This window comes from Coenobita brevimanus, chromosome 94, assembly GCF_032717465.1.
Source record: "Coenobita brevimanus isolate Jiangsu-jjx chromosome 94, ASM3271746v2, whole genome shotgun sequence".
NCBI lineage: Eukaryota > Metazoa > Arthropoda > Malacostraca > Decapoda > Coenobitidae > Coenobita > Coenobita brevimanus.
Genome location: NC_137047.1, coordinates 27,161,855 through 27,233,943, shown reverse-complemented (window position 1 = coordinate 27,233,943; position 72,089 = coordinate 27,161,855). Strand labels below are relative to the sequence as shown.

Genomic DNA, 72,089 nt, shown 5'->3' with positions numbered 1-72,089 from the left:
TATTTTTCTTCTCAAACAGCGTATTTCCAATCACCATCTCTCGCTCAACACACATCACTATCATTCGCTCCCCATTTTCATTTCTTCCAGGCACACCATGCATACCAATTACACCTTCAACTGCTACATTTCCCACTCTAGCATTCAGATCTCCCATCATTACCACATTCACATTCGCTCCAAAACTCTGCAGACACTCATCAACATCATTCCAGAAAGACTCCCTCTCTTGTTCATCCCTTTCACTACCAGGCCCATATGCACTCACAAACACCCACAACTCACGTTCAAATTTCGCTTTCACCCACATCAGTCTCGATGACACCTCCTTCCATTCAATCACACACTGCTGTACTTCCGGACTCACTAACAAGGCCACACCTTCTCTTGCCCTTCCTCTATCAACACCTGAGAATCTTCCATTCACACTTCCAAACATAGATTCCCCCTTCCCTTTCATCTTGGTTTCACTCAAAGCTAACACATCCAACTTTCTTCTCACAAACATTCTCCCAATCTCCTCCCTTTTAGCCTCAATTGTACTACATCCACGCACATTCATAGACCCAATCTTCAGGGTACGGGGATAACTCCATCCCCCATCCCTTTCTCTGGCTTGTCTCTTTTTAGGAACTAAAAAACAGAGGAGGGGGTCCCTAGTCCCCTCACCCCGCCCCTCTTAGTCGCCTTTTACGACACGCAGGGAATACGGTGGCAGTATTCTTCCTAACACAACCTGGCCGCAGAGTAGTAGTACCACCCTATAGTGCGGACAGGTTGTGTTCCCCCCGCCACAGGGGGGAAAAAAGCCGCACCTCGCCCAGCCACAGGGAACGATGGAGTGGGAAAATACATCCAACCAGTATCATATTAGACAAAGATTAAGTGCAATAGATTTTTTTTTTTTTGAATCGTGGGAATTAGTTAAGACCCTTTGTAAATACGGCCACTGGAGTCCTACTTATAAACTCTCTTAAATTCAAGTCGTTTACATGATTGCTTGTACCGGTATTATACGTTGAGAGAGAGAGAGAGAGAGAGAGAGAGAGAGAAACAAATCGATCCACGACAACAGTTACGGTATCTGGTATAAGAACTAGTTAGGATCCTCTATAAATACAGCCCCGGTGCTGCCCAAACTAGTCCTTCTATATTAGTCGCCTGCCAATGTTGTACAGGATTATAACATCTACTCTATTTTTTTACCACTTCACGCACAGACTAGACGGCCCATTCCCTAAGACCCACCGTCCTTCTCCGTGCCACTTCGGCGCTGATACCCACCGTCCATGCCGACTAATGCTAAGATTGTTTCATTCAAGACTAGTGTGATGTTTTTTTTTTTTCTTTTTCTGATACGCTGGTGGATTTTGTGGATGGTCTGTAATGTCAACAGTAACGAAATTAAAACCATTTGATTGTTCTCTGCCTCAGCCACGGATCGAAGCTGCGTCCCTTCAGATAGCAGATCACTTCTCCGAACAGTTAGCCTGAAATTCTGAGTCATTCATTTTAAGCTGCAAACGACATCTCATTCCGCCACAGTTTATTTTTTTTTAGTTTTATTTTTTTTTAAAGCACGAAATCAGGCTAATCCCTTCAGTATGATGAGTCTTTTTGCCTCCTTATGTAAGATGACGTATTGTTCAATTTCTTGCTACCTCCAGACAATTTTATTGAGCTTAGGAGAGTCATTTCAAGCTGGAGGAGTTGGGTAACGCCCTCATGAACCCCAGCACTACTACAGGCCTGTCCTAGGTTGATGAAGACAGAAATACTAAGAGGTAATGGCTAATCTGGCATCCTAAACTCTTGAGACTGTAAGCAACCCTCCCCCACACCACACCGCATCCTAACCTAAATGTCCCTTTGCCATATTACCTACACTCTTGTCTTCTGAGCAGCTAGAGAGTATATATAAAATCTCAAACATGTAGAGACAGAGACACAATTATCTTCCCAATGTTTGACGAATACATACTGGAAAAATCAAAAACATCTGAAGCACGCACAAGTATGAATAGTGTTTTCATTGTAATTCGCCAGCCGTAAATTTTTCTCAGATGGACTGGGAAGACAGATGTTCCCTGTGATTGTATGTGTAATACATTCGTAGCTCTGACTTGAGGGAAAATGATTGTACTGTAACTGCCTCACTGAACACTGTAGATATGTTGCTAAAATCACAGCGTCATTTGAAAATCACAGTAACTGAAGATTATATTTCAGCAAGACTATCTAAATATTGTATTCAACGGTGCAGTTAAGTATCAAAAGGTATCTGATGTTGTAACTGAATGTGTTTGTATGTATTAAATGCTAAAGTCCATAAAACAAACTAAGGAATGAAATGTAAATATAAATGTCAGTATATCAGCCCTGGCCCTTCACTGCACGTCCAGGGCGCACGGTGGCATGGTGTATGAAAGTAGTTCCTGTGTTTGATCGACATCTCTATAGTGAACAGCGTGTTAAGTAAAAGCATGTTAAAAGAAGGAATTATTGTACTACACACGTTCTTCTACAGCTAAAAGATAATTTTGACTGTTTCCTCCGCACTAGTTTGTCCATCTCCCATCTGATATCTAGTATTTCCTGTCATCTTACCATTCTGTGGTCTCCTTTAACATTTCTTTCTCTGTTCATTGCAGTTACGTCATTACTATACCGTCATGTGTTTTGTCCGTGGCAGTAAACCATATTTCATTCTTTGTTTCACTATATTGTCTTTTCCGGATCTAATTTCCACTTTTATCTAAGAAAAATTATATTCATGACCCTAAGACTAGCCCATTCCGGTAGTTCTACAAACTCCGCCTCTAGCATTCTAATTACTCATTCCAAAATACCATTCATCCGCCTCACCTACCATTTTCTCGTTTACAGTTGCATTCGTCTCCCACCATACACGCATTTTAGGTTTGTGTATTTTTATGCTGGTCACTTAAGACGCCTGGTGGTCTAGTGGTTAGAACACACCAGCGGAAGTGACGGCCCGATCCCCATGAAGCTGACGAGGATTTAGGATCATATAATGCCATCAATGGACGTAAGCTGGTCATCTAGCCTAAAATATACTGGATCACGGTAGCCTAGCCCCGACCCCCTACGCCTCAAAGCGGATAATATGAGACCGACTGTCAGCTGCTACCTTATCATGCTGTCCGTAAATGCCTATAATTATACTTGATTTTGACAGACGCTACAAGTGCTAAGCGTCCTTCACTAGCACCAGCTGGACACATGACATTTCCACCCTCTCCTGCTACGTAACTCTGGCCAGGTAGAACAGCTCATTACTGCAGGTACATGAAGGGTTTCGGGTGGGAGGTGTGTGTGTGTGTGTGTGTGTGTGTGTGTGTGTGTGTGTGTGTGTGTGTGTGTGTGTGTGTGTGTGTGTGTGTGTGTGTGTGTGTGTGTGTGTGAGCGCACTTGCGTAAGTAAAAGCGTAAGTAAAAGACGGTAGAGGTGTGTGTGTGTGTGTGTGTGTGTGTGTGTGTGTGTGTGTGTGTGTGTGTGTGTGTGTGTGTGTGTGTGTGTGTGTGTGTGTGTGTGTGTGTGTTAGCTGTGACTATTTTGTGCTTTGTCTGTTTAAACAAGAATGTGCTGTATGTGAGAGAGTACTGTCTGTGTGCGCGTGTGAAGGTATGCGAGTGAATGGAAGTGTGATGGGGTCTGTTTATGCGTGTTAATAATGCGTTTGTGTGTTTAGGTATAACTGATTGTGTGTATTTATGTGAACATACGATTGTATGTGTATGTGTGTATGTATACATGTGTGTGTATGTATGTTCATATGTGGGTATGTTTAGGTGTGAGTGTGTATGTATGTATGTAAAATAATATACTGTATTTGTGTGTGGGCTTACTACACATACATGTGCATACATGTGTATGTGTATGCATGTGTATGAATGTGTACATGCTTGTGAATGTAAATGTTTATGTGTAAATATGTGTATATGAATGCACGCATCACGCGTGTATGTATGCATGTGTATATGTATGCGTATGTACGTGTGTGTGTGTGTGTGTGTGTGTGTGTGTGTGTGTGTGTGTGTGTATACAGTATGTGCATGAATGTATCTACGTAAGCCTATGTGTGAATATATGCAAGTGTGTGTGTGTGTGTGTGTGTGTGTGTGTGTGTGTGTGTGTGTGTGTGTGTGTGTGTGTGTGTGTGTGTGTGTGTGTGTGTGTGTGTGCGTGCGTGCGTGCGTGCGTGCGTGCGTGCGTGCGTGTGTGCGTGCGTGCGTGTGTGTGTGTGTGTGTGTGTGTGTGTGTGTGTGTGTGTGTGTGTGTGTGTGTGTGTGTGTGTGTGTGTGTGCGTGCGTGCGTGCGTGCGTGCGTGCGTGCGTGCGTGCGTGCGTGCGTGTGCGAGCGCGAGCGCGTACGTGCATGCAGTATAAGCGTGTCTGCGTACGCGCATCCGTACGCAGGTGATTGTGCGAAAGGTGGGTGAGTAGGGATGTTATTGCTGGAGGCCTACCGCAACAAACACCACCTTTGTATAACTGTCCTACGCCTTACCCACAAACACACCACCTACTCTAAAATTGCTCAGTTATCTACCTACTAGTTTTTCTCTATTCTTTTTTTCCCTTGTTGAAGTACAGGTATTTTTTTCCCAGGAAGTAATGCTAGACACCTTTAGCATCGAGGAAAACCACACGTTTCTAAGAACAATATGCATATGTCATAGGTCCACAATTTATTGTTTATCGCGTTGTCCTTAGAATGATTATTATAGCATGTACAGGCATTCATTAAAGTTACGGTAGCTTGATAATGTACCCACACTTGTCACCTTGCTCTCTCTCTCTCTCTCTCTCTCTCTCTAATTTAGCTATACCGCACTTTCTTTGCTCCGCACTTTCTTTGCTCTCTCTCTCTCTCTCTCTCTCTCTCTCTCTCTCTCTCTCTCTCTCTCTCTCTCTCTCTCTCTAACATATCTACGTATACCACAATGAAGCTTTAGTGCTCTCTAATATAACTAACTGCTAAACGACTTTTGTTTCCTCTCTCTCTCTCTCTCTCTCTCTCATATCGGTATTACACAACCAGACCCTTATAAGGCAAACACAGAATTAGGACTGATGCAGTACCCGCCAAAACCCAATAGTGTAACAGTTATATAAAGAAAAACCAATCCAGTCCTCGACAAAAAGTTAGTGTCTGCGATAATTATGTGATTATTTCTACAAGCAAATCCCTTCTACAGCCAGGGACAAAAGCTCGCCTGCTATGCCACTGCGTCCACTCCACATTCAGGGCATGTCCGTCACTTTCCACCCTACCGTATAGTATTAGAAGAGAAACATCTATGAGCAGAGAAACATACCTGGTCCCTCTCGTCTTTGGAATATTAGCCAACAAAGGAGTGTGAGAAGAAAAGGCGATGAAACAGTAGTCGAACTTTCACCTATGCTCTCTCTTAGCTTTGGAATATATGCCAATACATGGAAGTACGAAACAGGAGAGGTGAAATATTAGACAAACTTTTACTCATCACTGTACATAATGAAGGACTCTTGATAACTGGTGTTGGGGCCAAAGGAGGTGAGTTTCCTGGGTTGTGTCATAAAGCGACTCTGATATCCTTGAGTTTATCTTGCTTTTGTAACCAGGTTTTTCGTGGCCAGAATAAAAGTACGGGTCTTTATCTGATGAGTTTCGTTATATATGGCTGATTTCTGCGTGGCACAGGGGACTTCGTACGGTACCACCTTTTTTTCTTGCCGATTTGTTATGCATATTACACCTTGATATTCTCCTTTATTTTAGCTCTATATTTCTTGTATCGAAATATTTTGGCTCATTATCGAAAACGACGATAAAAAATGTGTATCATGAGGAAGAAGTCGCCGGGGAAGTGGTGCTACGAAGTCTTCTATGATACCTGTAATTTGCCACTATAACATATACAGTATATATAACCTTTAAGTCTTTATACTGTATAGTATGAAAAAATGAACTTGTTTGCCAGTGTCCACAGTGATGCGTGGCGAATAAAGTTCTTAAAATTCAGGCTTGTATGATTTCACTCTCAGCTGAATAAGACTGTCTGGTGTTAACTGGAGTAGGGTGCTAGAGTTGTCCCGACCATGAGGGCAGCCACTCGGTACTTCATGCTATCGTCACAGCCACAATCTAACACTGACAGCACAGTAAAAATAGGCAGTATCTTTCCTTATGTGCTTCTCAGTGTCTGTTTGTCTGTCTGTCTGTCTGTCTGTCTCTCTCTCTCTCTCTCTCTCTCTCTCTCTCTCTCTCTCTCTCTCTCTCTCTCTCTCTCTCCAAATCAGTGAAAATGTTTTAATTACTGACTATATGAATCCACAGTCTTTACAGTCAAATTTATCCGAGGTTCAGCTGATGGTCTGTGTGAAATAATTTGTGAGCGAAACCTGGCTTCTCCTCGTCACCGCAGTTGATTAGGCTGATACACCAAACTATAAGAGCTTTAGATGTGATGATGGTCGTGATGCAGGTGTTTGTGTACAGAAGATATTTGGACTACACTGAATATCAATGCGACTGCAGTAATATATTCCCAGTCAGTCAGGTAGGGAGGATGTATGGCTATCAGAGTGCATTATTGGCTGTGTGTACGTTTACCCCAAATGCTCCAAACTGTTGCCTCTTGATTGTATTCATGATGTTTATAAGCTGGTTTACAAGCTTTAAAAAAAACTTTATTTTGGACAGTTTTAATGGTGTCCTCGTTGATAAAAACATACAAAATTATTAAGAAAAAGAAAATAACTCCCATAACTGACATGCTAACTGGGGTGACAACTACTTCAGCCACTCCCCGATGTAATTATCACAGCCTCATATGACGTAGTACCTCACGTCATCGTCTGAACACCTGCCAGTAACCAGAACTTTTTGTCACCTGGGCAGTTATAGTAATGACGTTCTCTGTTCATATTTATTTCAGTAATACAGAAACCTGAATCTTCTAAAGACGAAAAGGTACTGTACATACTGACATTTTTGCCGAAGTTTTTGCTGAGGGTCGGTGGGTAGAAAGACGTACACAAGTAATTGCGAGGAATGTTGCTAGACCGCTTGCCTCTTGGTTAAACTGCGATATACGCCAAACTAAAAGGAGGAAAAATTACACGAAGCAAGGATGAAAAATAAAAGATAAAATATCACATTCCAACAACCAGGTAAGGTCGAAAAGAAACATGCAAAAACTCACTGATAATACATACATACATACATAGTATAAATAAACTAAACATCATCATTACAGGTTCAGTGCTGGTGAAGGACGTACTGTGGCTTCATGAAAGATAACCAGGGTTACTGGGGAAAAAAAAAAAAAAAAAAAAAAAAACTTTGAAAACACGATAGATTAAGCACATGAATTTAGCATTTTTTTTTTTTTTTTTTAATGTAGGGAAGACATCGTATAATAAATCACAACACGTCTTCCGGAGCAGGAGTTATCGATTCATACCGCTCCTTCCAACAATGTCGAGGATACCTGAAATAATACAGCCGCTAATCATACGTAAAGGTTCGTAGAATTACACTACTTCCTGTATAATAGCACGGCTTCTGAAGAGTTCAACCTTCAATGCTCTCACTGCTACAAATGAATATCCTAGGTAACAACATCGATCTTAAGAATGTATGTTTGTTAACTCTTAAGTGATCTCTTCAATGTTTTCGACAGTATCAACCATAAAATCCTTCTTGATAGGTGTGTAAGGCTTAAGTGATTCCATTCCGATTAGTAGCCACATTAATCAGAGAAATCAGTCTGTCTGATTAAATAATATCCTGGAAGAAGAATGAAGCTGTTCAAGATTCCATTCTCGATCCTGTTTTGTTCATTTTTTACGAGTATGTGACAGCTATAGCAGAATATTTGAATGACTGTCTACTAGTCAAATAAACCGATGATATGCAGTTCTTCCACACAGGTGCTATGAATAATTCAGGAGGTCATACCAGCAACACTGATGCAACTCCCGGTAAAGCTCATCCATATTATCTCAGAAATGGCCATATGCTGAACACTAGTAAAGCTCAGCGTATTTTTAATGCAAACCGCGACATCTACTATCACGTACCTTATATAAGCTAATACATACATACGTACATACAACATCTAATCCTGTGTTGCCCCATGAGGAGCATAGAAGCCTGACGCTAGGTAAGTTGGTAATGACATTTAAGATTAGAGTGACCAGCCTCACTCATCCCTGAGTGGCATTACGTGAGCAATAAACCCCAACCAACCCTTGGATATAAACCTACACAGGATCAATCCGGCTGGAGAACCTTAATTACCCACTGAACCACCAGGCGCCATCATTTGGTTATATGGTTACCACCCAGCGTAGTAAATGGTTTCCTGGTGTACAGGAAACCATTTGTCTTGTCACTCAGTGTAGAGTCATTCGCAGACAGAAGGACGAGGAAAGAAGGAAAGAAAGACAAAAGTGGAAGGAAGGAAGGAAAGAAGGAAGGAAGAGAGGAAAGGGCAGTCACCTAAGAGCAGTACTACATCGAGTGAGTGGATGGTGAGCGTCCCCACCTTCCACATACGTAAGCTAATACACCTTTATATTTTGATGGCAATAATATCACTCCTAGAAGTTACATTAAAAAGTTTGACCTTTGTATTGATAACCATATACATCTTCATACGAATATTAGTGAGTTAAAAGGTCATGAAAACCTTAATGTAGACAAAGCTGAAAAACCTATTCGGTAACTGTAGTGCAGTGTTTTGTGCTAAGCTTAACTGATGCTTACCTCAGTCTATGGGGTCCAACCAACGGAACTCTTATCCACAGTGTCCAAAAACAGCTGAACTTTGCTGGTTATGATGATGTAGGTGAGGTGAGGAAGTACAATCACGCTTCTTTAGTCAAAAGGAGTTGAGATGGCTAAACTTAAACAAAAACGTGTTTGGTACCTAGTGTGCTGTACAGTATATAAAACATAACTTGATATCTACCCTCAGCGGCTCATGTCCTTTAGTACTGTGCAAGATGTAACCAGAAGTGTACCCTGACAGCAAAACAACCTCTTCGTACCAACAACCTACACGAACACTGATACCACATCTCTCCCCATTTCACTGTCCGTTAACACTTTCTCACCTCTACTTGAACCTGGATTACTCTGTTCTCTCCTGGAAGATTATGCTGAGTCGTGATTACATATTTTCCTTATTATGTTTATGCCTATAGAGTATCTTTCAGTTTTTGTATATCTGCCCCATTTTTAAATTACCGAACTTCTATATTTTTTTCCTGATGTAATTCTGTGTTCTGATTCTTTAAGTGTACCCTCGCGCAAAAGTGCGAGGGGGTTATATATGTGCTTTGTCAGGTTTGTCTCTCCGTCTGTCCATCTATCTGTCTGTTTATACACTATATCAGGTGGAAAAAAAAAAAAAAAAAACAGGATGAAATTGCACCAAATTTGGTATAATGATTGATGGTCTTCAAAGGAAGAGGTATTTAATTTTTGGCCGAAAAAGGTCATAGGTCACATTTAAAGAACAACGCCGATTCTGATCAAGCTTGGTGGAATGGCTGAGAGACAGCAAAGGGTGAGGCGATTCAGGTTTGAGAACACTACGTCAAAGGTAAAGGTCACAAGGCCAGGTCAAAGATTCTGCCCTTTAACCCAAAAAGATTTTATTCGATTCTGATCAAACTTGCTGGAATAGTTCGCTTACGTTTAGCCCAAGATTAAAATATTCTTTTTTAAAAGAAGAGGTCAAAGGTCAAGATGACTGGGTAAGGCCAACTTAAACAGTTTGATTCTACTTTAGACTGAGTCGGTGAATGAGTTGAGCTCAGGTCAGATAAAGAAGAAAACATTGGATTTAGAGTGCAGTAATTCAAACGCTGTCAAGGGCACTGGGCAGGGTCAACGTTCTTCCTTCAGGCACTTGCAAGTGATGAGTAAGCACCTGTCGTGTCTGAGCATGTCTACATGACAAATTTCCAACTTCTTTCACTACCATACACCACAACCACGGGGCCCAACGGTTGTACGGCCAGGCCGTTGCACTCTTTTGAGTCCTTTTTCTCGCTTTAAGTTCTGTGCTGGCAAACAAATATTCCAACACGTGCATTTGCATTATTAACCACTGTTAAGCGGGAACAAAGAATTTTAATATGAACATTTGGTTGGATGAGTACATGACAGAGGTTTAACATCCCTTTTTAGCTTGTCAGTCGCCAGATTTACTCTATCTACAGCATTAGGTTATTATAAAGATGCCGCGGAAAGGTGGACATGAGTTGGAGCCACAGGAATTTTGAGCTAATGGGTGTGTGGCTCATTTTACTGGGCATGCTATTGATTAGCTCTCTCACCAACATATTCTTTTCCTTTCCTTGTGTTCTGAACCCTAGCGCACCTCAACTGCAGGTGGGAAAAAGAGGCGAGATAATGTTAATATTGATGATCTCTCTCTCTCCCTCTCTCTCTCTCTCTCTCTCTCTCTCTCTCTAGCAAGTGGTCTTAACTCTAACCTTTAATAGCATTCACGAACAAGTCCCCGCCCTAGTTCTCAGACGACAGGTGGCAATTATTACTTCGTGGAGAAATAATAATGCATACATTTATTTACAAGGCCACCTCAGGGCAAGAGAACACTCTACAGGTTCTCGTTCAACATAACAGAGTCAGATCCTATATAAACTCTACAATAATAATAATAATAATGATAATAATAATAATAATAATAATTCATAGTCTGCAGTCGAAGCTGAAAGTATGCATATTAAGGGTAAATATTTATGTGATGTGGATCCCGCATGATTCTTATGACCTCATTATTGAGATAAACAATAGCAGGAAGCGACTTAAAATTAAAGATCACTAAAGTTAAGCGCTTTGAATAACAACAGCATGAACAAATATGGTGCAAGTAAAAGAATAAAGAATTAAGAGGAATTTCCCAATAAACTTAGCATCACTACAACTGGTTTGGACAGAAACAAGCACTATGATAATTTGTTAATGACACAGTGGTTGTATTAAAGTGTTCTCTGATGAGTTCTTTTTTATTCTACTTTTCCGAGCTTATCATAGTTATTTGATATTGACGATTCTGAATATGGTTAGAATAACACTGTTTTTGTGGCGATCAGTTCTTGTTTTTATGGGCTATGTTTAACTGCAGTGTCCGGTGTGTCTGGGTGGAAGGTGAAGTGCAGGTGGGGGGAGGTAGTGGGTGGTGCGGGTAAGTGATAACCCAAACAGCTGTTGGTCCTGTTGATACCGTTGAGGCAGAATGGCGTGACTTGTGACTCAGGCCATGTGGTGCTTGGTAATAGGACGTGGACGAAGCACCCTGAATTATTCTAAACACCCACCTTTGTACCCTTTCCAGCCGATGATGTTGTGTGGCAGTGAGAGAGGATGACCGAGCCGGGGATGCGTAAGTTAGTTTGAGGAGTATGAAGGTGGTACAGATATCCATGGCTATCTATCGCCTTGTCTGTCCGTCTGTTTACCCGTTTGTTTATCTACGTTTATCCATCTATCTATCTATCTGTTTGTCTGTCTGTCCGTGGCCTGTCTGTGCCCAAGAGCAAAATCTCTTTCCCGTCACTCTGTCCTCCCTCCATTTCACATCAATCTCACTCACATACTTCTTAGCTTCTTTACTCCGTCTCTTCATCTCATCCTCTGTCACCTCTTTCTCCACCAAATTCACACCACTCTCACTCACATTTCCATATCATTGGCACATTTCTACCACCCCGTCCCTCCATCTAATCCCTCTCCCTCTCTCTCCCTCCATCTCCCACAACTCTTATATCACTCGTTTACGTCTCCGTTCCATTTCTCCTCCTCCTCCTCGGCCTTCCCCTATCCTCCTCTCTCAATGCATCTCATATCAGTCTTACATACTCGTATTTCTCTATCCCGTCCCTCCTCCCTGTCTCTCCCTACATCTCACACCACTCACTCACATGCCTCTCTGCACCATCCCGTGTACCTCATCCTCAGTCTCCCTCTCCCTCCCCTTTACTCCCACGCACCTCAGTATACCACAGTACCATAAAAGACAGTTCAGACCGCCTGTGTTATAAGGAAGGGATGTGTCCTCAAATACCACGGCTTTTTACACACAATGGGTGCTATAAATTGGGGAAACTTGCAGATCAGGTTTATAGGAAGCACTGGAAAAACAACAGTATTTTTTTTTTTCGGTTTACTGAGGCCTTGGCACAAAAAATGAGCGTCAAAAAAGTAGACTAACAACGGCCACTTATTTCACCTGAGTTCTCTGTCTGTATAAATCTCTTCACTTGTCTTTCGGTCAGTCCATCTTTTTTTACCCATCTATCTGTCTATCAGTACTGGAGTCGTGGGAAGGAGGTGATGGTGGTTATGGAATAGAGCCGTACAATGGGGACTTAGTGGTCTCGGGTTCGATCCTGGCTGCTGAAGGGAACAGTTAATGGATCTGAATCTTATATCACCGCGCTCACTGCTGTTCTATATGGCCTCACAGACACGTTACAAATAGCACCCCCAAAAAACCATAAGGCCAGATCTGAATGTGAAATTAAAAGGGTATCCTGCTAAAGATGGTGGATTTTAGTGCCCAAGTGCCAGGTGACGTATGTAGGCTGCAAAGGTGTGTTCAAAGGTAGACCACTGGACCTACACAAAGGGTTTCCAAGAACTTGTCAGAAATCTTATGCTTAAAAATACCTTTCACCCACCTATCCAACTTACTATCTGGTTACCTCTGTCTATCTATCTGGCTATCTATCTATCTGTGTCTGTCTGCCAGGCGCTGAAGCTAATTTTTCAATCAGCGTGGCCGCGACAAAAACTCATCGAAGCCTCTTTATCAGAACTCCATCACTGCTCTGCCCCGCCACCCTCAGCCATCCTCCCTCAAGTACAGCAGTTGGCCCTTCCACCTCATTCTCTTATGTACCGTAAGGGATAAGCGCGCCTCTAATATTCCACTGCGTCTACTTCACCTAAAGCATATTCGTCACTTTCCTCCTACGAAGCATTATATCAAAGAGAATCATCAATGGGCAGAGAGCCTACCAAACCTCTCTTAGTTCAGGAATATTCGTCAGCAAAGGGAAGTGAGAAGTAGAAGAGATGAGGTACTAGGTAGATACACAAAGAAACTTCTCTCTACTTAGGAATAACAGCCAGCAGAGTAATGTGAGATGTAGAGGGGGTGAAACATTAGCTAGAGAAAGATATCAAGCCTCTCTAAGCTTTGGAATATTAACCAGAAAGGACAGTGAGCAGCTGAAGTGAAATATTAGATAAGTGAACATGCCAAGCCTCTCTCAGCTTAGGAATATTAACCAGAAGAGTGGAAGTGGTGAAACAAGAGACGAACTTTTGTCCCCGAGTGTACCTTAAGTAATAACATGAAAACAAATAACTTGAAACAAACGCAAGATATCAAGGTTATTCATTTATAGGCTATTCATGGGTGTATTTAAAAGGCTGATTAAATAATTTTGTTAGGAATTATTTTATTCATGAAGGACTGAAGTGCTCTTGTTTGACGTACAGAGAGAGAGAGAGAGAGAGAGAGAGAGAGAGAGAGAGAGAATCTGTGACTGGGCAGGGTGTGGCTATGTACTGAGGTCGAGAAAAGGAAGAAGACTCGGGATTAACACCTATCGACTGTACAAAGAATCAATTATTTTCCAAGCCATAACCTTCCCCTAGAATACAGAGACAAGGATAGCTGTACATATCCTTCCCCTTCAATCATCAATTCCTCTAAATACAGTCGGCAGGAAAAGTAAGAAAGACTACCGAACAAAAAAGTGTGTCAAGGAAATTTGACTGAAAAGACAAGAGGCTTAGTAGCACATTTTCCTTAGCGATTTATTGTGTGTACTGCATCCTGAATATCTGGTCTGTTATTTTTTTTTTTAGCATCGACATAGTGTTCTCAGTAACGCACAGAAGGATTCAGAAAAATGAAATATGTAAAATAAATAACTGAGGAAGAGGTGCTACGAAGGCGCTACCTGGAATCCGGGCCTTAATGCAAAACACGTTATCAATTATCATAACCAGTAATGGAAAACAGAGTGACATTAACGTACTGCAGTGTTGGGTGTGGTGGTAATTTATCAATGCCGTGGCCTGCGGAATGAGACAGTTTATATCTCGTATCATTCACCCCTCGACATCTTTGTAGGCTAGTGGTCAGAACGCCCCTGTCGGAGTGATGACCTTGCATTGATTCGATCCTCAAGTGACTTTCTCTTTCTTTTTTTCCTTTTTTTTTTTTTAACATATTCAATCACGTAATGCCATCGGGAGAAATCGGGTGGTCCTTTACCCTTGAATGTACTGGACTACCCTTGCACAGCCCCGGGCTCCTGCACCTCGAAGGGGATAATATGGTGCTGGCTGTTACCGTCTTTACATGCATGGTCGTGAATGTGACGCTAGATATTACGTAAGAGATTTAAGATGCCTTGTTGAATCTTATCGTCTTCAGTCCGGTTAAGTATTCTTCAACTGTATTTCCGCTATTTTCAGCCGATTTTCTTTAGCTTTAAGTGGCGCTTTGTTGCGCAATGTTAAAAAAAAAAAAAGTAATTGAAATGTAGGACAAGTGGAACGAGGGAAAGGGAGGGGAAGACCGAGGATGAGGTGGAGCGATGGAGTTGAGAGGTACATGAGGGAGAGGGGAGTGAGCTGGAGGGAGGGCAGTCAAATGGTGGGTGACAGAGCGACTTGGAGGCGTTTTGTCTGCGGCCAACCTTTGCGGGATTTGGGCGTCGGGCTCTAGATAGAGAGATAGATAGACAGAAACTTCTCCTTTCCCCTTCATCCCAAAAGCCTCCCCTAAGCTGAATGAAACAGCCTGATAGCGACAAAAATATGAAACACGTTATCGCCGTGGAGAGGTTTATGTCACTACCACAGTCATTGGCTTTTAAGATACTAACCCACGGAACCGTCACTCCTCTGTTCCCGTTTCCACAGTCACCTTCGGTAGTGGTGTTGGTGGTCGCAGGAACCCTTAACACGAGCGTTATTAGAATGATTAACGCGGATGCCATAGTGAGCTTGTACTTCCACAATGAAAGTATGACCGTATGTCATCTCAACGTTTTTTTTCACCGCCGATGCCTCGCCGATGTCGGCGATCATACGCGGTTTTTAAGGCCCTCTCCCACTTCGGCGAAAGTGTGGAAGATAAAGTCACGATGTGTCAAAAATCCCTAATCGTGGGTATTCGTCATCAAAATCTTGTCCATTCGTGGCATGGCGCCGATACGTCGCACGAGGTGGAAATTTGTCGTGGGGGACCACGACGTTTTCATGCTGCATGAAAACGTCGTGGCCCTCCACGATTTTGTAAAATTTCGCAGATTAGTCGTAAACAACAAGGCGACGCCTCAGCGACATCGGCGATTACCCTGCGTATAGGCCCTCTCCCACTTCGGCGTAAATAGGCACGATGAAGCCACGATGAAAATCGTGGCTGAAGTCGGTGATGTGTCGACGATTCTGACCAAGAATCGTGGTGTCGGCGTAATACCGGCGACATCAGTACGACAAAACGCCGAAACCTCGGCGGAATATACGATATAACTGGCGACTAGTAGCCGACATATCGCTGATATGTCGGCGTAATGCACAAGCATTATTCTAAATTCAAATTTTAACGTTTTTTTTTATGGCGACTCAATGGCGATAAAGGTGCAACGGCGGCGTGCTGTCGACGATGTATCGTCGATGTGTCAGCGAATGCATCGCACGCACCTCGCAGACAAAACGCCGAGGCCATCGCAGGTGCCTCGCCGTCATCGGCGTATTTAAGGCGATTAATCGACGGTTCATCCGCGAAATGTCGGCGATATATCACCGACATTCATAAGATGAAATATTACTGTCGCACAACCCGGTACATATCGTACGATTTACGTAGGCTATGTCGTATTAACCTCATCGATGCATCGCCGATACATTGCCGACGCTTCGCCGTATGACCGTATGACATCTCAACGTTTTTTTTCACCGCCGACGCCTCGCCGATGTCGGCGATCATACGCGGTTTATACGCAGGGTAATCGCCGACGTTGCCGAGGCGTCGCCTTGTTGTTTACGACTAATCTGCGAAATTTTACAAAATCGTGGAGGGCCACGACGTTTTCATGCAGCATGAAAACGTCGTGGTCCCCCACGACAAATTTCCACCTCGTGCGACGTATCGGCGCCATGCCACGAATGGACAAGATTTTGATGACGAATACCCACGATTAGGGATTTTTGACACATCGTGACTTTATCTTCCACACTTTCGCCGAAGTGAGAGAGGGCCTTAAAAACCGCGTATGATCGCCGACATCGGCGAGGCGTCGGCGGTGAAAAAAAACGTTGAGATGTCATACGGTCATACGGCGAAGCGTCGGCAATGTATCGGCGATGCATCGGTGAGGTTAATACGACATAGCCTACATAAACCGTACGATATGTACCGGGTTGTGCGACAGTAATATTTCATCTTATGAATGTCGGTGATATATCGCCGACATTTCGCGGATGAACCGTCGATTAATCGCCTTAAATACGCCGATGACGGCGAGGCACCTGCGATGGCCTCGGCGTTTTGTCTGCGAGGTGCGTGCGATGCATTCGCCGACACATCGACGATACATCGTCGACAGCACGCCGCCGTTGCACCTTTATCGCCATTGAGTCGCCATAAAAAAAAACGTTAAAATTTGAATTTAGAATAATGCTTGTGCATTACGCCGACATATCAGCGATATGTCGGCTACTAGTCGCCAGTTATATCGTATACTCCGCCGAGGTTTCGGCGTTTTGTCGTACTGGTGTCGCAGGTATTACGCCGACACCACGATTCTTGGTCAGAATCGTCGACACATCACCGACTTCAGCCACGATTTTCATCGTGGCTTCATCGTGCCTATTTACGCCGAAGTAGGAGAAGGCCTTTATGTTGGAAAGCGCACGAGCAACTGACATGCGTAAAAAAAGAATAATTACCATGACATTAATGTGCTTTATACCTTCCCAATGAAAAGCTGCTCATGTTGGAGATTGATTTCGGTAGCATACATATATATCACTTGTGGAGGCGGCCCTATGTCTGTTACAAACTTCTGAGATTCACGGACAGTAGAAACATAAAGAGAATCTGAGAATTACTGCCAGCTTTACAATGGAGTGTCTGAGAGTGACGTGGCTGGGAGGAGAGGGAAAAGGAGATAGAGAGCGAGACTGAAAGACAAGGAGCGGGAATTTGTAGGGGAGGAAGGTGGGTCCAGGGAGAGGGGGGGTCGTTACGGAGTAGAGACAGACGAAAGGAGAATGTCCAACTCCAGAAGTCACCCACTCAAGGGATGCGGCGTTAGACAGCCAGCCAACCAAATATAGATAAATGGATTAATACAGATAGGTGAATAGGTATAGACAGATAGGTGGAGAGACAGACAGACAGACAGATTTATAGGAGAGGTGAGGTTTGTGGTATAGGGGCGTGTTAACTAAGTCACAGCAATGACGGATTTAGAGGGACTTTCCGAACTGGAGGGGTTAGATCCTATGACGTATTATTTGTTTCATTCTTGCTGCCACCAGACGATTATATTAAGCTTAGAACAGACCCTTCAGTAATCAAGAGGTTACTGAAGGTTATATCTAACTTTTCACTTTAAAAATGGCTCCAAGAACCTGAATTGAACCGTCTGGTGATACAGTAACAACAATGGGGTGGTGGTGGTGGTGGTGGTGGTGGTGGTGGCGGTGGTAATAATAATAATAATAATAATAATAACAATACGCCCAATGAATAACCCTTTAAGTATGAGAGCTCTTTCCAATGCTGAAAAGAATCGCTTGGTACCATTTAAAAAAAAATGAGGGATAGTCAAGGGGTTTAGGAAAAGCGGACGGCACTATCAACTAAGAAGAGAGAGAGAGAGAGAGAGAGAGAGAGACAGAGAGAGACAGAGACAGAGACAGAGACAGAGACAGAGAGAGAGAGAGTTTGCGAGGCAGAACTTCGGCTTCAATCATCCACGTCAGATGCAGGCACAGCAACAGACACGGACTCACAGCAACGGACATAAATTGGAAAAATTGGCGTGGAAGGAAGGACAGCGAATACGGACATAATTCAGCACGGAGCAACGGACACATGAAGAGCTACGGGTTTAGACTGAAAGTAACGGACACAGACCAGAGCAACGGATACGAACGCAGAGCAACGGTCAGGGACGTAGAGAACGGACACGGACACGGAGCAACGGACTGAGGCTACAGGGCACAGCAACAGAATAAAATGAAAATGCAACTCATCATTACTGGAGGAGGAGGAGGAGGAAGAGGAGGAGGAGGAAAGATGGGTCCGTTATTCTATGCGTATTTTAGTTATCGTTTATTTTTACTTATTCGTTATGTTTAGTTGTCCGTTATTTTCACCTGTCCATTATTGTCAGTTGTCTGTTATTCTCAGGCGTCCGTTATTGTTGGTTGTCCGTTATTCTCAGGCGTCCGTTATTGTTGGTTGTCCGTTATTCTCAGGCGTCAGTTATTGTCAGTTGTCCGTTATTCTCAGGCGTTCGTTATTGTTGGTTGTCCGTTATTCTCAGGCGTCCGTTATTGTTGGTTGTCCGTTATTCTCAGGCGTCCGTTATTGTCAGTGGTCCGTTATTCTCAGGCGTCCGTTATTGTCAGTTGTCCGTTATTCTCAGGCGTCCGTTACTGTCAGTGGTCCGTTATTCTCAGGCGTCCGTTACTGTCAGTTGTCCGTTATTCTCAGGCGTCCGTTATTGTGAGTTGTACGTCCGTATTTCTCACGTGTCCGTAATTCCCGAATGTCCGAAAGTTTTCATATCTGGCGTGCCTCTGTGGCCTCACTTTCGAGAATTTTGCCTCGACTAACGTCAATAGATTTCCAACAGATTTCATTTCCCTGAGAGACCTTCAATCAGAGAACCCCTCCAGTCTGGTATCGTTTTCCATTCCCTCTACCTCCAGACGATTTTGCTCAGCTTAGGAAAGATTAATGAAGTTTGCTCTAAGCGCCCCCCCCCCTCATACCCAGTTCGAAAACTCTCCTATACTGAATAAAAGCCTCTGGAACTTGACATAATGAAAATTACGTCACCTGAGCGAAGAGGTTCCCGGAAAATCACCCCAAAATTATCTCGCCTTTATGGACGGATTTGGGGGACTCGCTGCGACCGGCACCAGACAATTATATTCCTCTCAAAGGCACTTAAATCGTCCAGGGTTCACAGACAATCTCGACTAACGCCTTCAGTATGACGATTGATGACTGGTTAACCCCTCTATTCGTAAAGATCATTCAAAGGCAAAAAAAAAAAAAAATGTCAGGAGGTAGCAAGAGAGTAGTTAAGTCGTGAAAAAATCATCTGGAAATATGAACAAAATAAAAAATACATCGGTGAACTAAAGGGGTATTATCTGTCAACCTCTTCATTGGCGTCAGTGCGATTAGGTTATTCAGGCTGGGACAAGACGATTTTCTCCAGATGAGGGAAATTTGAGCAAAGACTTACACTCTCGGGCTCCCAGACTCCCTCTCCCTTGAATAAAAGCGTCTGGTGTCAGCGAGAATAAGATGCAGATGGTAACTTGGGACTATCTATGACCCCCTATCAGCTGAATAAAATCGTCTGGAATAAAATCCTAGAGTTGTCCCGATCATGAGAGGGTTAATGGTGGCAGTAATGACCTGCAAATCCCTCCCAGGTGAATAAAATCGTCTTGCGTTGGACTAGAGTTATCCCAGCAATGAGTAGGTTAAAAGAAAGATCTCTATCAAACTTTCCTTGCTGTGGACAGATTTAGGTACTGGGTTAGGTCTGTCTGTTCTTCCTACAATACCTCTTTCACCTTAACTTGGCCTAGATATTCGTCCTTTAACAGCAGCCTATATCATGTAGCTCAGTGTCAGGAAAAGACAATGCTACAGCTCTACATCCTTTCCATCCCACCTCTTCGTAACTAGCATCACGTTCTCGTGTTAAGCTCTTGTTAAAACTCAGCATTAAAGATAGAGGGATGGCAATTTTAGGCCTTGAATACTCAGCATTTAAGATGAGGGGATGGCAATTTTTGGCCTTAGTACTCAGCATTTAACATTGGGGGATGGCAATTTTAGGCCTTAATATTCAGCATTTAAGATAGGGGGATGGCAATTTTAGGCCTTGAGACTCAGCATTTAACACAGAGGGATGGCAATTTTAGGCCAAGTTAGGGTAAAAAGACTATACCAAACTTTTCACTCAGGTAAGGAGAGTGACCAAGTAGTGAAGGATTAGTGAAGGCTGTATCTAACCCCTCTTGTTCGGTAAATCCCTACTAATCTTAATAAAATCGGCTGGATAAAGCAAAAATTTAACATATAAAATGACATCACTGTATTGAAAAGTTAAACAGTGCATTCAGGCGTTTTTTTTTTTTTTTTTTTTTTTTTTTTTTGTCCTACCAATCAAAAGAATAATCCATTTATACAGAGGAAGTTGTCTTTTAATGTTCTTCAACTAACAGTTCGAAAGTCTACCCTAAACTAAAGAAAATGGTAAGGAAGAGAGAGAGAGAGAGAGAGAGAGACAGACAGACAGAGAGAGAGAGAGAGAACGGGCTGACCCTGACGTGGTTAAGACAACTTCACATTTTGCTACCGTTTGTATTTTCAAGTTTTTTTTATTTTTTTTTATTTTTTTCACATTCCATCGTCCATTCTCTGTGGCGTCAACAAACACACGCCACAGCCTATAAACACAAAAACAATTACTCAGAAACAAGCGACTGCGGGAACGTGCGATGGGTTTCGTCATTCTGAATGACTTCTCGGCCCGAGAACGTACAGTCAACAAGAGTTCCACCTGGACCACCTAGTGGCGGGATATGGCTAACGTGGCACAGTGTGTGTGTGTGTGTGTGTGTGTGTGTGTGTGTGTGTGTGTGTGTGTGTGTGTGTGTGTGTGTGTGTGTGTGTGTGTGTGTGTGTGTGTGTGTGTGTGTGTGTGTGTACATGCCCGAGAATTTATCGAATCATCCAGCTTCATCCTCTTTGTCGTATTATATTATTATATGGTCACTGTATTATGCTGCGATATTGGCTAATAAATACTGTGTTTTTGGGATAATGAGCTGTGCACTATGCTATTTATAAAGTCTGATTTATATAAAATAATTCTTTTATCTTGTAGCATGAACCACGATACAGGTTAAGTTGTGGTTCAGAAACAGTGAGCAAGTTCACCCATAAATGGCGCGATGTTTCTGAACCACAACTCAACCTGTATCGTGGTTCACGGTACATGAAAAGAGAAGAATTATTTTATATAAATCAGACATTATAAATAGCATAGTGCACAGCTGATTATCCCAATCACACAGTATTTATTAGCCAATATCACAGCACATTACAATGACCACATAATAATATAATACGACAAAGAGGGCGAAGCTTGATGATTCGATAACACACGAACACACACACACGCGCTCTTGCCACGTTAGCCATATCCCGCGACTAGGTGGTCCAGGTGGAGTTCTTGCTGACTGTACATCTTACTTTATATTTGTACCAGGCGAATTGATGCGGGTCAGGGAGATCTCTTGTGGTGAGGGGTTAATGAAAGTAAGTCTGACTTCTGTTCGAAATGTCTCTCTGTAGTAGTAGTAGTAGTAGTAGTGGTGGTGGTGGTGGTGGTAGCTGTGACGGTAATGGTGGTTGTGGTAGTTATGGTTATGGAGTTCTCTTGTATAAAATCGTATGAAGATAATAATACCCCTCCGAAAGAAAATCAGAAAAAATAAGATAATAAAAAAGATCAGTTGGGCCTAGACAGAAATAAATGTGAACGGATTATCAAATATGGGCAAAAACTGAGTAATATTAAAAAAAGATACTATATAAACTGATCAGAGAAAAAGGAATCCATACAAACAGTAACAAAAGGGATAATAAATATAACGTGTTAATACGAGTACAAAAAAATATCCTCCTTAAAAATTAATGTGTAGAAAATGAAAAAAGGCAGTTAACGTTTTCTGGGTCCTATGACTTGCTCTCATCTGAATAAAATCGTCTGGTATTAACTGGAATAGAAAGTCTGGAATTATCGTGACTAGTATGAACACTCTCAGGCTCCTATGACTCACTCTCGACAAAATAATATCATGCTAGATTTGTCCCGATCATGATGGGGTTAAATGAAAACGTCGATTAACAAACAAACGCGAAATAAAAACAAAAACAAACACGAATACAACCAAAAGATTATACGCGACGAAATGACAAAACAAACTGGAATAAAACACGAGAAAAACACCAAAATAAATCAATATTCAAAGAGACAGTAATCACGGGACAGCATTTACAAACTATCCTAAGCCTAAGCTCTGAATAAGACCGTCTGTGTATAGGTTTGCCTTCACTTATAAACGTAACAACACTTCACAATTAAATAAAAGTGATAACTAGTGAAGTGACGCAGGTAAAAGGCAAAACGTACTCTTAATAAAAGCTATAATTGGAGACATTATTATTTTTCTGATATATTTCAGAGTCTTTATAAATTCTGCCCCAGCTGATATCCTTAAAATTCTTTATAAATTTTGCCCCAACTGACCACTGATAAGGGTAAGATGAACTAGTCCCCGATAAGGCACGTAAATCTGCAACAACAAAAATTGTGGAACGAAGATTAAATTGCACTCATATTTAGGGCAAGAAAAAAGTGGAAGAGTGTGTGTGTGTGTGTGTGTGTGTGTGTGTGTGTGTGTGTGTGTGTGTGTGTGTGTGTGTGTGTGTGTGTGTGTGTGTGTGTGTGTGTGCATCAATAGTTCTCTCTCTCTCTCTCTCTCTCTCGCGCACACACACACACACACAAGGCCGCCCACTGATGAAATGGCAAAGAGAAATGTGCTGAATTTAATCAAACACAAATTTCATAAGCGAATATCAAACCTCGTAGTGTTTTTTTGGTCATTTTTGCTTGTTCTGCTGCCCGATGCTATCCGATGCTGCTCTCGGCTGTTTTACGCTGTCCTCTGCTGTCTTGTGCTGCTCTATGCTATTTTGGACCTTTCTATGCTATCCTCAGCTGTCTTGCGCTAAACTTTCCCCGTGCTGTTTTGTCCTACGATGACCTGTATTGCCCTCTGCTGTCCTATGCTGTATTATGCTGTCCTGTCCTAAAATGTGCTGTCCTGTGCTATCCTGTCCTGTCCTAGGCTCCCATGTGCTATCCTGTGATGTCCAATGCTGTCCCATGTAATCATATTTTGTCCTATACTGTCCTATTATCTCAGGCTGTCCTGTGCTATTCTATGTTGTCTTTGCTGTCCTGTGGCGTCCAATGTTGTCTTTGCTGTCCTGTGCTGTTCTGTAATGTCCTGTGCTGTCCTATGTTATCCTGCGCTGTTTTGTGTTGTTCTGTGCTGTCCTATGCTGTTGTAAATGATGTACGATGCCGTCTTGAGCTGTGTTTCCTGTTCTATCCTATGCTGTTCTAAGCTGCCCTCTGCTGTTCTGTCCTGTTCTATCCTATGCTGCCCTCTGCTGTTCTGTCCTGTTCTATCCTATGCTGTTCTATGTTGCCCTGTGTTGTTCTGTGCTGTCCTGGGCTGTTCTGTTCTGCCATCAGCAATCTTGTTCTACTCTGCGCCGTCCTATTCTTCTCCCTGCTCTTCTCTGCTGGTCTCTGCTGTCCTGCGATGTTCTCCGATTTCCTACGCTGTTCTCCAATTACCCAAGCTGTTCTCCAATTTCCTATACCGTTTCCTGTTCTCCCGTACCGTTTTCTGCTTTCTCATTCGGTTTTCTGCTTTCCTACACTGTTTTCTTTTTCCCCGTACCGTTTTCTCGTGATCGCTCCTATTCCATGGGTCCTCTGAATGTGGTGGACGCATTATGTAAGTTATCATTTTCGACATGGAAACCAATATGTATTTATTAATTCATTTTTTACTCTAACTAATGGCCCCTCCCTCTCCTCCCCTCCACCCGTAAAAAAAGAAAGGAAATTTGCTTACGCCTGGAATGACGCTCTCTGTAACAGTGCGGTGACATTCAAAAGGTACCGTCGCCAACTTCCCCCTGACTCACGCGCACTTTTGTGTTTCTGTGAGGAATCGTGCTCAGTCTGTCCTTCGTCTTGCTAAAAACAATTCGTTTATAAAATCATGCTGAGGGCAACGAGCTTTCCAACACAAACTTTTCCCAGTCCTTCTACCTCCTTGCAACAACCATTCCAACATTATTGCTTCCTTTCTCCTTCCTTTCTGCTGTTTTTGGCCGCATTCTGGTTGGCACAGCAGACTTCGTTGTGCCTCCTCCTAAGCGATTTATTTTTCATCTTACACCTTACTTTGTTTTATGTTAAGTACGTATATCTTAATACCGACACAGCTTGCAGAAGTAGCATACAAGAGGAATATCAAAGGGTGAGGTACAAAATAAGTCGCTGAGGAAGAGGCATTACATCTCCGCAGTCAACTAGAAATACCACTTTCTGTGTCCTGATAAAGCTGACATTTCTGCACAGACTTTTGATTCCCACTACACTCGTGACGATTCCGGTGATGATCTTCCAAGTTCTCTCCTTCAACCCTGACTTCCTCATGTCCGATATTAACACTGTCGTGTAATGGTGTATTTTCTGCCTCTATGGCCTCACTATTAAAACTGTCGTGTAATGGTGTATTTTATGCCTCTGTGGCCTCACTATTAAAACTGTCGTGTAACGGTGTATTTTATGCCTCTATGGCTTCATTATTAACCCCTCATTACGGTGACGTCATTTTACAGTTCATTTCTACCACCTCCACCGTTCAGGAAAAACCCGTACTGAACTAGTTAATGAAGGCTGTATATAACCCCTCCAAATGGAAAAGTCTCTCCTGAACTAAATAACATCGTCCTCGGACTGAATGGTCAATAACAACCGTATTCGTCAACCACCGGAGGAGGTGTCCACAGGTCTCCATATTTTGGTGAGCACTTGTGAAAATCGCCATGACAGTAAAACATATTTGGCTGCGCTACCTCGCCCCTAAATGCGCTCTTTAAGGCAGCATGCAGGCTACACGCGTCAAATTCCAACCCTTTTTCATCTGCAGGAGCGGCTTGTTCATTTGTCTATTACTATTTTCGTGAACGAGACGCTTCACTTCCGTGGACTTTGGCGACTTTAGAAGAGCTCCATAATATCAGGATCCTGAAGCTCCCGCATCTATCCAATACATTTGCGTTGTTCCTTCAGTAAATGACCTGCAGAAGTTTTGACTTTCATACACCATCACCCTCTCGAGTTTAAGAATTTGGCATTAGACACTTCAGCACCATGACATTTTTTTTTTTTTTTTTTTTTACTTTGATCTTGCTATCTTCAAACGAGTTTATTCAGCTTTAGTAATATTGTACATCATGTAATGAAGACTAAATGAAAACTACCTGTAACCTCTCAAGTCTGAAAAGTCATTCCTACGATAAAAAAAAACCTTCTTTAAATAACAATGAATGAAGTGAAAACAATGTCATGAGAGTGAAGGAGTAAAGTGGTATCATCCTAATAGCGTTCCTGCTGTTATTATGGGAGGCCAGTGGCTGTATTTATTTCCAAATTGTTACACCCACGCCCAAAAGCGCGAGGGGGTTGTGTGTTTGATTCAGCTTGATTGTTCGCATAATGACAGAGAACCATCAGAATAACTGGTGAATAATTTTTGGCCGAAAAATGTCATCGGTCTTTAGTCAAGGACAAGGTCAACTCAAACATTCTCTTTTCGATTTTGTTCATATTTAATGGAAGGGTTGAAGGGCAAAAGTGATAAGAACACTGTACCAAAAGTAAAGGTCAAGCAAGGTGAAAAGTTCGGCAGTTCAACTCAAATAGCTTATACTCGTACAAGCACCTCGTGGCCCTATGAGGCCGCTCACCAGTTACCCTATTAAGAGCCAGATTCGAACCAGAATTTGCTTTGCTCCAAACCAATAATTTATACGTTGACTCAGAAGAAAGCTGTTTCGGGTACTGCGGAAATGCATGAAACCACGGAAATGCCCAGCCTGATTTTCGGCGTAATGTAACACCAATGGGGACAATTAATAGGGGCCAAAACACTCTTCACAAAATTTCAATCGACATGAAACTGAAACGGGCCCATCTGTGACCCAATTCCAACCATCCTGCCGGGCTTCGAAATCATGTTTCCAGTTTTGGCCACACACACACACACACACACACACACACACACACACACACACACACACACACACACACACACACACACAGGATTATAGTATATATGATTCATTTTGGATCATACATGGCAGCACAGCCAAGGATGATATCATTCTGTTTTCAGAACAATAACTTTAAGGTCAAGGTCACAGAGTATGGTCAACTTAGACGCTTTTGATCCGATCTGAACCAAACTTGGTGTCGGATTGAAGGTCAGATAAGAATGAAGCAACTTGGTTTTTTGAGAAGCCCGTTACAGGTCAAGGGCAGAGGCAAGGATAAAAGGTTCGGCCTTACGGCTCTTCCACACGACCTTTCGTGTCCGAACACATTACTCATCAGTTTCAAAACATTATTACGAATCCTTCTCTACATAGTAGATCTGAAGTGGGGAGATGTTTCAGTTCATCACATCTACATGATTAACTTCCAGTAGTTTTCATTACGATACGCCAAAACCACAGGTGTCCCTTGGTTGTTGTTGACAGGCTATTGGACCGACTGCACAGCGCGGATGTTGCACTGTCTGAGTGCGTCTCCTTGTCTGCAAATACGTTTGTCCTCAATCGTGCTGCTACCAAAAACTTCACGTTCGTATCAGAGTGAGTATCAAAATTACAATACTGGAAAAATAATCTATAAATTTATTAAGATTCAAAATAAATAGGACTCCAGTTATAAAAGGTCGACGTCTGCTTACTGTCTTCGTCGTGTTTTTCTTCTTTTTGGACAAAGCATCGAAAATTTCTCAAGGAATATGCTTTTCCGCTGACAACCTGCTTGGGAAATTCAATCGTGAGTGTCAGCTGGTATCTTCTGCTGGAAGATTGCACTTATTCAGCGTGCCTTCCCCAAATTAGACTCCTGCCAGCCTTTGTTTCCAAAGGCTTTAGAGTTTATGCTCAGTAAAGAGATTTTGAATTAACTTTTCGCTTCACTGGCCATCTCTTCTGATTCCTTCAGATTCTTGCTCATGCCTCTCGCCAATTCAGTGAAACGTATTTTATGCTACTGCATTTGCACTTTTCCAGGCTTTCCTTCGGGTCTGGTAATGTAGCCTTTCGCTGGGGAGGTCTTCGCTTGGGTCCGACATTGAATCTGAAATCTTAAAGGTGTTTGCTCGGGTCTGACACTGCATTAGGGACATTTAAGGCCTTTGATCGGGTCTGACATTGTGGCTGAAGTCTTAAAGGTCTTTGCTCGGGTCTGGCATTGCATCAGGATCATCAAAGGCCTCTGACTGGGTGTGACACTGTAGCTGAAATTTTGTATTTGGTCTCGGCCGCGGTGGTTGTAAGGGTGATTTCGGCCACAAGGGGTGGAATACAGGCGTGCAGATACCGAAGTTATGTATAAAGGGTTTGATCTTTTCTACAGAGAAAAAAAAAACAGCAATTACAACCACCAACACCACGACAACAAGTGCTACCACCCTCCACCACAACAACGACTGCTACCATCACACCCTCCACCACAACCACTACCACAACATCTCGCCTACCATATGTCATTATTATATGACCGTTCTCACCTCACTAACACACATAAGCATAGCCTGCCAGTAAACACACACACACACACACAAATACCTGTATACATATAGTATGTATACCTATGCAAATTGGCCAAAGAGAAATGAAAATTAAAGAAGTACTTTCGTATATTAAATATTCAGACAGTGTGCTCACTGGCTAAAGATGTTACCCGTATATACGAAAGTACTTACCGTCTCTATTTTCAACTTTCCTGTGATCAGTTTGCATACATTTCTTTACGGTGAAGTATACACACACACACACACACACACACACACACACACACACACACATATATATATATATATATACCAATGTTCACATCAACTCATTAACAAATTCGCTATTACACATGCACACACATACCCTACCAGCATACGTTCAAGCATACATACCGGTATATACATGCATACTCATACATACAGACATACCTACACTGACGCCTCTACACACGTAAAACTGTACATATACTTACATACATAAACATACATACATACCAACATACACTAATGCACCTACACATTTACCGTATAAATACTCGTACATAACGTGCATACACACTTACATTACCTCTCCTACCCACATAGGTACCTGTACAGACATTAATGCTGCAGGCACTATGTATATTTTAGCCAAACTTTATCCACTTGAACGGTACCAACCTTCATCTCCTCCTCCTCCTCCTCCTCATCATCATCATCATCATCATCGGCGACGGCAGCAGCAGCAGCCTGGAAGAATATCCACCTATGGAACTATTGTTGTTGTTGTTATTACCCCGGGCACATATCGACGTGAACGCGGTGGACTTCGGGATGAAATTGTTCTTCTGCAGTCCACCATCCTCCTTTGAGGGATAAGAAGGGAGATGAGGGTCTGTATTGCCGGGAAATGGAGCTGCTAAGTTATATCTATGTCACCACGTGAAGGCGTCCCTCGCCACTATTACGTTATTGGGAAGATACGTGTGAGGGCACAGTTCTCCCATCAGAAATACTGTTCACAGTATTGTAATATCAAAACGTACCATAAGCCTCTAACATTCCTCCACAATACAAAAGCTTTTCACTATTTTCTCCACTCTGATCTGTTGGGTGCTATGCCTCCTTTATCTCAACTCGGCAAATTTATGGGTTTTGTTCCTTTAAGTGGTTCACAGTGTGCTTAACCCTGTTCCTTCATAACTCATCTCTGGGCTGATGCCACAGTTACATTAGCGGGCAGCGCCGAAGGGGAAGGCTACCTATTATAATCGCGTTCGTATTTATGTATCAGTGTCAATATCTCATGAATGCGTGATTCGACTTGGATCTGGGAAGAAGCGTTTTAATTTCGATGCAAATCCATCAAAGGTCAAGGTTACCGATCAAGGTCAAAGAACAAGTCACGGACAAAATCTCATGAATCCTTGATCCGATTCGTATCAAACTGAGATATAGATGATGTGTGGATGGGAGAAAGTGATTCGACTGTGGTACAGATCAAAGAACAAGGACCCGTATTCTCGATGCTTCAGGAGGCTCCCCAGCACCTCTTCCTTAGCGATTTATTTTTGGATACGGCAAGTTTATATAATTTTGTACGTTATTTATGAAGTGCATGGTGACATTAGAATGATTTAAGTATCACAGAAGAGGATAGCAAGGCGTATCAAGCAAAATAAATCGCTTAGGAAGAGGTGTTAGGGAGCTTCCTTACCAGACCAGAATACGGGCCAAGGTCAAAGTTCAGGCGAGGCGTTGCTGTGTTCCCTCTCTAGTTTTTACTCTGTTTTCTGATCCACGAGACGCGTGACCTGCTTTATTAATTACAGTGATTATATTTTCTAGCTTCCTCCTGGACCTCATAAGAAAAAAGCTGCAATCGACGTCACACCAAATTTAGCCGCCAGGTACGACTAAGGTGATCAGGTCTAACTCTTACCTACGCAGTGCAAAAGTCACCGTCACAAGTCCGGGTCTGCCTTTTTAAATACCAAGCTTTATTTTTACAAGTATAATTTTCTTTGTATTACTTTTTTTTTTATTAAATGTGTCACGACATATCGATATTATTTGCCCGATTTTCTCCTTTCAGTCTCATTTTTTTCTTTTGTTCATTTTTTTTCCATGTTCTTCCTTTAAAATGTTCGTCTCTTATTCATTTCCACTTTCCCTCATCCTTGATTCCCTTTTCTTCTTCTTCTTCTTCTTCTTTTTCTTCTTCTCTCTCTCTCTCTCTCTCTCTCTCTCTCTCTCTCTCTCTCGTACGTAGGGAGTGTTACACAAGTATATTACGCATGAATTGGTGAAGTTCTTTGGATTTATTTGTGTATGTACAGCACCTGTATGTTTTGTGAATGCGCGCGTGCGCACGCGTGTGCATATAATGTGTCTGCCTACGCGTATGCTTGAGGGTGTCCTTGTGCATGCCTGTGTGTGTGTGTGTGTGTGTGTGTGTGTGTGTGTGTGTGTGTGTGTGTGTGTGTGTGTGTGTGTGTGTGTGTGTGAGTGTTTACAAATGTGTGTTATTTTGTACGTGTGATTATGTAATAACGTGTATAGTTGTGTGCATGAATTCGTGTATGTATGTTTACATATATATGTAGGAGTGGAAAACGGGAGTGTATGGATAAACGTATCCATACAGATGCATTTATTTATTTCTATCGGCGTGCGTATGTCTGTATGTATGAATGTATTTATGTATGTATGGAGTACATCCGGATATATATATGTGGAAGAAAATGTTACTGTCTGGGTGACTGTCTGTTTATCCTCTGTAGAAATCGAGAAGAATACATAAACTACTCTCTACACAGTTCTAAGAGATGTAACTTTTTACGACGAATTTTAATGTGTGTATTACTGTTGCTAAACTGGCGCCCACGATGGCCAATATCTGAACTACCTTTTTTTTTTTTTTAACAACAGAACAGAGGAAGGAAAAACAAATTTTAAAAAAAATCCATACACCAGATTCCTGGGTCCTCCATTCATAAAAAATCTGCAACAGTTGGACTTGCACAGCTGAAGGCTAAAGTGTGAGAGGAAACAACTCTGGGGAAGCAAGTACCAAAGAGATGCAGTGCCGGGAATAAACGATCAGAATAATCACGCCGACAAGGTGGAAGCATGGTTATTTACTTCTACAACTACATTATTGGGAATAGGAGGGTGTGTGTGGTGGGTGGGTGGGCGGAGCTGAATGGATGGGTGGGTGTAGAGGGTTAGGGTTGAGTGGATCGGTGGGTACAGGGTGGGTGGGATGGTGGGTGAGGTGGAGCAAGGTGGGTGGGATGGTGGGTGAGGTGGAGCAAGGTGGGTGGGCAGGGTTAGGCGGACGTGGAGGGGCGGCGTGAGTGGGAGGGACTGGTGGGTGAGTGCTGATGAGTGGGTGGGTAGGGTAGACGGGAACGTAGGTGGGTGGGTGGATGGGCAGGGTAGATGGGTAGGTGGGTGGGCGGGATGAGTGGGAAGGGTTGGTGGGTGGGTGGGTAGTGGGAAAACAGGTCCACAGTAGGAGTAGGTCTATGGGGAACATATCCCTCTGGAAATGGGGCCAAGGAGGAACATGGGATCAACTGGTACAACTGGGCCCCGGGTGTCTTCTCCCACAGGGGGAGTGGCCATCCAGGGTCCCAGGCAATGCCGGTACGGAAGATTATAGGGTTTTACCCGGGTAACGCAGGGTATCCCTTCCAGTATAGTATATTTCCGTATATATTTATGTATGTGTATATGAATATATGTATGTAACAATATGTGCATGCATACCAAGGTGTACGAGTGATAGTGCATAATTACATGAGTGTGGGTGTGTGCTGAGAAACTGATCACATGACTATGCTTGTAGCCTATACATCAGTCCTTACAACAGAATACCGAGTGCGCCATGAATTGTTCAGACAAGCCATCAATACACCTTTAAAAAAAAAAGTAATAAGAAGCAGTGCCAAGGAACAGCAAACCCGTCCCCGGCAGTCAGTTTAGTGTTGACGTATAAACACAACAGGATACGTAGTCAAAGATGTCACTTATCAAATCTGGCGTAAACTGAGTCAAAATTGACAATTTTATGCCCGTTTGAAATATTAGGCCCGATCCACCTGACACTGACCCCCACCCCCTACCGCTGACCGGGGGGTGGCCCTCCCTGATGTAAGGAGGCATGTTATAGGATGTAGATTTGAAAGATGCACATTTAGGTTTCGGTTTCATGTCGATATGACGAATTTGAAAGGAGTTCTGGCGGGGAAAAAAAAAAAAATACATTTTTGGGGTCTACAGACAGGGCTTTGGCCCAGTTTGGCCCAAAATTCAATCAGGTGATCAGGTCATAGGCCATCATCCCCGTAATTTTAGTCAAAATCGCACCACAGGAGTTCGCGTAAAGTTAACACACAGATAGACAGACAAACGGACACACCGAGTGAAAATACCCGTCCCCGAGCCCCTCCGGGATGGGAACTGGTAATAACCAACCCATATTATCCGTTTCGATGTGCAGGGGCCCAAGGCTAGGCTACTATAGTTCTGGACATTTAAAGGCGGATGAACTGCTTACTTCCCCTGGTGGCACTGGATGATCGATATGTTTCGTCACCTTTTCTTTCCTTGTGTGTGTGTGTGTGTGTGTGTGTGTGTGTGTGTGTGTGTGTGTGTGTGTGTGTGTGTGTGTGTGTGTGTGTGTGAGAGAGAGAGAGAGAGAGAGAGAGAGAGAGAGAGAGAGAGAGAGAGCTGTATGTTTACGCATTTGTGTGTGTATGCGTGCGTGTTTGTGTGTGTATGTTTGTGTCCGTAGATATGTGTATGCGGAAAATGGACAGAATTTAAGGAAGTCATGAATATTAACAGAGAAGGGACATGAATATATCAGGAGGCAAAGGTGCTGAACTAAAGAAAAGGAAGGCTTAGAATTACTGCCTATCGACTGCACGAAGCTCATTATGGAAGACAAGTTTTATTAAGCCACAATTCTCCCTCAAATACGACACGCAACAACTGATTTAACAACTTGGTCCCCAGCTGACCTGCAGGGTGAACAGGGACTTAAGGAAAAAACGCGGTATGGTACTGACCACGTATGAGAGACGGAAGGAAGGAAGGAAGGAAGGGAGGGAGGGAGGAAAGAAGGAAGGAAGGAAGGAAGGAAGGAAGGGAGGGAGGGAGGGAGGAAGGAAGGAAAGAAGGAAGGAAGAAAGGGAGGGAGGGAGGGAGGAAAGAAGGAAGGAAGGAGGGAAAGAAGGAAGGAAGGAAAGAAAGAAGGAAGGAAGGAAGGAAAGAGGGAAGGAAGGAAGGAAGGAAAGAAGGAAGGAAGGAAGGAAGAGGACACGCCACAGAGACAAGTGTTATATCATCCTGTGACCATTGCACTATAACTGTTTCACCTTAACTGGGCCCAAATCTCTGTCCTTTTGCAGCTTATTTCACGCACCTCACTGGTTGAAAAAGACAATGCTACTTCTCTAGATCGTTCCCACAGCACTTCTTCGTGATTAATACCATACTCTAGTGTTAATCTACTGTTACAATTCGGCACCGAAGGTGAAGAGGTGGCAATTTTCGGCCAAGTTAAAAGAGTGTAGTTGCAATTCCATGAACATTATCCCATACGGCATACGCAATGTCAGTTTGCTAAAATGGATTACTAGATGCCCAAAGGTCATTTAGGTGGATAACCACAGCTGCTTGAAGATATGAGAAGGACAAATTCTACGACCTTCACTTCCTTTCTTGCTGACCCACGTATATCAACGAACAGGTTTAAAAATAAGGAGCCCTGGTTACCCACAGTTTGTTGAATTATATGTTTACGTTCTTCGCTAAGACAAAATACTCACTTGAAAGCATGCGCAAGTAAAAATAAGAGTTATTCCTTCCTTCCCAGTTGCCCATACACCATCCACTCACTCGATGTGGTGTTGCCTTTGGGCTGCTACACTAACAAGCAGCTTCTTGTAACCCAAACAGGTTGGGTGGTATTCATATACCAGTCTGACTCACGACAGCTTAGTGGGCTAGGCGTTGCAGTCAGATGGGGTCAGAAGAGTTTACATTTGAGGAATGGGGTTTACTGCTTACACAATGCTACTCAGTGGTTAGCAAGGCCGGTCACCCTCATCTTAAATGTTGGAAATAAGTAGTGTAGCCCCGGTTCTCTGTGCTCCTTATGAGGCAAGAATGGGTTGACATAAAGTGCTGTTCAGGTGAGCGATACGAGAAATTAAAAAATGCTTTCCCCGTATGACTTATTTCCCTGCATAGGGGCATCAAAACCTTACTTTCGTCTCGGCTTTGGAACGAATCTTGGCATGTCAGGATGTTTTGTTATGATAATTGTCTTCCAGTGGTAAAGTACCATACGTTTTTCCCTAAAAAGCCATATAGGCTATAGCCGAAAAATGCTAAAAACATTTCCGCTTGGCAAAAACAGAGCACCAAATTTTTTTTTTTTTTTTTCCGCTCAGTTATTAGGTCAGTAATGGCATTTCGTACGTTTTTGAAAGTCATGAAAATTACCTCCCGGTGGCAAGTCATTTTCCCCAAAAGAACCAAATGTAGCAGAAAAAGGCGAAAAGTTGCAACCTTGCTCACTGGGACATGCTCCACACGTGTGCTGTGGACGCGTATTTCTTAATACAGAACCATGGGTAAAGTACTGTATTACACAATATATTGAGCACTACACCAGAGTATATGTCTAATAATTAAACGTTTCGTTGCAATGATGGCTGTTAACACTGTCCAGCAGATATCCTGTGGACGGCAAACAGGAGAGAGTACCGAGGTGGTGAGTAAAACACAGTTATCCAAAAGTGTCAGTTTGCCATTAGCTAAAGCCACGATCTGGTTTCATGATTAGAACTATCACTATTTTACTTATTTTTCTGTCACCGTCCCGTAGCTATCACCTTTTTGTTTTTTTTTTTCGTGTAAATTTCACAATACATTACCATTATCATTCAGTAATGACTGGTTCTATCTGTGCGGTAAACTACAAAGCAATGAGTAAGGGCCTACTCATAATAATGCCGAAGTCGGTTGTCCGGTCGTGTAGGTCAGAGTAAAAGTATGAACAAAACACTTCGTTTCATTGGGTCATGTTCTGGACATTTCATTTTTCAGTGACAGGCATGAAGCAGGCGATAGTGAGAAATGTTTTGCCAAGAATGTGACCCGGTATTTTTATTTTCACCCCGGCGTACCCGTATTTTTTTTCTTTTTTCTTCCGGTACACTTAGTCAAATCAGTGATATTGGCAGAGTCAGAGCGAGTGCAGCGAGCAATGACTGGGCAACGTCACGCCTTTGCTCGGGAATAGATAAGATAATTCAGCTAATCAAACCATAAAATCATCAGAACAGCCGTGTTTTGACATTAAACCAACCCATACCTAACCAATTTCGGTCTAACCTAACGTTAACTTGGCATGTCTTCTTTTGCCTGGGGGGATGAGGAGGGTACAACGTTGCCGAGTCTTTTCTCGAGGCACTCGATCCGACGTTGACAACGAGACAGAATGACCAAAGTATACTAGAGGGGGGGGAAAAAAAAAAGCGTCCTGTACACCCTCACACAATTTACGTCACAATGTCCGAGTCTGACTTCGGTGTGACGAGGCCTTAATTTTGTTAGAAAGAATCGACGGCTCAGCTCATAACAATTGTTCTAGTTCACGCCATCCTTGACTCCCTGCTTGTTCGGCGTCTCTCTCAGGCATTGTTATGAGCCAATTTTAAATTTTAAAAAATCCTAATAATAGAAATATTCATAAGACTAGTCATCGCTTGCCTTTGTATTACCCCCAAATTATTTACACACACACACACACACACATATATATATATATATATATATAGATATAGATATAGATATAGATAGATAGATAGATAGATAGATAGATAGTAGCAGCCGTGGCTCAGTGGGTTAGAGCGCTCCGCTCTGACCGAAGGGTCGGAGGATCGAATCTACCCAAGGGTCATTGGTAGACATCAGGAAGGGCATCCGGTCATAAAATGCTACACGCTCCAGTTCAAAAGTCCTCTACCCAGAGGCAACGCCTTAGCCCTTCGGGGATACCTGGCGTAAAACCAAATTATTATTATTTATATATATATATATATATATATATATATATATATATATATATATTGTTCATGCACAAAATATGTAAACACACCTCTCAATTTCTTTGCAGGAAAACATTTTCTACAGGAAGGTAAGTACAGTATATTGTAACAATGAGGTGGTGTGTTGGGAGCACGCTGCCACCTCACCCAGATTGACGAACCATTTTATGGTCACCGCCAATAATTTTAGGTGGGTGTAGAGATAACGCCATGGTTCTTACTTATACAGGATCCTAGCTAACTGACAGTACAAATAAGTCACTACAGCAGTTACCTATTATATTACACTTATATTATCTTAATTTTGTTAATTATATTCACTATGATTCCACAGTGAAGCATTTCGTGGCTGCATGAGTAAAGAATATATTATATACTAATCTTACACACAATTAGGGTCTGGGAAGCTATGAATCCGGCCCTGTTTCGCTGAACTATGAGCAAAGTCCTGTTCACCCAATAGTGCAATTGGGGACCTGGATGTAAACTATCTATCTATCTATTGCCAGACGCCTCAATCCCGTTTGGGGTGGCCACAAATAAATCGCCTCCACGTCACCCCGTCCCCCGCCATTTCACTGCCCTGCTCCCAACTCGCACCCCCTTCTCTCATATACCTCTCCACCCCATCCCTCCATCTCATCCTCGGCCTCCCCATCCATCTTCCCCCTCCACCTCATTCACATACACTCTCTTCGTCAGTCTTTCACCCTCCATCCTCTCCACATGGCCAAACCACCTCAGTGTGTTCCTCATAACGCTTCCTATCACATCCACATCCACACCACAACGCTCCTTTATATCCTCATTCGTCAGCCTGTCTCTCCATGTGACTCCACAGGCTCCTCTTAAATAACTCATTTCCACTGCTCTCACTCTTGACTTGTGTCCTTCCAACAACGTCCAAGCTTCACTTCCATACGTTAGAGTTGGTATCACAATACTGTCATGTAGTAACTTTTTCACTTCCATGCTCACTTCCCTGATTCTTATCACTGCTTTCAAGGAACCAGCAACCTTCCTTCCCTGCTGTACCCTTTCAAGCACTTCACCCTCCAAACCTCCATCCTTACTCATCACACTACCCAAGTACTTAAACGTACTCACATTTTCCAATTCCTCACCATCCAACCTCGCTGTACATTCACTGACTTCACCTCTCTCAAAGACCATCACTTTACTCTTCCTTACATTCACCTTTAGATTCCGTTTCTTACACACTCTCCCAAACTCATCCACCAAGCCTTGCAGCTCCCCTTCGTCTTCACCCAACAACACAGTATCATCTGCAAACAACAGTACAGGGAGTTTCCAAAAACTATCCTCTCTCACCAGGGCCACTTCAACATCCACTATCCTACCTTGTACCTATTTTATTTCCCCATCCATGTACAGATTGAACAACCATGGAGACATGACACATCCCTGTTTCAACCCAACCTTCAAAGAGAAAAATTCACTTAGTTCACCATCCACACGCACTGCAGCCTTAGCACCATCATACATACTCTTCACAGCATTCAACAACTTCCCATCTACTCCATATATTCTTAATACTTTCCATAATCCTTGTCTATCCACCCTGTCATATGCTTTCTCCAAATTCATGAAAGCCGCATACAACTTCTTTCCCTTCTCTAGAAACTTTTCCACTAAAGATCCAAGGATGAATATCTGAACTACACAACCTCTTCCCTTCCTAAAGCCTCCCTGTTCTTCTCCAACTAATTCCTCTGTTCTTTCTCTAACTCTGTCAATAAGTATCCTACCAAACACTTTTCCTATTATACTAAGAAGACAAATGCCCCTATGATTACCACACACTTCTTTTTCCCCTTTTCCTTTGTACAAGGGAATAATTATATCTGACTTCCAATCCTCCGGGACTCTACCTTCCTCCCAGGCCAATCTGCACATCTTCCACATCCATTCTACTACTATCTCTCCCCCATGCTTCAGCATTTCACCACACACTCCATCAATTCCTGGGGCTTTCCCAAATTTAACTTTCTTCATAGCTTCTACAACTTCTATCCTACTGATTTCTTCCTGTCTTCTCACCTCCCTCCTTCTCCCAGCCATTCCCCAGCCACTTATACTCGCATTACTTTCATCCTGTATGTTCAACAATTCCTTAAAGTGTTCTCTTCATCTGCACACTTTTTCTCCCTCTCCACTAGTAATCTACCATTTTTATCTTTCACTTCCCTGCTAACCTCACTTCCACCCTGTCTTACTCTCTTCACTTCCAGAACATTTTCTTACAGTCCCTCCACTTTACACTCAAATTCCTTCCAAATTCCTCATCCACTCTCTTCTTACTCTCTCTTACTAATCTTTCCACCTCTCTCTTTCTTTCTACATATAACTCTCTCTTCCGCCTCTCAACTTCTTCCACGCCCCTATTTCTCATCCATTCATTGAATGCTTTCTTCTTTGGTGCCACAGCCTGTCTCACCTCTTCAGTCCACCACGCTGTTCCTTGCACCCCCCCTCCGTCTTCGACTGTCAAATAGTTATCGTATCATTATATCGAATGCCTGAAGGGTGGTGGAGTGACTATTGTTGACTGGTTAGTAAGATTATTGAATGTGTGCTTTGAGAAAGGTATGGTGCCAATTGACTGGGCAAGTGCTTGTGTGGTCCCGTTGTATAAAGGCAAGGGTGATAAGTATGAATGTACTAGCTTTAGGGGTATAAGTCTGTTGAGTGTTGTAGGTAAAGTGTATGGTAGAGTGTTAATTATGAGAGTTAGAGAGGGTACAGAGGGAGTGATTGGTGATGAGCAGTGTGGCTTTAGGAGAGGGAGGGGATGCGTTGATCAGGTGTTTGCTGTGAGACAAGTGTGTGAAAAGTATTTAGCGAAAGGCAAGGATGTGTTTTGGGCATTTATGGATTTAGAGAAAGCGTATGATAGAATTGATAGGGAGGCTTTGTGGACTGTTTTAAGATTGTATGGACTTGATGGTAGGTTACTAAAAGGGGTGAAAAGTTTTTATGTAAATAGTAGAGCGTGTGTAAGAGTGGGAAATGCTGTGAGTGATTGGTTTCCCGTGAGAGTGGGGCTGCGACAGGGATGTGTGATGTCGCCTTGGTTGTTTAATATTTACATGGATGGTGTTGTAAGGGAGGTGAATGCAAGAGTTTTAGGTGGTCTGAGTCTGGTAAATGTTGATGGAGGAGAGTGGAATCTGAAGCAGCTGCTGTTTGCAGATGATACTGCACTGGTGACTGATTCAGAGGAGAGATTGAGACAGTTGGTAGAGGAGTTTGGAAGGGTGTGTGAAAGGAGGAAATTGAAAGTAAATGAGAATAAGAGTAAAGTGATGAACTGTACGAGGTTGATAGATGGTAGGGGATGAATATAGTTTTGAATGGTGAGTTGCTTGAGGAGGTAGATTGTTTTAAATATCTAGGGTCACATGTTGCTGTGGATGGAAGAATAGATGCAGAAGTGAAGTTTAGAATAAATGAAGTAGGAAAGGTGCTGGGAGGAATGAAAAAAGTGTTTAAATGTCGTTCGCTTAGAATGGATGTAAAGAGAAGGCTGTATGAGGGTGTTGTGGTACCGACTGCATTATATGGGGCTGAAACATGGAATATGGGTGTAGCAGAGAGGAAAAGTTTGAATGTAATGGAGATGAGATGTCTGAGGAGTATGTGTGGAGTGACGCGTATGGATCGAGTGCGAAATGATGAAGTGCGAAGGAGAACTGGAGTTGTTCGAGAGATGGCTGGTAGAGTTGAGCAGAGGGTGTTGCAATGGTTTGGGCATATGGAGAGAATGGATAATGAGCGATTGGTGAAAAAGATAACTAGATCTGATGTGAGAGGTGTAAGACTGAGAGGAAGACCACGAATAGGATGGATGGACAGTGTGAAGAGAGCGCTGGATGCGAGAGGGATGTCTGTTGAGCAGGGAAGAGTGGCTGTGCGTGACAGAAATAAATGGAGAGAAATTTTGAATGAATAAGTGATGACGCAGCCCTGAGGGGATATTCTCCCGCATTTGGTCTGATCAGCTAGCCAGGTCAGGTGCGGGTAAGGGGATGGGTCTGTTATGATGTGGCAGGGGTAAACCAGTTCTGCTCTCAGGCCCTGCTGTGGATGTCACTGATTGCATTGCGCAGTTGACCCTTGTGCGGTGTGATGCGGTGAGGATCTGTCCGTTCTCCCCTTTGGGGCTAAGATGCGAATGAATGTGTTTGAATGGATGAGTAAATGGAGAGTGAGTCGTCCTGTCTCGGCTACCTCCCTTTCCTTGGGGAAAGCAGCCTAGGTATATAGATAGATGATAGATCATTATTGACTCTCGTGTGGTCAACAGGTAGTATTCCTGAGCTTTCTTCGTGGGCAAAGTGTAAGGAATGAGGGCAAATCCGGGCAGCCACGCTTGTCTATATTCCTTTTACTCTACCTTGGCCTAAACTTGCCAGCCCTCCATCTTCACTGCTAAGTTGTAGCAATAAATTAATGCTAAAATATAATGCCAGTCACGAAAAGGTGCTATGGACAGGGCGTAGAACGGTGACACTGTTCTTTTCTGCCACTAATCTACGTGAGAAAGGCGACAAAAGGACGAAAATGTAGGCGAAGTTAAAGGTACGGTACCCGATACAGTCAGAGGAACAACTACCTTCCCAGTTCCGTCTGAAGATATTTTACAGCCGTCGAAAATCACTGAAAACCCTATCTCTACTGGTGCGTGTTTCATAGGGTTCGACTTTTCCGCTATGTATTCGTCAAACTTTGGGAAGATACGTGTGTCTCTGTACATGTGCTTTATAAATTCCTGTCAAAGATTAAGGGCTTGCTTACATGTTCGCCCACTCGGTTTTCATGATATAGCCCCAACTTCTTAATTCATCAGTTGAACAGTAGTATCAGTCTTTTAATTATGCAACTGGTCAACGCTACAACATTATTTTCAGTCTGTCTTCCAACTGCCAACGACCTCCAGTCTTTTAAATACCCCCAGCGACCTACAGTCTTTAAATACCCCAACGACCTCCAGTCTTTTAAATACCCCAACGACCTCCAGTCTTCTAAATACCCCAACGACCTCCAGTCTTTTAAATACCCCAACGACCTCCAGTCTTTTAAATATCCCAACGACCTCCAGTCTTTTAAATACCCCAACGATCTCCAGTCTTTTAAATACCCCAACGATCTCCAGTCTTTTAAATACCCCAACGACCTCCAGTCTTTTAAATACCCCAACGATCTCCAGTCTTTTAAATACCCCAACGATCTCCAGTCTTTTAAATACCCCAACGATCTCCAGTCTTTTAAATACCCCAACGATCTCCAGTCTTTTAAATACCCCAAAGATCTCCAGTCTTTTAAATACCCCAAAGATCTCCAGTCTTTTAAATACCCAGAGTCCACTCGTGACAAAATGAATATATCTTTATGTGGCTTTATTTATTTTTTTATATTTTTAAGCTTTCTTTAACGCATTCACTCCCATGATTTTAATTATGTTCTTGCTATATTCAAGCATGTTTTTTTTTAGCTTATGATGGCCTTAGCGAAGTGGAGGGTTAGGAGCAGCCTTCTGAAACTCTTTTAGTACGATACATCTTTCCCAAGTTGAATAAAATCGTCCGTCAGCAGCAAAAAAAAAAAAAAAAGTTCCTAGGCTGAAGGGATAAAGTTTAAAAAAGGAAAAACCTGAAAGAGCAGAATTTTGATGTTCACCAGTGTTCACAAGAGGGAAAAATACCAGATAAAAAAAAAAAAAAAAAAAGAGGTGTCGAGTCTGTTTCTCAAGCTGAAAAAAATCGTCTGTCGTCAGCAATGAAAAAAAAAATCGTTCCTGGACTGAAGGGATAGTTAAAAAAAGGAAAAACTTGAAAGAGCTGAATTTTTATGCTCACCAGTGTTCACCAGTGGGAAAAATACCGGATGACAAAAAAGAAAAAAAGAAGTGGGAAAAATACCGAATGAAAAAAAAAAAAAGAGGTGTCGAGTTTGTTTCTCAGCCACACAATTGGTACCTCTTATTTTTGGTCACCCAGTACTCTGACTACCCAATGCTGAGGCGGGATTCACACACGTGTTTACAATCAGTTCCCTGTCATAACTTGTACTGGGTTTTGTAATAAGGGTTGAAGACACGGGAAGATTCTCCATTCTCCTTATTATTTTCCCAGAAGACACATGTAACCTACGATAATTTAATCTCTCTCTCTCTCTCTCTCTCTCTCTCTCTCTCTCTCTCTCTCTACGAGGAACAAGGGACATAACAATTCTGCTCTCTCCTTTCCTTGTCCTTACTGCAAAATATAAATCATAGTTATTGGGTACTGAATAAACCGTAAGTAAATCTGGGCCCTGTTTAATATGATATGATTGTCCTAGAGGCTTGACAGTCGTGTTTGTAAAGGATTCTGTTTTTAGGTTAAACAAGTCTTCACAGTTCAACTTCTATTACAAATCATTTTGTTTTTTTAATAATGCTGTCACTTTAGTATTTGCTCTGATTTGATCGTGAAATTTATGGTAGTTGTAAGCGTGACGGCAGAGGAATACACAAGTCATCTTATATATACCTTAAGCTTAGAATACTTTATAATTGCGGGTCCTATACTGCTTTACGTAATATCCCTGTAATACAATAGAACATGAATGATACAACAGGCTCCCTCTCCACCTGCCACTGTACGCTGTCATACCCTGGCCCGTAAAGCAGGTAAATCTCTGGCATTAGTGGACATTACTGGTGTTATAAAGAGGACTGCCCGGGTGAACATTGCCACTGCAGGTAGACAGAGAGGAAGGGTAGGAAAAAGGATGAAAGAGAATGGAAAGGACGAAAGGTGAGGGAGAAAGAGAAGGAGGGCAGGTGAAGGAAGGGTGGTGAGGGACATTTGTGTGTTGATTTTAGTGTGCCGTGCACTGGTCGTCTGGGAGAATTGTACACATATATGGAAATGCTGTTTACTGAGAAAACACTTTACTCCTTTTACTTTAATCAGGCCTAAAATATTCATCCTTTTCTTCGATACCCAGCTGTAACAAGAAATTAGCACTAGATTATGATACTAGTCACAAAGAAGTGCCGTAAGACCATCGTAAGACTGTCTTTTCTACTAGTGAGCTATATGAAATAAACTACAAAGGGACGAAAATCTTGGCCAAGTTAGGTTGAAAATGTTAAAATATAGACCCCAGCTGACCCTCTTTAGGCATGAGTAGAAGCAGAACATGCAGCAAGATGAGGGGGAGAGATAGGGAAGGGGCGGTGGGGAAGGGAGAAGGGCGGGTAGGAAAAGAGGGAAGATATGGGGTTAAATGTTGGAAGAGTAGAGGGGAGACAAGTGGAGGAAGAAAGCTGGAGGATGTGAAGGTCCAGGTCGGTTCAAAACTGTCGTATCTTACCAATAAACTACATCTGTATATGAGGGTGTAGTTCTACCACGAGGGACATTACTTACTCTTGTGATGGATTCTCTCTCCTCGTGAGTGTCGATGCTCCCGAGACCTAATTCAATAAACACCTTTGCCAACTTCTGTGATATACAAGTCTCTACGGCAGTTAATTATTATGAGTCGTTTGGTTTTGTCATCTTTCATCGTTACTATCCATTTTAGTTTGGTGTGAAGTATTTTGTAGTTCTGAGTGAAGAATAAGCTGTAAACAGAGTCTTGTGATAACTATCACAGCGTTCTCTTTCATCTAATGACTTAATATTGCGTCCTCCAAACGTTTTTGTTAAGTTTCTCAGGGACTTTCTGAACAAGCCTTTTTGTTGCTGTTGTTGTTGTTGTTGCACTAGGTTCATCTGAACGTGACTCAGCGAACTATGGCCTTGCAGTCCACCTTCCTCCTCTCGGGCGATAGGGAGGGAGATGAGGAATGTATACAGTGTATTAAAGGGTGCGGGGCCACCCGGTTAAACTGGTGACGCGGCATGAAGCCGTACCTCTCCAGCAGCAGATACAACTTTAGTTAAGCCCTTCACCGTTGCACTTAGACGGAATTAATGAACAAATTCATCTTAGTGAGATCGTGATAACAAGAAGAGACTACCTTCATAGACCTGCGGCGAAAGCTTTGCAGCCATGCAAAAGCTGACATATCAAATCAACCCAAAATTTCAAGCTGAGCAACTTCGTATTACAAAAGAAAATCGCTCAGAGCTCTCCAAGAGTAGATATTCGAACTTTCCTAGGAGAGAGAGAGAGATCCCCCAGGTGTGCCAGTTATAGATCTGATTGTTTCGCTGCAGGTAAAAAAATGAAGGGATTAGTTAAAAAACAGCACTTGCATCGGCCGGGAATCGAACCCGGGCCTCCCGCGTGGCAGGCGAGAATTCTACCACTGAACCACCGATGCTAATACTTACAGCGAGGGAGTGAGAAGCTAAACCAAGAGGAATGTGTGAGTCGGGTGGGGAAGGTGGGAGGGAGGAAGAGGGGTGTGGAGGGAGGGGGAGCGCATGGACGGGGCGAGGCAGGCTGGGGGGAGGGGGCGAGGCAGGCTGGGGGGAGGGGGGGAGGACGACAGGAGGGAGAGAGGTTCGTGGAGTGCTGTTGCTGTCTGTGTCTGGTTCAATTCACTGAAATTACGATACGTTTATAGTAACGTATTTGGTGGGCAAGCATGGTGAGGGGAATAGGGAGTTCATTGCCGCTGATGACAGACGTTTTCGTTTTTGGAGAAGTAACTGGACTTGATATAACCAATCATAAATAATAACATTCACGCCAAATATAGGCAACGTCGAAACCGTATTTATTCTGGCTGATGTAATCCTCGTAAGTGTAGTTCTCACGGCAGTTAACATGAAGCCAATTAAAGGCACGGCTTGTAGGTGGTTTGGGCCGTACAGCACATAACAGCATTACGGCTGCCTCAACCTTAGCTCCACGTGAAACTGCTGCTGTTGCTCCTATATATTAAAAGGAAAAGGAAAAAAGATATAAATAACTATAAACCCATAACTTGCTTTGTAAGTCATAATTTCATTGTGATCTTGGTCTTGTATTGTTATGACAGTATATCGGATTAACAGTATGAATTATTGTAGTTCATCATTTCTGTCAGTGCCAGACCAACGTTTACCATTAATTTCCAACACAGGTACTTCCATCCATTCATTTAGGCTAAATCAGTCGTGTTCAGACTCATTCATAACAACGAAGGTCCATTCCAGCCTACATAAAGCAATTCTGGTTCAAGAAGGCTAGGCTAGAGAACATCAACCAACCAGGGCCATTCAGGATCAGTGATTTGATTCTTTCAGCTTCATCGGTGCCACTTCATGTCCAGTCAGAGCACAACATTCATTTCACCCTCGTCAGGTCAAATCAGGTCAGCTTACGTTAATTCAAGTTTAACTAGAGCCATTAAAATCCAGTCAGGTGCTTTCAAACCAACTGAATCACTGAAGTCATTCACATCGATTCAGAGTTAGTCAGGTCAGTTTACATCCATTCCAGATCATTCAGATCCATCGTCAGTTGCGACCAGTTAGTACCATTTAGGTCGATTCACGTCATTCACATCCACTCAGGCTCGGTTAGGTCAGTCTGGCTCCATGAGGAACTCTCAGGGCAATCCACGTCCAGTTAAATCCACCTTAGGCCATTCAGATCATACTGATTCATTCAAACTCATCAAGGCTCAGCCAGGTCTGTTCAGGTCCAATTAAGGCCAGTCAGGTCCATCACTGCCATTTTAGGTCTACTCCGGCACGATTAGACCAACTCAAATCATTAATATAATACAGGCTATTGACAGCCGTTTAGGCCAAACCATGCCAACTCAGAGCCATCAAGGACCACTCTGGCAGAATTAGGTCATTTCAGGTCCTGTTATGTTCATTCCTGTCAGTCACACCCATTCAGGCTGTCAGGCCAGTTCAGGACCATTCATATCTTGTTAGGTCCTCCACGGCCTTCACAACCATTCGGACCCATCACATCAATTCAGGCCCAGCCACATGCATTCAGAATCAGCCTACATCCTTGCTGGTCATATCGGCTCATTTCAACAATGTTCACACACAGGTAGATCTATTGACAAGTCTCACAGGCAGTTTATAACCTTTTCGATCACTTCATGTCGAGTCAATAAAAATCGACGCAGGCCATAGTGTCAATGTATGTGCTAATTATCACCTCAGTTTATACGAGTACTTTTAAAGATAATTTCATATTTTTCAGGACAGGGTGGGAAGGGCAGAGATGAGTGTGTGAGCTGGGCTATGATGGCGGTGCGGTGAGTGGTGGGACACGCTGGGAAACGTATTTGCTGTGGAGACTTGTGGGTGGGCTGGATGGACAGGGTGGGTGGAAAGAAGTGGGTGGTGGGTGGGACGGGCGTGGGCCGTGAGGCAGGGCGGGAAAATGGGCATTGTATGAAGAACACCATCTGGAAATGGGAAAAGATTTTTCATAGAAGTTTGGTACTGCGTGAGGAAGGTGGGTAGAAGAGAGTGGTGGGTGGGACCAGTGGGAGCTGGTGGTGGGTGGTGGTTTGAGCGGGGGTATGATGCAATGTAAAGATGGGCAATGGCGATGGTTTGTTTCAAAACTTTCACCAACTAGTTGAAGCAGCGACAGAACAACAGCAGCACCAACAACCATAATAATAATAATAATAACAATAGCAAGAATAAAGTAAACAAGCTCTACTTTCATATACCTGGTGTTTCACTGTTTCATGATCCACGTACATACCAGCCTAATCGGAGCTTCTGTATATATATATATATATATATATATATATATATATATATATATATATATATATATATATATATATATATATGCGACAAATCAAGTCATCCTTCTTGTTTCAGGTCACTTTAGGTCCATCATATTGAATCACGTTCATACACGTTTAAAGGTTATGCCTGTGAATGGGATGTGTGAAAACTAGGTCAACCAGTTTAATGGCTGAGGTATAATATCATAGGTATTTTTAGGAGTGGGTGGGACAGGGAAGTGCGGGCAGGATGGTTAGGGATTTTGGTTGTTGGCGGACCATTTTGAGTGATATTACTGCAGTTGTTATTATGGCTCCAGGCTCATCCAAATGTGAACCCGGGTGGCTGCAGACTAAAGCTGCTCTTCTCCTGCAGTCCATGTCTGTATAATTGGGCCAGAAAAGTAGGTGTCATCCGGTGATGTCTCTTTCCACCACCAGGAGTGAAATAAAACGCTGCGAACAGGGGCATTACAGATCAACCTGTAGTCAAGGCAATTATCTCTATATCGATCACCAAAGCTGTACAAAATGAGCAGGGTGGGCGGGATGAGCCTGGAGCCTGAACGGCTGTGAGTGATGGGGTTGAGTAGGGGACGCATTTGCTGTGAAGATCGTTCTTGGCAAGGTGGTGAGGTGAGAGAGAGAGAGAGAGAGAGAGAGAGAGAGAGAGAGAGAGAATGGGCATAAAGGACTGGATGGATGGGGTCGATCGGATGAACTAAAACGTGTCAAGTGCTGGGGCAGCATATGACGAGCACACCCTGTGAAGATGTGAGGTGTAGGAAGGATGAAACTGGCAACGGGAACGGATTTCTTTATTTATTATTTAACAAGATGGATCTGAGGGAGGTGAATAGGAGTGGGGCGGATGGATAGGGGTGAGAGAGATGGTGATGAGTGTTGGGAGGGAGGGCGTGATATGCTCTGTGAAGAAGGGTGTTAAAGGTTGGTCATCATGTGCGTGGCCATGGTTCATTTCAAAATTTCTCAAAGCACAACAACAACAATGATGACGACAACAACAACAACAACGACGACGACAACAACGACAACTACAGCGACAACAACAACAACGACAACAAAACGACAACAACAACGACAACAACAACAACAACAACAACAACGACAACAACAACAACGACAACAACAACGACAACAACAACGACAACAACAACAACGACAACAACAACGACAACAACAACGACAACAACAACAACGACAACAACAACAACGACAACAACAACAACGACAACAACAACAACGACAACAACAACAACGACAACAACAACAACGACAACAACAACAACGACAACAACAACAACGACAACAACAACAACGACAACAACAACAACGACGACGACGACGACGACGACGCCAACAACAACAAACAACAAGTGGGAAGTAAAAATTCGTCACCTTCATTTCCTTGACGACTCTCACTGCAGATACAAATAATAATGTTGTCATGAGCACCATTTCTCCCATCATGTGCAGAACTCAGAGAATATGCAGATTACTCCTATCATCTTGCTCGGGTTCTGCACTTGGATACCGTATTTCATACAAACTGACTCCAGGCTTTATTCAGGTACGGGAAATTCTGGCTGCCATATAGCTAACTTAAATACTTTCCTGCGTAACCTTTCGCTGCAATTGACAGGTATTATATGTAGGCCAAAACCATACGGTTTTGTGGAGATATAGCCCATACTAGTTATAAAGATAATTCATTTTACTTCTCAGCAACCAAAGGTCAATAAAACTGATTTCCGCCTTAAAAAAAAAAAATAAAAATAAAATTGACAAGTGACCATGATCAGCGACAAATACTGTGATTCCGTGTTTAAGGAGACGGTACAGTCGGGGACAAAGTTCGCCTCGTATCTGACCTTTTCTACTGGTCACTTTCCTCTTCCGACTGAAAGTCTTAAAGTGAGAGAAGTTTGGCATGCTTCTCCGCCTACTGATGATGCTCTTTGATACCATGCACCAGAGAGGAAAGTAACGGAAACGCCCCAAGAGTGAGGTATACGCGATGCACTACTAAGGAACTTATGGCTGTGACTGTTCGTGTACCAAGATGTGATAAAGGAGTGATACTGTTGTCTTATTAGTGACCAGTCTTGATGTGCACACTCAGCGCTGGGTACACCTCCCTCCCCCTCTCCACTGCACCACCCTCACCCTACTCCTCCCTCTTACCCTCCCCTCTTCCCTCACCCTCATTTCCTCCCTCATTCTGATTCTCCTCCCTCCCCCTCCCCTCACAATCCTCCCTCATCCTCATTCTCCTCCCTCCCCCTCCTCTCACGATCCTCCCTCATCCTCATTCTCCTCCCTCCCCCTCCCATCACAATCCTCCCTCATCCTCATTCTCCTCCCTCCCCCTCCCCTCACTCCTCTCCCTCCCCTTCTCTTTTCTCTCTCCCTCTCAATGTTATGTCGTAAAGAATCAAAGCTGTAAAAACATATTCGATGCTCTTCGTCGTAAAGCAAAAAATTCAATAAAGCAAAGTAAGAAAACTCTTCCTCATCTTCTCTAGCCCCTCGAAATTGTAATGTCACAAAGAATCAAAGTGATAAAAATAAATTCGATGCTCTTTGTCGTACAGCAAAAATTAATAAAGCAAAGTACGAAAAAAATTTAAGTTCATGTTGCTGTTATCACTAAATCCAACCCTAAATACTTTTTCAGCTACATCAGAAACAAGAAGGAAATAACACCAACAACTGGTCCAATAGTTAGAGATAATGCAGACCACACAGACGATGAAATGGAGATGGTTAAAAATCTCAGCACTTTCTTTGCATCCGTATTTACAGAGGAAAATACAGATACCATTCCTGCAGCTTCTCCTGTTGTCTTTGAAGAGAGTAACATAATTTGCGACATTACTGGCAGCAACAATGATGTACGACTTGCCATTGGTCAACTTAAAGTGAATAAAACAACAGGGCCAGATAAAACATCTCTCTGCATTCTGAGGAAAACAGAGAATGAAATATCTAAGCCATTACCTCAGCTATTCAATAAATCATTAAGAAACAAAAGCAATCCCAGATTGCAAACCTCTGCCAAGACTGAAGTGCAAGAATTGTAGGCATTATTTATCGAGTTAGAAGCAAAAATGTTGAAACTGTCACTATCCCGCAACGGTAGGGAATCTTTTGAAAAATTCCTGGATCAGGATGATGGTCCTGATCACCACCAAAATCTACTGGATTGTTCCTTGGGCCATACCCTACCCCTCCAGAAAATTTCAGCAAAATTCGTTCTTAATTTTTTGAGTAATCCTGCTAACCGACAAACAGACAAACTAACCAACGCCTCCTTGGCGGAGCTAAGAATGAGGTGCCTCGTGAGTATAAATTAGCAATTTAACCCCAATATTTAAAAAAAAAAATGCTGTGAACTGCTACCAGAAAATTATCTACCGATAGGCTAAGCTTTTTTTTTTTTTTTTTTTTCTAATGTGAGGAAGAAGGAACCAAAGGCCATGAGCCCGCAGTAACAGTTCCCTCCAAGAGAAAAACAAAATACAATATAGAGCCAAATTCAAGATCCAATCATTTTGAGATGCCTGGACACACTGCGTTTGAAAGACTGGAGATCATAGACAGCAGGAAATACAGACAGAGGGAGACAGTTCCAGAGCTGACCTGTTGCATAAATGAAAGACTGGGAGTAACGGTTAACTCTTGCATTAGAGAGTTGGACAGAAAAAGGATGAGAGTTTGCTGCCAGACGGGTGCTACGCACCCGTCGTAGAGGTGGAGGAATGTAAGCAGACAGTTCAGAGGAGCAGTGACCATTAAAGTAGCGATAGAAAAGAGATAAAGATGCAACAGTGCGGCGAAGAGACAGAGGTTGAAGGGAGTCAGTAAGAGGAGGAGAGTTAATGAAACGAAAAGCCTTTGACTCCACCCTATTGAGAAGAGCTGCATGTGGGGAGCCTCCCCACACATGAGAGTTGTACTCCACACAGGGGCGGATAAAACCCCTGTATAGAGTCAACAATTGCGCAGGGGTAAAGAAAGAGCGGAGTCGGCTTAGCACACCCAATCTCTTGGAAGCAGATTTTACAAGAGATGTAATATGATCTTTCCAAGATAAGTCCCGAGTAAATGAAACCCCAAGCATGTTCAAGGATGATGCAGGATTAAGCTGAATATTATTAAACATTAGTGGGTATACCTGTGGAAGATTTTGTCAGGTTGATAGGTGTAAGAACTGAGTCTTAGATGCATTAAAGACAACCATATTATTTTTACCCCAGTCAGAGATACGAGCCAAGTCAGACATTAGGTGTGCCATAGCCTCATCCCTTGTTTGTTGAAGTAACTGTTGAGATGGGCGTTGCGAGAACCGAATGGAAAGGTGAAGGGTGGAGTCATCGGCGTATGAGTGGATAGGGTTAGATGTACAGCTTAGAAGATCATTGATGAATAAAAGGAAGAGAGTTGGTGATAGGACAGAGCCCTGAGGAACACCACTGTTGATAGATCTAGGAGAAGAACGATGGCCGTCTACAACAGCAGCTATAGAACGACCAGAAAGGAAGCTAGCGATGAAGGCACAGATAGAAGGATAGAAACCGTAGGAGGGCAGTTTGGAAATTAAAGATTTATGCCAGACTCGATCGAAAGCCTTTGAGATGTCAAGTGCAATGGCAAAGCTTTCGCCAAAGTCCCGAAAGGAGGATGACCAGGAGTCTGAAAGGTAGGTGAGAAGATCGCCAGTGGAGCGTCCCTGACGGAACCCATACTGACGATCGGAAAGAAGATTGTGATAGGAAAGATGCCTTAAAATTTTTCTATTAAGAATTGACTCGAAAACTTTTGAAATACAGGACGTTAAAGCAATTGGACGATAGTTGGAGGGTTGGGAGTGGTCACCCTTCTTTGGGACTGGCTGAATGAGAGCAAACTTCCAGCAAGAAGGAAAGGTACAAGTTGACAGACAAAGGCGAAAGAGTTTGCCTAGGCAGGGTGTAAGCACAGAAGCACAATTCTTGAGAACAACAGGAGGGACCCCATCAGGCCCATATGCCTTGTTAGTACTGAGGCCAGTGATGGCAGATAATACATCAACTGAAGAAATTTTAATGTCAGCCATGAGGAAGTCAGAGGGGGGAAGTGATGGAGGAACAGCACCGGAATCGTCTAAGGTAGAATTGGAGGAGAAAGTCTGTGCGAAGAGATCTGCTTTATCAGTAGAAGAAATAGCTACAGAACCATCAGAGTAGAAAAGAGGAGGGAAGGATGATGAGGTAAAGTTGTTAGAAAGATTTTTGGCAAGATGCCAGAAGGAGCGGGAAGAATTCGAGTTGGAGAGTTGAGAGCATTTAGTATGGATGAAATTATTTTTAGTAGAGCGAAGAACAGACTTAGCACGATTCCAGGCAGAAACGTATAAAAGATGTGATTCAGGGGTGGGTTGGCTCCGGTACCTTTTGTAGGCCCTCTCCTTGTTGCGGACAGCATTAGAACAAGCGTGATTAAACCAAGGCTTTCTTGCGTTAGTCAAAGGATATGAGAAAGGAATGTATGCTTCCATGCCCGAGAGAATAACCTCCGTAATTCGCAAGGCACACTCAGATGGCTCACGGCCATGGAAGCAATAATCATTCCAGGGAAAATCAAAGAAGTACTGCCTGAGGGCCTCCCAGTTCGCGGCTCCAAAATGCCACAGACGACGTTTCCCTGGAGGGTCCACAGGCTGTACCGGAGTGATAGGACAGGTTAAGGTAATAAGGTTGTGATCGAAGGAGCCCAACGGAGAGAAAAGATTAACAGAGTAAGCAGAAGGATTAGTTGTGAGGAAGAGGTCAAGTATGTTGGAGCTCTCTCCAAGGTGGTCAGGGATACGGGTAGGGTGCTGTACAAGCTGCTCTAGGTCATTAAGGATAGAAAAGATGTAGGCTTGTTCACCAGGTGGATCCGTGAAAGGAGAGGAGAGCCAAAGGTGGTGGTGAACATTGAAATCTCCAAGAATGGAGATTTCAGAGAAAGGAGAAATGGATAGAATGTGTTCCATCGTAGAAGTAAGATAGTCGAAGAATTTTTGATAGTCAGTAGAATTAGGGGATAAGTAAACAGCACAGATATATTTAGTCAGAGAATGACAGGAAAGCCGAAGCCAGAGTGTGGAGAATTCAGAAGAATCAAGTTCAGGAACACGAGAGCAAGATAAGTCGTTGCGTATATATACACAACAGCCACCTTTTACATGTTGTTAGGAGTTATTGTCAGAGACAAATTTGTTAATCCTTTAGCAAACAAACAAACAAAAAAAATTCACAACGTGGTTTTCGGAATTACCGCTCTTGCTTTACGAATTGCTCGGATTTCTTCTGCGTTATACTCGGCATATACACTGAGACCAGACCCGTTAACATCGTCTATCTCGATTTTCAAAAAGCTTTTGATAAAGCTCCCCATCAGATGACTGATTCAGAAACTGATGGCGCATGGGTTCAGAGGCAAAGTGCTCGGGTGGATCGATTACTGGCTTACAGGATGTAAACAGTTATAATAAAAAAAAAGGTAAAGAATCAGACTGGGACGATGTTATAAGGGGAGTGCCACATGGTTCAGTATTGGATCCTACTGGATATTGTAAAATAAGATTTCCTTTCCCTCTTTCCCATGCAATATCCATGACAGCTTTTCAGTGCTGGATGGTGGCCCTTCTCACTATTTCCTGCCAGTCTGGGCTGGAGGGTTTGGTGGGTGTGAAGGGGGGCCTTCTCTCTTCCTCTCCCCTCCTCTCTCCGTCCTCCCTTCCCTTCACCTTACTCCCCTTGCCCTCATCTTGCTTCCTCTTATCATTCTCCTCTCTTCTCCTCACCCGCATCTTCCCTTCCCTCCTCACTTTCAGCCTCCTCCACCCCTCACCCTCATCCTCGCCCTCCCTCTCCTCCCTGTTCCCTTTGCCCTCCTCTTCCTCTCACACACGCTCTCATCGCCCGCTCTTTCCTCTCCCTCCACCCTCACTTTCCCCCTTCATCCTCCCAGTCACCCTTACCTTCCCCCTCACCCTTACCCTAACACAACCATCACCACTACCACCACCATACCACTACCACACACACCACCACCATTACCACAATCATCACGTCAACAACAGCTTAGGGAAGATTAATACAGAACTTCGCAAAAACTCAAGCAAAAAAACTAGCATCTCGCAAGGGAAAGCAACTCTCCTTGATTTTTTTTTATACTAATGAGTTTTTTGCCTTAACGAAATAACACTTGTTTATCATGACATCACGGCGTAAAAGAAATTGTTTGTCTGCGTGTGACGTGTACGTTTTTTTATATATTATTTTTTTGGTAGTGGTGTGGTGTATTGTGCTGTGACAGGCCCTCAGCTGGACTCCATTATACAACTGCCATTGTTCATAGTATCTTCAGCAACTTGTACTGTACCCCGTATTTTGAGCAAGTTTCTCTGCATTCTTTCCAGGCACCTCATTCTTAACCTGACACTCACTGGATTGACTCTGCCCGACAGGTGTGTGTGTGTGTGTGTGTGTGTGTGTGTGTGTGTGTGTGTGTGTGTGTGTGTGTGTGTGTGTGACGAAGCAAGGATTCCGGATGCCTGTATGTATTAATGATTGGCCCATTGAACAGGTCATGCTGCTGACATTTATACCACTTTCAACTTTCTCTTTCCTTGTTTTAGGTCATACTTCTCCCCATATTTACGCGGGAAAAACGTCATGATGATGATGATGATGACTCTACACGACGCATTTAGTTCAGGCATATATTCAGCTCTGTGCATAGTATGTCTTATGATTATTAAATTTTATCCTGGGCTGAGACGCCAAGAACATGAGAGTGACGCGTGCTTATCTGACTGTTGCTGTTATTAGTTTTGTTGTTCGGCCTGAAGAGAGCTCTGAGCTAAACCATCGCCATGCACATACTGGCCAACCTAGAACGTGTATCACGGCTTATCCCGGCCATGTCTATTCAGCATGATTTTTTATTCACCCCTCCCCTCGGACAGAACTTCCAGGAGAAAACTGTGAATTCAATGGACCTTGACTTACACCTTCCCATCACTAACGCTGCCGCTCATACAACACCCGTCTTCACAGGGTGTACTCGTCCCGTCCTGCTCCACCACCCATCATCATTCGGCTCATCCCACCCACTCCATTCACTCCTTTCCGCCCATCCCATCCATCTTTTTTTTTTTTTTCCCCTCCCACCTTCCCGCCATACCGACACCGCATACGGTCCTCGACCTTCCCCACCACTGATCATGTCACTCCTTCAAAAACAGGACGTGAATGGGTTTCGCCGGAACTGCATTAGATTAGATGGATATGAACGGGCTTAACCTGGGCTTGAATAAACCTACATTTGTTTTATACAAGGAAAACCAAAGGCCATGACCCGGTAAAGTTGCCCCTAAAAAAAAGGGGGGGGGGAACAAAAGAAAGCCAAAATCAAGACCTATTCTTTCCGTGATGACTGGACACGTTGCATTTAAAAGGCAACGGGTTATAGGAAGAGGGAAATACAGGCTGGGGACGACGATTCCAATGCTGACCTGTTGCATAATTATATGAATGACTGAGAATATCTCTTAACTCTTGCATCAGAGAGTTGAACAGAAAAAGAATGAGAGTGTGCTACCAGGCGGCTGCTACTGTACCATCCGTCTGGTAGCACACTCCACAACTACAGTGGGCGCATTGAAGAGAGTAAGAGAAGCTCATGAGACAAAAAGACTTTGAATCCACCCTGTTGAGAAGAGCTATATGTGAGGAGCCCTCCCTCCACGCATGCGAGATAAAAAAAGACCCCAGTATAAAGTCAACAGCTATGCAGGGATACAGAAAGCACGGACTCAGCTTAGTACACCTAATTGCCATAAATGTACCGTACCTGAAGCAACCTGACAGCCGAAATTCATTACTAAGTTTGAAATGACACTGATAAACCTACACGCACTTTTATAATTTCGCCGACATGTAAAAATACCCCCGCTAATACCAGTACACCTGTCCTATATGAGACAACCCTAGCATATATTCAACATGGATGGTGGGTATTGGCGCTGAAGTGGTGACATGTAGAGGTGTATGGTATGTAGGAGGACTACTGGGCCTTGGGAGCAGGCTGAGAAGCCTATGCCCAGAGTCGGACACGTACGGTAAAAAAAAAAAAAAAAAGACCCTGAATGAGTCTCAACTGATCTGAGAGCCAGACAGGATGGCAAAACCTGAATAAAATATTTAAGGCTCTGAACTCACCTAGCTGAACTTGAATGGCCTTAACCTGTCATAACCGGAACCAAACTAACCTGTCTGGAAATGTTATCAACAAACCTGGGCCTTGACCGGTACGAGTCTAAGAATGGCAAATAATAATGACCTAACAGGAAGAATGTACTCGTACTGGAAGTAGTCTGAATTTACAAGGTTAATTTGTCCCTAGCTAGTTCCTACAAGAAAATGTCTGGCCATTCTGCATGCTGTTCTAACAATGCCAGCTGACGGTTTGCATGCGAGTGGCTATGACGCAACGACGCAGGTTGGCTACGGGATTGACAAGCACGCTCACTCGATGCTGTGCTGCCTTCAGCTGACTCTTGACTGACAAGCCTAATGGGTCCCTGTAATCAAGCATATTATTTACTACGCTGAGTAACTATATAACCAAATGACGCAGGGTGGTTTAGCAAGCTACGGCACTTCAACCTGACGAGGCCGTACAGGTTTATGCCTAAGGGCTGGTTGACCTTTACTGTTCACATACTGCTACTCAGAAAAGAGTGAGGCTGGTCATCTCGCCTGAAATGTCGAAAACGATATACTAACCCAGGACCCCCACGCTTCTGCAGAGGTCAAAAGAGGACTGGGTGATAAACACATACATTGACGGATATAGATAGAATACAGATAAACTCTCTCTCTCTAGCCTGTATGCACACACACACACACACACACACACACACACACACACACACACACACACACACACACAGAGCTATACACAATATAAAGCACAATGCTATGTGATGCCTATATCTTTGGTGTGACAGAGTAAGCTGTTCTTCCAGCAACAATAACAAGGTGAGTTAAGTGGGAAACCTGTCAGTTTGCATACACCTTCAGCTATAATAAATCACTCTTCGTAAGTCCTTAACAAACACTGTCATTACGACTGTGGAGAGGAGTAAAGATCATTAGGCAAATTATATTGTGTACAAGGCCTGCCTCTCCACCACGTCTTCACCCACCCCACCGCTGATTTCTGTGTCACCTGCTGTTTTCCCGCTTCCTCTTCCGGCAACACCAGGAAGGGGAAAAAATAAAATACAAAGTGGCCGCGTTCCCAACAGGACGGTAGCGTCATGTTGTAGTGTCCAGTCACGACAGCAGAAAATTGGATTAAACGAGATACACAACTAATGACATGGGAATCCTTGACCCAGACGGGGTTGTGCTGGCTGACATTTCACCAAATCTCATTTAATTTATTTTTACTAAACCATAACTACTTAACTCCCATGAATTATTTTTAATAACACACGTTTCCACCAGAAAATCTCATTTAGTTCAGGTGATCCTGTTTCCCACTGACTTTTTCATTAAAGGCCTTCGTTAAAATGAACAGAAACGTCAGTAACATGAATAAACCGGTGTATTACGTCACAGAAATCAAGAGGCTACATGAGGTACGGTACAAGCCTAAATGATTGTGTGAAGCTTTTGGCCAAACCGGGGTTGTGATGGTTGCCATTTCACCAAATCCTATTAATTTCTTTGGACTAAACCTAGCTTACAAAAAACAAGAAGTATAATTTCCGTCGTGCGTGCATTATTCTTCCCAGTAACTGCGTCGGTGTGGTGTGTATTACTAGCCAACTCCAATTATCGGTGTGGTATGTTGAGCCAGGGACGCACAGCCACACCCCAGCCAGAATTCCGAGTACGTAAATATGTTAATTTAATTATGCACTTCACACACCTTGCAACTTAAATGGCAATTACGAAACAAAGTGGAAAACCAGGTATTTCCCATACTGGATTGCTAACCCGGCTGAAATTGTTCGTTCAGGGCAGATCACGATACAGTTCATACACCTAAACGCGGCCAGGATTTTCGTACTTTTGCAGGTTATTTCTCGCAGTTCAGTGGCACAGTAGGACAACAGCACGATTTTATAATTATCCTTTCCACTGCACTTTTGCGTGACTAGTGCTATATTCCAGACCTAGTCTCTTGCCACAGGCCAGCATTCAAGCCGGAGAGGTGGTAACACGAGGTCAAGTTAAAATGGATAGAGTATTGGTATTGTCAACTAACTTGTATAATTCCAAGATCAATACTGAACAAGGACAAGAGGAATGAAGGTTTGTGAGTCAGTATAATTCACATAACCATCGCGGAAGGTAGTTCACTGTAGCACTAAGGGTTCTCTCAGGTTCCTTGAATTCACTCTAAGTAAAATCGTCTGGCGTTACCTGGAATAGAGCACTAGAGTTGTTCCAACCACAAGAGAGCTACTGGTGACTGTATTAACCCTATCAGACTCCTATGGTTCACTCGGATAAATAAAATCGACTGGCGTTAGCTGAAACAGAGTACCGTACGGTACCAGAGTTGTTCCGTCCATGAGAAAGGCGAGGGTGCCAGTTTCATGTCTCCTTGATTTCCACATCGCCAAACTCATGCTCAAGGGGTCTCAGGTATACGCAATACTAACCTGTTCACGGGATAAACAGGTCTTCATAAGTTAACTATTTCTACAGATCCTTCTTCGTCGTCATCTCCTCCTCCTCCTCCCCCTCCTTATCCTCCTGCTCCTCCTCCTCCTTCTTTTTTCAAAATATTAACTGGCAAGACATTGAGCTGGTTGATGAAATTTGTACGGAGAATTGTATGATAAGGGTTTGGCTTTTTTTTTTTTTTTTCTTTTTTTTTACTTGGTAGTCGTCGGACTGACCCTGTCTGACAGGTACGATAATTATGAAGCTACATGTGAACAGGTGTGCGCATCAAATGAAGTCAAGGCTCCGTGGGCCTGAATGGACAATGGATAGGTATGTGGCCCATTTCATTGGGTATGCTGCTTATTAATTCTCCCACTATATCATTCTTTCCTCTTCCTGGATTTATGCATCCGATTTGACTCCACCTGCAGGGGGGGAGGGGGAAGGCGGGATGACGAAGCCAACAACAACGATCACGACGACAATGATGATGATGATGATGATGATGAACTCTAATTTGCGTGTAAAGTATTTGGTAGGTGTGTGAGTGAAGCCGAAAGTATAAACAAACAGTCTTCAACACATCTCGGTCTTCAGGGAGTTTATAAATACAGGTCCAGGAAGCATGTGTCAGTGGAATCATACACGGTGCGGGTAATTTACAAGTACCTGAATCATCGAATGGACTGAGTTTGTTAAACAAGGTTAGATCTGTTCAGATTTAAGAAAGAAAAAACGCGGGTGGCGGGAGGGAGTAACGACTGACCAGTAAAAGGCTGGAAATTAATGAGTAAAAAAAAAAATAGAAAACTGGGCGTAAAAATGAAAGAGAGAGTGCCAAGGGGCCGCCATGTTGTGACGTCAGCCAGCACCAATGTTATTCTTTTCTGGATGAAGGTCAGGCACACAATTACATCAACTCTCAACTGCACGATGAGAGAAATGTGAAATACTCGACATTAATGAGCAAACTGCCTGGATAAAACGTAAGTAGTTCGCATTGTTTCAGTGTAAGGTCAAAGTAACAAGATACCGGTACAAATATATTTCTCTGGCCATACTGCCCCATCAGTTATAAGGGGCTTCCATAACAACTAAGAATTATTACATATGGTTTTTCTTTATTTATTTATTCTGTGTTTTGGTATTTTAACATTTACTCTGCTTTGATCAAGAAATATAAACTGGGTAGCGTTTGTGAGAAGACAAAGATAATACACAAACAACCTTATTCACAGCGTATGCTTTGAACAGTTTATAAATACCCGGTACTGACCTAGATGATTTAGCCTCCAGACATGTTAAAGAAAAAAAAACGTGGATACAACATAGATCCCCGTTTAAGATCTGCGAGTTGGAGGCTGATAATTTTTAAAAGATCACTGATATTTACACAAGAGGGAGGAGTTCATATTTAGCTAAGGTCGCGGGAAAAGGTCAAAGGGGCGCGGGATTGACTTTTGTTTCTTTGATCCCTTCCTCCTCACCTTGGCCAGTGTTGTGATGGATGGGTCTACTCTGCCCTCAACCACAAATTGATTCCGATTGGCCATGACGTAGCCTAGTGGTACTGTGCATATACCGTACCCGGATTCACATAAGACTTACGATCAGTTTATGCAGTGGTACTATTAATATATCAGCAAAACATGCTTACAACCAACTGTCACTGTTCTTTTAACCCTGATCTGTCTCGTCATGCAAACCCGTCGACCACAGGTAAGCAACTGCTTCTGTAGGATCGTCATACAGACACAGAACAGTACATACATCATGTAGGGAACCGAGGTCCCCTTGTGGTAGTCAGCGCTTCATCAGTCAGACCAGAGTGCTTCCCACGGCGAGGTGCAGAGAAATATGGGGGGTTTGGCTCCTGGGTGGACACCGCAGCTACTCCACTCATGGTGTACAGCGCCACCACGTATAGGCTCTCATTCAGCGCCCCAACTATCACGTTAACTATGACTTGTTATAGAAGAAGAAGAAGGCTTAGGATTAAGCACTTTCACACCAGTGACGTATTTCCTATTTTATTTTTGCCATCCCTGAACAGCCTTGTTAAGTTTAATATGGACTTTTTGAGCTGAACAGTAAGGTACAGCTTCAGCAACTCCCTTCACTACCAATGGGCTAATAAGCAGAGCAAACTCGTGTGGCAGCCGGAAGAACAAAATTAAAAGTACGTCACCGGACTGAAGTAAATAATGCCCAGCGACTGCACGAGAAACATTAAGGCGGACTAGGCTATTATTTTTCGCTAAATCTCTCTTCCCTAGAAACTATGCAACCATCAAATTTACATCAAGGTCTCCAACTGTACCTGTACTGTTGAGTGAAGAAGGACAAGAGGGAAACAGTCACTGCCCAAGAATCTGACTGGTTCAAGAATCGAATTCGAGTTCAACGAGCTGTAGACAGATGTGCTAAACCAGACATTGGTAACCCGTGGCATGGGTGCACCCTCCGTGCGGCACGCCCAACCGTGTGCTAATTATATGAATTTTTGCCCGCAGCCCAAACCAAGGGCCAAAGACCCCAAGACCCACATATATTTTGAATCAGGGTGACCCAAGGATCGTTTCAGGAGGGTCAAAATTCATATCTTGGTCATTTGAGGACACCGGTAGTGTCCGTCTTTTTCACCTGGGCAACGCCGGTACCCCTGCAGCCCAATTTTTGGCATGGAGACTCACATGACCTAAAGTTCGGACACAGGCTATGTGAGGTTGACCTCCGAGGTCATGAGGTCACTGGTCGGAGGTCATTTGAGGTCACCGGTAATACACGGTCGAACGACTGGACCCAGCGGCCCAATTGTTGGCATGGGGACTCACATGACCTCCAGTCGGACACAGGCTATGTGAGGTTGATCTCCGAGGTCATGTGAGTTCACCGATAATAAGCTACACGATCAAACGACTGGACCCAGCAGCCCAGTCTTTGGCATGGAGACACATAATCTCTAGTTCGGACACAGGCTACATGAAGTTGACCTCCGAAGTCATTTGAGGTCACCGGTCGGAGGTTTTTTGAGGTCACCGGTAATAGTAAACAAGTGTGCACAAATACTGTGCGTTAGACAGCGAAAGCTGAAACAAAGTTCCTGGACCTCTTATGATCCCTCTTCAAACGCATAAGAGGTGCATGGTTTTTCTAGAGTAGAAAGAGAGAAATAACTAGAACAAATAGGATTAGAGTGTTCGGCTTTTTGGCCCGGGCAACGCCGAGTCCCCCTGCTGGTATTCTTTAAAGTTTTATTGGGTTTGTCAGAGGCATCCAAACCCAAGACTCGTTAAAGAACATCAATACTGACAGAAGTGATATACATCTCTACTCTTTTTTCATTTTTTTATGAATCATAGGTAAACAATTATGAATCAGTCGTGTGCCTTTTCCGAACAGTTGATCACGTAGCGATGATACCCGGTATATGTTTCGCAAGGCAAATAAAACATTCAGTAAAACGGTATATATTGTTGATCATCATCATCATCATTAGCATCAGCATCATCAGCATCACTTGTAAACATATTTATGTTGTTATAGTCGTTATTAGGTAACAAAATTATATTATTATGCATCTAAAGATCATTCACCTTAACTTGGCAGATAATATCGTCCTTTTACAGCATATTTTCCCTAATTCAGTGACAGAATAGGATAAGACGGCAGTTTTACACTTTTTTCATAACATTTCATTGTGACCAGAACCATATTCAAACGTTCATCCCTTGTTATACGACAGCATTCAAGATACAGAGACAGCAATGTCACGCCTGGTTAAAGAGAACAGAGTATAATTGGTAGTAAAAATATTTTTGGCATCATTGTTGAGTAAGGTTGCCCTCGGATCGATACCTAAATTGTAATTCTGCTCGTCAACTTGGAAAGCTTGCCTGTGCCTTGCCCACCGGATCTCCTGCCCCTCCGTAATGGTGACGTCGTTTTGCACCCGCGCGATTCATAGCAGGGAGGGTGTAATGTTTCACTAGGTGTGTGTGTGTGTGTGTGTGTGTGTGTGTGTGTGTGTGTGTGTGTGTGTGTGTGTGTGTGTGTGTGTGTGTGTGTTAACTGTATGTCAATTATTTTGTACCCAAATGACGGAGGGGTTGAGCCGCCAAGGGGCTGATGCAGTGCTTTTGAAAAAATAGGCTAAAGGTCACTTAGCCTAGGCTCGAAATTCAGGATGACGGGTTAAACTCTGGGTTTGAGGCTGGTTCAAACCGCGGACTGGGAATTATTCGATTCCTGATTATAGCCTAGGGTTGAGCCATATTCAAGTCACTGGATAATATCACACATGATCCGAGTTGCGTAATCCTGGACTTAAACTTCAGACTGAAGCACACATTCGGACACGGTGATCACAGCCACTCGGCATGCGTTTTTAAAACTAACAGATCAGAATGTGGCGGGAAAACCATCCTAAAAAGGAAAAGAACAGTTGCTTCCTACCCAGTTACTCCATTAACATGGGCCTATAACATAAGCCAATAATGAAATATCCATTTTAGAAAAATCCATGATTTCATGAATAACGAAGTACCGGTACTGATAACTTATAAGTACCCGGTAGTTAAGCTTGAGAGGGGTGCAGTTCATTACTTTTGTACTACCACGTCAGCTATCACTATGCCGTAACTGAATTTAATAATCATGTCTTAATGTGATGGCCATTATCAGTTGTTCACTGCTGATTCAAGTACAGGTTTCAAGCTGACGCAAATTAGGTCAAACTGCTTCGGTCTAACTCCACTACGGGGGAAGGGGGATTTCTATACAGACTTCATATGTTTACTACCATTACTCATACCTCTTTGAAACAAATATACTTTTCTCATAAAGCATATGTATATTTATTGACGAAAACGTTTATATTAGTGGAGGGCTGTACGTTCCTGTTTGTTTAGCTTGCAAAACCATGTTTTACAGTACAGATGCGCAGTACACCTCTTCCTTCCAGTGCCCACCGTGTGGCTTAGGAAGTGGCACAGTAAGGCTGCCGGCCACACAGAAGTAATCGAGCAGTGTGCCAAACAGAAACGAGGAAAAGCGTTAAAATGAATTTCAAAACACTGTAAACTATAGGTGAACATTTTACAATTTCACAGTATACTGGCTTTCAAAACACGCTAGATACAAAATAGAGCCAAAGGTCCCAATGTCTACACAACTAACAGAGTTCTATGATACGGGAGTACCGGGTACCTTAAGTTACCGTTTGATAATAATGGCTACTGTTAGGTCTGCACAGATTTCTCAACATAAAGAGGACAACGAATTTTAATACCTTTTTGGACATTACCATGCATGTCAACCAACAGTCTCCTTTCTACAAACTCTTCAATCTGTAGAAATCTTTGGAAAGAATAATCTCGTGTACCGTACATGTTAACACCTACCGGCCTCAATTTCCCATCAATCCACCCCTTCGAGGCGGCGGTGTATTCTTAAACTGCAGATGGACTAAACTGGCTTCACCGGCTTAAAACCTCTTTCTGAATATCAGCAGCAGCAGCTGCAGCAGCTGTTTGTGTCCACTGCAGGCCAGCCTATCCCGACCAAAGTGGGGACGATACAGCCTATGTATCTCTACCAAGTGGCTTAGGCTGTCTGATAGACATTGTATGTAGGGTGAGAAATGCTTGTAAGTGTGACTGTACTGTTGGAGTGGCTTTGGATGTGTGTAGTCTGTGAACCACGTGTAATCAGCCTGCGCAAACTGACTAGGTGCAAGCATGTTATAAGTATGTGACAATAGTTCAACCACAGCACCCCTTACGTCCACCAAAGCAGTATGTGGCTGGAAGAACTCTCCCAAAGTTTATTACCCTGTCAGGGCGCGAACCCTCGTTCTCCCACGTACGAAAACGCACACTCTACCACAGAGACTCCTCCTATTGAAAATATATATATATATATATATATATATATATATATATATATATATATATATATATATATATATATATATATATATATATATACACACCTTAGCCTATATGATCTGGGATTATGCAGTAATCCAGAGTTTAAAACAGAAACCTAAATTTGGACCTAAGATCATAACAGCTCATTATTATTATTTTTTTTTTTATAAATCTTCTTTATTTAGCATGGCTTTACAAAATTTTGGTTTTAACATGTGTGGTCCTGCTGATTTTCCATTTTTTAACTTGAGAGCATTTTTTAATACAAATTTAGTTGGATGTAACTGTGGCTATATTCTTCAAGGATTGACATACCATATCAACGTTTCTTTTGGGATAGTCACTTCAGTTTCGGTTGTACAGTAATAGCCTTGTCTTTATGGGAATTTCAATTAGACTTTCATACGGTACTTCTCTTTCTATTGTGTTGCAGTTTTCACATAGCAAACTCTCAATTATCCAGCGTAATTCTGCCAACCCCCACGCCAAATACTGCAAAACACCAGATATTGCAGAATGCCGAATATTGCATAGTACCCCCAATCGGCTATCTATTTGGCATCAAGCCTGATAATGTGTTACTATCTGTCTCGACCCTCTATCATAAAAACATATCTACAATATGACCCATGCGTCAAAGATTAAAGTTAAGCATAAAATACAATACAGTATTGAAACAGTACGGTACATATAGCCTAGTACAGTAATACAGTACATAATATAACTATAATCATACTGTACTCGGTTAATTTTCGGTAGTTACATCACTCGATCCAGGAAATCTGACACAACAGTAAGTTGACCATGTTACTTTGAATATATTGCATTGTAAACTTTTTAGAAATGTATATTTACTGTGACAATCCTATATTTAATTACCTCAGATCTCCACTGACGTCTAGTTCCTGACGCACATATTTTACATTTAAAAGTTGGCTATCAAACGCAAGTGAGGTTATGTTGAATTAGGTTAGGTTTGGTTAAATCATTAACTTTTCCACTGCTTTGACACGGGATACACTGACGACGCATCCACTCGGAGCGATGGTTGTATTGGTTGGTACACAAGTCAACCCAGCCAGTCTGAGAGATCGTGGTAAAACACTGCCGCGGGTGACCAAGCTGCTTCCATAACTACCCAAAAATAAACATATTTTGCCTTAGGTAGACCTAATCTCCAAAACAAGTGATTTCTGACTAAAACGAACCTCAAAATCATTCAAATTACAATAAAGCCCACCAGAAAAATTACCTTACCATAATTTTTGTTTCAAAATCAAGTGATGTGAACTACCGAAAACTGACCCTGTACTCACCTAGTGTTGGCATCAATGGAGGGTTGATATGCAGAGATACGTCATTACTACACAGGAGTCAGAGCACTAGAGCACAGAGCACTGAGGGACCACAAGGTTAGTCACAGCACTACAGCAACGAGCGAGGCATAGAAGGCCACAGACTGTCACAGCACAAAGGTCTAGGGAGACAGAAAACAATGGTAAGCTTGGCTCCATGGTGGGCACTCGCGCCTGCAATACGTTGTGATTGGCTGGCGCATTGTGAGGTCTGCCAGCTCACCAACTGGGTCCCATGTCTGAGCCAGAGAGCAGATTGCTTCCCATTTCTAAGCAGGATATTGTTTTATTATAGTCACACAAAAAGCACCAGATACCGTGATGGGCCGGATATTGCAACAAAAGATAATAGAAAATTTACTTGTATAATACTGTGATGTTTTTTGGTATATTTGTGTCCAATGTTCCTCAAATATTCCTTCTGCCTCCTCACTCATGAACTGTCACTATAAAACAAAAATGTTTCATTCATAGCAGTCAAACTTCCTTCAATTATTCTTATGTTTTCAGATATCCTTTCCTTTTGTTTTACCCTCTTTGATCTCATGTGTCATTTTCAATTTATGTTTCCTAATTTCGTCTTTTATCATCTTTTGTACCTTCCACCTTTGGTCCACACACCTACTGTATATCTTTCTTTTCCTTCCTCTGAGTTTGCCCTCCTTCTTCTCATTACAATTTCTTCTTGATCTAGTTTCCTTCCTTATGTCATCATTTATCCATGGTGGTTCCTTATTCACTATAAACAATGATTTTTCTTTTACGCACTCTTTGGAAGGCTTTGTACTTACCTTTACCTGATTATTCATCAGTTCTAGATTCTCAGCACTGTTTTCCGCCTTTATCTCACCTTCCAACCAGTGAACATCTTTTAGTGTCTTTGTATCTTATTTTCTTTTGGTTATTTTTTGTTCTGAAGATTTTCTTTTGCTTTTTTTTCACTGTTACCTGAATAAGGTTATGATCTGATATATCTGGTTGATTTTGTTTGTTTTATTCTTTAAATGCTGTCATACACTTTATCATTCACTAGTACATAGTCAACTATACTCTTCTGCACTCCTCTTCCCAATCTATATGTTCCTCAACTGTTTGGGTTGTCATTTAATATGATTTATATTTTAACATATAGTCCAATAATTTTTTTCTTCATTTTCAATCAATCGTTGTTCATCAATAAAGCCACCATTTCCATTCACATCACCTAATAATATGTGTCATCCTCTATTTTTTTTTTTCAACGATTTTATCAGTTTCTCTTTTCTTCAACAAGTTTTTCCCTGCATCAGCAACTGATTCTCGTAAACTAAAATTATTTCTATAGGTGTCTTCAAAATCTCAAACATGCAACAGATCACTGTTTATTGAACAGAGTTACCCCAAACTAAAAAGAACAGTTTTTCTTCATAATAACGTAAGACCTCTTCCTTTTTCATCGTTAAAGTTTTCATACTGCCCATCTTGCACATTTTTTCCACTTATCTGACTGTTTTCAACTGTTTCAGTGATGCAAAAGTTATCACTCACTAATTACGGTATTGTCTTCAAATCAACATATTTCTGCAACTGTTAACCCTTCAAGTTTACATATTTTGCCTCACAATTTGCATTACTTCCGAGATGTTAATTTTTACTGTTATTATCTGCGGTTCCATCAATACTTTCAGCAATTCGCATTCTGTAGTTTCTGTTTCCATTCTTTCAACCAATTTACCTCTCCAAATTTTCCATCAAGTTTCACCACTTGTTTCCTTTATCCAGTTCTTTTTCATATGATCATTTTCCTCTTTCATTCTTTATAATATTAGGTGATATATCTATTTTCTTTTTCACTGGATCAGTTTCGTTGCTTGGGTTTCAAAACTTCTTTGCATGCCCTATCACTGCCCAGTTTTGTCTTTCATTTTTCATTTTCACAAGCACAGGTGCAGTCTTGCTCTCAGATGTCTTTCCCAACTTTATCGTTTTCTCCAACTAAATGTCCTCCAACCCTCATTACATTTCTCAGTACCTTTCTCTCTGTGGCAGTGGCTTCTTCAGATTCACATACAGTTACACAGCACTATATTATTCTTCCTTCTTTCTCAACAACGTGTGCCACTGCTGTGTGTCACTCCTTTCATTACATCATCCTTGTTTTTTTGTGCTACACTTTCCAACTCCTCAATTCTTACGTCAGCTTTCATGAATCTCTTTGAATACGGTAATCGGTCACTTGTGGTTTACACCTTCTAAGTTACTGAACCACATACGGTAACTGTATAATTCAACTCGCACTTTTTCACACCCTGCGTGGAACTATTTCTTACACCAGTTAAAGTTCTGTGTATAGTCGCTTTTACCTTCTTCTGGCATAGGCCTACTCCAGATTCATTGTTGCACTTTTCACATTTCCAAACAGTATTTAATGTTGCAATTTTATAGGCGCTGACGAGAATAATGCTGCAGTTTTTCCACACACTTCATGCTTTTTCCTTTGTGAACTTGTCTTTACTTTTGGAACACCCGGAGGCCGCCATCGTACTGATCATAGGGAGCAGGCGCCTTTATTTCTCTCCAACCAGTACCTCAGACCTCCAGTGGCGTTTTTACTGTTTCACTTCCGTCACCGTTGCCACCATGTTGCGTGGTTCATGCCACAACCACAGTTATGCTGGCGGACACATTGGTGTGAGGTAGAAAAAGTGTCGAGCACCCTCCTCATGCTAAGTCCACCTGATTCTCCCTAAACAGTAAACAAAGTTAACAAACAAACGAGCATCGGGATGCGCGTCGTGGCCAAAATCTCAAATACCCATCGATATAGTAGTCACTGTTAATGAGCTCTACTTAAATTAGCTAATACAGTTCTTAAAGACATAAAATGCATAATAGCAGCATAAGGTCTGCTGGAAAAAAAATAAATCTGATAATGGACTGGTTGGAGGTCGTGTACAAGTTACATAAAGAAATAAAATGGTCACTCATAATCATCGGAATATCACTATAGTTTCTCTCCGATTTAATATTTGTGAAAAACAGTCAAATTTGGAGATTATCGTACCTCGCGCGAATGCACCCTCGTGGTGACGTCTTCACGGCAGTGTTGCCAACCTTAGGGAAATTACCCTACGCGTAGGGTAATTGAGACATATTTCCTTGTCTGTAGGGCAGTAGGGTAATATTTGAAAATCTGAGCAAAATGCTTGGTAATTACGAATTTTTGGTATGATTGATACTTATTTTGGAGCAAAAGATAAATGATATAGTATAAAGAAAGGAATATGCTCAAAAAAGGTATTCATTTTAAAAATTCTCTATCACCCTCTTGAGTCTGTATGTCAAAAGAAAAGCTGCTTCAACAATAAGTAATAAATAGAGTTTATTCAATCATCACTTGCACTTGATCTGCAAAGTTGAAACAGACTTCCTTCTCTTAGTCTCCTTAAAGACAAATGTAATCATTTGCTAGATCAAGATAGTGATGTTGATGAGGATTGGAGAAAATTACCTCTTCACTTCAATGAGGAGGAAATTAGAGAGCTAAAAAAGAAAACAAGCCCGGGGACTTGGGTTTTCTTAACTGATGTGAAGAATGTTTTTGAACCAGCGTTCAAAAAAATTTTGTTTGTATAATGAAGATATTGGGCCTTTCTAAATCAAAATCAAGTTTCTTTTGAAAAAGAAATAAGCATTCTTAAAGTTTTATTGGAAGTAATTTTGTATCCTTTTTCAGGCCAAAACAGAAATATTGGAGCTACCCAATCTTAATTTACAAATAATTCTTTAGATTGTTTACATGTAGGTTCTAACCCTACCCAACTCCAATGCTGAAACCGAAAGAATTTTTTTTTTTATGCTAACTGACACTAAAACGAAGGAAAGAAATAAAATGGGGCCAGAACTACTGAATGATATTCTTGCAACAAAGTCTAGCATGATAGCAATGGAAGAAGACTGCAGGAATAAGACAATTAAACCCGAAAACTATACAGTCTACATAATGTATCTATGTATTCATTCAAACATGTAAACAATCTAAAGAATTATTTGTAAATTAAGATTGGGTAGCTCCAATATTTCTGTTTTGGCCTGAAAAAGGATACAAAATTACTTTCAATAAAACTTTAAGAATGCTTATTTCTTTTCCAAAAGAAACTTGATTTTGATTTAGAAAGGCCCAATATCTTCATTATATAATCAAATTATTACTTTTACAGGAAGATATGATAATCTACAATTATATTCAAATTGTTTTTGCAGAAGAATATAAATCTACGATTAGATTCATATTATTTTTGCAGGAAGATAAGGTGTAGACCTAGTCTTGCACTAAAGAGAAACCACATTTTTTGTTGTTGCTATATACCGTCATATAAATAAAAACTGTACCAACTAGCGTAGCAATATTTTCATCCTGAGCATGGGGTAATGAAGGGAAATGTAGGGTAATTTCAGTGTCTGTGTAGGACGGCGAGGTCTTTGGGGTTTGGCAACACTGGGCCACAGCTGACCGCCACTCACAACAATAACAATCATACTTCAGTACAGGTAAGATTTCTGTGATATTCAGCTGTTATTATCATTCTAGGTATGTATAGTGTAATAGCTCTCTTAAAGATGAAGTATGCAATGTTAGTGCTTGAGTGAAGAGTTTTGTTGGTTTTAGAGAGACTAGTAGTGACGGCGAACCTTGCGACACCCAGGCACCTGAGGCAACTTGGTAACCAAAGATTCGATAAAGTCGTAAAGAAGTGATTTATGAACTGAATCAGTATAAGTATTAGTAGGTCCTGACGCCAGAGGCATATAGCCCTGAAATTGGGCAGTAATACTTCGGGAAGATGTCACAAAGGCCGAAATCAGTGTTTTTTCCTCCTAGATATGCCTGACCGTGGACAGCTAGACGTCTGAGGAGTATTTGGTTATATGATTTTTTGTTTTATGTGCTGGTGATGTTTGAACATCGTTTTAGTAACAGCCAGTCTGATCTGGAGAACAAAGTTTTCATATCGCTACCAATGGATTAGGGTTGTTTTTGCTCGACAGGTGACTGTTAGGTTAAGCTGAATATGTTAGGTTATTATAATTTTTATCACCATATAGGTTCATACACACCTAATTATCTGAAATCCGGTCAAAAGTTTATGTTTAATTTGGCTATGGATAAAAATTCAGGAATCAGACAAAAAATTTGCCAAAGTTAGCAGAAGTGTTTCACATCTAGCTTGACAGCTCACCCTGGCAGACTTCTGTGTTGTGTAAATATTGAGTTACGATGCAAATACATTTACTTGTGCTTTAAATCAATATTTATGCAAAATAGAAGTCTGTCAATGTTTGTTGACGATCGGAAGGGTAAATATCTGCTAACTTTAGCATGTTTTAGCTCTGAAACCAGATTTTTTATTAATAGTCGTATTAAGTACTTTTTTTTTTTTTAAACCGAATTTCAGATAATTAGGTGTGCATGAACCTATATGGTGATAAAAATTATATTATTTTCCATTTAAAAGTGCCGATTCGGTATTTCCTCGCACGGCTTCACAACAGTCGGAGTTGTCACTTGTGATCAGGTTCTCTTGATGTACCGCTTGCCACCACAGCTTCCTGTTTTCATCTCTTGGAACAGTGGTGAATCTTTTTTCTGGTGTGATTCTACTTGTGTTCTTGCACCGTGGAACAAAGCTGGGGCAGAAGGAAGAGAGAGAGAGAGAGAGAGAGGGCAGATCGAGCTACGATGGATGACGCATCTCCTGCTACTGCCTGCGACCCGTTGAGGGGGACAAATAGGAGACCTCAGTCTTCAGGTGGGTCAGAAGGAGATCAGGGGAACCGTGGTTTGGTTCAGCATCAGGACGGGGTACGGTTTCATTAAGTGCCAGGACACTGGCGCTGATGTTTTCGTCAACCGCCAGGCTGTCGTTGCACCAAACCCTCAGCATCTCCAGCACTGCCCTGGGGATGGTGAGTCAGTGGAGTTTTGTCTCTTTGGGACTCCCAAGGGTACTGAGGCCCGGGATGTTGCTGGACCGGGGGCCGTGGCCATTCAGGGTTCTCCCTATTCACGGCGGCGTCTCATGGTCCGGGGACGCCAGGCCAGGGATCCTGGGAGTCCTGGGGAGATAAGCACCATCGTTGAGATTTGCACAGCGAATGCTTTTTGCAAGGGCGACAAGGCTTTGCGCATTCTTCTCCCCAAAGATCTTTGGGGAGAATGGACTGCCTTGCCTTGTCATCCCCGAGTGCTTTGCCTGCGATGTCCATTCGGCCCCTTGCTGAGGAGGACGTCAAGCCCGGCCACCGCAGCCTGCCATCCCCTGCACAACACCACAGAAGAGGCTGTGGCTGGAGGCTTCGCTCAACAGAACAACTGCCAAACTGATCACCGACCCAGCTCCGGAACTGAGCTCAACTAAGACCATGGCTGACAGTCATCACTTGCCATCAGAGACTGAGGA

The 72,089-nt window shown here is 42.6% G+C and overlaps 1 non-coding gene across 1 annotated transcript; it reads right to left on the bottom strand.

Annotated features, from left to right (window-relative positions):
* Positions 1–44,176: 44,176 nt before the first annotated feature.
* On the bottom strand, positions 44,177–44,247 carry TRNAG-GCC (transfer RNA glycine (anticodon GCC)). Its single transcript has one exon. It is a non-coding gene; the product is annotated as a tRNA-Gly (tRNA).
* Positions 44,248–72,089: the final 27,842 nt, after the last annotated feature.